This window comes from Manis pentadactyla, chromosome 6, assembly GCF_030020395.1.
Source record: "Manis pentadactyla isolate mManPen7 chromosome 6, mManPen7.hap1, whole genome shotgun sequence".
In the NCBI taxonomy this organism is placed as follows: Eukaryota; Metazoa; Chordata; class Mammalia; order Pholidota; family Manidae; genus Manis; species Manis pentadactyla.
In genome coordinates, this window is record NC_080024.1 from 32,566,083 (window position 1) to 32,638,171 (window position 72,089).

General features: G+C 40.1%; 1 protein-coding gene across 1 annotated transcript; it reads right to left on the reverse strand.

Annotated features, from left to right (window-relative positions):
- Positions 1–14,445: 14,445 nt before the first annotated feature.
- Positions 14,446–41,454, reverse strand: CD28 (CD28 molecule). Its single transcript, XM_036928090.2, has 4 exons — positions 41,127–41,454; positions 21,272–21,628; positions 20,905–21,026; positions 14,446–15,385 (listed from the first exon to the last, which is right to left on the reverse strand). Exons 1-4 carry the CDS (start codon positions 41,179–41,181, stop codon positions 15,257–15,259), a joined length of 663 nt encoding a protein of 220 aa, XP_036783985.1. The 5' UTR covers positions 41,182–41,454; the 3' UTR covers positions 14,446–15,256.
- Positions 41,455–72,089: the final 30,635 nt, after the last annotated feature.

Consider the following 72,089-nt stretch of genomic DNA (forward strand, 5'->3'; position numbering starts at 1 on the left):
GTTTACAAGGACTTCTCAGAACCTTTAATATGATAATATACATAGTGATTCTCTGCAAAGAATATCATCTGTAGTTGTTTCTCCAAATTTTTTACCCATCTGTTTTCTTTTTGCAAAATACTGTCTTCAGTAAGTGCAACTTTATCTTTTGCCCACTCTCTTCCATTGCTGTACTTCTACTCTTTGTTACCTAGTTCTTAGATCGCCTCTCTAATTTTTTTTATATTGTATTTCTGTTAATAGGCAGGGAATAACAGATTTTCCAATATTTTATTGGAGCAAGAACTACATGGCTAAGCTCATTCTGTGTAGGATAATATAGAGGAACTCCAGGGAACAAAGTGTTAACAGGAATTCAAAAACCTGAATTATACTGCAGCAAGGGAGTCTCCATCCTTCCTTACCTACAAAGCAGATTTTCATAAAGGTAATTAATCAATCATCATAATTTATATTTAATTATTCTTTCTTAAAAAATAACAGTATGATACAAAGTCTTTATCACAGGTCCCTATACAACAGATTTTTAAGACTCAGTGTCTCAATTTTTCAAGTTACATGGTACTTTTAAGTGCCTGTACTCTATGACATGAGGTTCAGCAGGCATTGGCTTGCATGCTAGTATATAATATAATAGAGTGCATGGTTAAGTTTTTTCACTTAGCACATTTTAGGCCTTAGCATAGCCTAAGTGGCACTAACTTCCTTATTTAGAGCATGAAAAAAGTCCAGCACATTCTCAAAGTCACAGATTTGCTGTCCTATGTGTGTGCATTTATATCTGCCTAAAGCATGTATCTTCTTCTTCTCTCAAATGTTTTCATGTCTCTGAGTCAGATCATAAGTTCTTGGGCCAAACCCAACTCCCCTACCCCTCCTTTTTTCCTTTTGTATCGTATTTAGTACCTACAATTCTTCCCAAACACCCCCCAGGCATAGGATTTCTGACTGTGATACTTGTCTTTCAAAATATCACATACACCTCCCCCAGCATGACCCCCACACTCCCACAGACCCTTATGTCTCATTCTCTCCACTTCAGTGAGGGCAGCCAGGCACAAGCTCCTAATTTGTAAATGAGTACATTCTGCAAAGGCCATTCTGGAGTCAGAAAACAACCCTGGATTTGATTTGAGTATGAAAACCACGGTACTCACTTGTTTATTAAAAGACTTAAGATGGGTTAATCATTTCAAATTCTGGATACTCTCCACCACGACCACCAACAAAATAAGAAAAAAGAAAAGGAAAACAAGTGGAAACAAAATCTCATAGAGTATTACTTTATCTCTTGCTACCAAACCTTGACAAAAAAAATTTCCAAGACTTGTTGAATCTCTGATTAGAAAGGTGCTTAAGGTCAAGATGGTTTAAGCATCTAGCCCATAATGACTGACAAGCATACTAGTGAAAAGAAAGAAGGCTTTGAAGTTGGACAGAATTGTTGGTTTTACCACTTCCTCATGGCCTTAGAAAAGTTACTTAACCTTCTGAGTCTCAATTCCCTCAGCTGAAAAATGGAGAAAATAGTGTTCAAGGTTATCATGAAGATATGAAGTTATGCATTAAGGTTGTTTAACATTGTTCTTAGCGCCAAACAAATGGTAGCTATTGATCTTATTTATTTACTTACTTATTTAATTCCTACATATTTTTAAAAATGATCATGTAGATGTCTTAAAGACCTTATGGAGAGACTCTGTGTAGCCACCAGCCTTCAACTAACAGCATCCCCTGAAATCTAAGCTGGAGGCCAACATCAGCTGCCAGACTCTGTGAGGAAGTGTTGAAGATGGCTCCAGAGACCCAAATTCAGATCACCAAGCTGAGCTCAGTCGGCCCACAAACTGTGAGAGAGAATAATAATAATAACAGCATGTTGTTGTTTCGGGCCATCAAGTTTAGGATGCTATGTTACATATCAGTAGATACCAGAATGGCAGCCAGGGTACCAAGGGAGAAGAGAGCACTCACATATTTGGGTACTAGTTGCAGGTATAGGTATCAACCCTCATGGAACCAATTGACCCATGTAGGGAAAGGTTAACAGCTCTGTCCACACATAAAAGGAATATAGCGCAAGCTCTGATGATTAGTCTTTGCCCTACTGATATCAAGTCACCTGGCGCATTTTGTACCAAAAGAATAGAAGAGCTTGCTTTGCAGAAAACAAATCCCCCATAATCCATTGTTTTCCATTCAATACATAGAATAGCTAAAAGTTCAGGAGTAGCTGATTGAAATGGCCTTTCCACACACTCGAAAATAAATGATGCTCAGCACACTCTATACATGTGTAAGAGACCAGTATCCCCCTCCAAGCCAAGATTCACTGTTCCACCCAACCCTAGATAACCCTCCCCAATGCTATCCCCCACCTCATTGCTCAAGGATCTTTCACCATTTACTGTTTTCTCCTACTCCTTCAGCTTTCATTTCTCCCTTTGTGCTAGATGCCCTCTTAAACAGCTTAAATCTTCACCTTCTAACGAGAGCAACAGCAAAACTTCCTTTACCTTATTGTTTTCCTGTTGCTCTCCAATCAACAAACATTTGAGAGCCTGCCATGGCCCAGTTACTACATAGCATGCTGGGCTTCGGAGATACCGTCAATGAACACCTAGATGAATAGGGGGGCTCAGGGACTAAGAAGCTTCTCTACCCAGGGAAACCTCTTGCCATAAGCTCTACTCTCTTGACTTCCTGTTTTCCCCTTGTGATCTCAATTTTCCCCACTAGAACCTCACTTCCAGCCCCATCATCCCACCACTGCACCTAGTCTTGCCAAGGCCCTCATTGCTGAATCCAAAGAGCTGATTGCATCTCTCATCTTGCTTACCTAATGAGCACTGTTGGCCACACACTGAGACTTAGAGTTTTCTTCCCTTTAGAGAAAACATGATCCTTTCTCTCCTTTACATGTATATGAAGTAACAATTCTTGTAAATAAAAAGTAGTCAAATTGCCAGGAGTTTGGAGGAGGAAAGGATGAGTAGGTGGAACACAGGGAATTTTTAGGACAGTGAAACCATTCCCTATGATACTACAATGATGAATATACATCACCATACCTCTGTCAAAACCCATGGAATGTGCAACACCAACAGTGAACCCTAGTGTGAACTATGGATTTGGTTGGTAATGATATATCAAAGGTGGTTCATTGATAACAGTAAATGGACCACTCTGGAAGGAGATGCTGATAGTGTGGGAGGCTGTCTGGGATAAGGGATGGGAGGGCAGTACACAGGAACTCTCTGTACTTTTCACTCAATTTTTCAGGGAACCTCAAACTACTCCTTACCAATGTTCCTTTTTTTGATATTTTAAGGTCAAATATCAGCAATTCCACATGGTTCAACCTGACAGTTCTTCTCTCTTATTCTCCAGCAGCTCCTTTTAAGTCTCTTCAGGTTTATCTTCCTCAGTCCTTTTAATAGCTGTTGGTCTTCTTCAGGGTTCTGTGTTTTCTTCTCACTCTACACACCTCACAGACCAAAGGCTTCTGTCCTGAGGTTCCAGAAAACGCTCTTCCTCATCTCTTGTCCTATGACCTCAAAATACTGGGTGACGGCCTCCAAAAGCCATGACAGTTGTAGGCTGCACCTCTGCCAATATCAGATGGAAACTGCTTCCAAGTTTGGGGAGGATTGAGTGCTAGAAACTTTTCATCAAAGGAAAAGAAAAATTAACCTTTAAAATTCTTCCTCTCAAATAGCATGAATGCAATAGATTCTTTTACAAGATGTTACTCCTCACTGCTGCTCAACATCCCTTTACTTGCTTCTCTTATAGTCCTAATTTGTGGCTCCAGAGGTGCTCACAAATAAGCACAGTATTTGCAACAGTTCCACATGATATTTTGTAATATTTTGCAATATTGAACAATTTAAATGACTTTAAAACTTGTATATCTATAGACAACATGCATGAAGATTGATGCTGGTTCTTTACTATCATAAGCTAGATTTCCTGAATCCAAACTCTAAGATTCTGAAATGTGTTAGAGTTTTCACAGGAGAAGAAATACTTAGTGCGGAGGGGTAGTGAGGGATGCAGGATTGGTTACAGAGAGAAATTGAACTGTGATGCAGTTGCAGTTAAAACAGAAGCCTCAGTCACTACTACTGGAAGTTCTAAATCAGGGATGTTGGCCCTGCAGAATTGTCCCAGTGGTGCACCTCCAAACTGACCCACCGGTGAACAAAGGCCATACCCAGGGAGAAGGCATAACCCTGGGTGAGGCAGCTCCTTTCAGCAGAGAGCAATTCCTAGAGAGGGAGCTGTCAGAAACAAACACTCTAGCAGCTATAGAAATAAGGCCATGGCCTGCAGGGAATCTAAACGGCACATCTGAGTGTCCAATAACATTTACATGGGCAACTAAGTGGACATTACATGGTAAAACTGCAAATTCTATTATATTTATTAAAATATGAATACCATTTATTTAATCTTTTAAAAATTAAATAAAACAATTTAACTTGTATTTAAATGATTTTTGTTTTCAATTGCCAAAGGGAGCTATGAGAATGACACTACAGGGTTGGAAAGAAAATGTATGCAAGCCAGAATTTTGGCCAAAATATAGAAGTCACACATGATTTATTGTATTTGACACTATGAGATATGACTTAAAATATGATGACATTCTTTGGAAAAATTCAGAGATCATGCACAATATTTTATGAATCTGTCAAAGATGGAAATCTTGATAAAATACATAGCAAATATGACCTTACAAACCACTTTTGAACACATTATGGAAATGTTAACTAAACACTATTAGAGCAATTAGACTTAACTTGGACAAGACAGAAAATATGTTAGAAGAATTAAGTGAAACAACAGAAGATCATCAAATAAGGAGCAAACTGTAGTCTTTGTTAGAAAATAAAATCACTTCTGTACTTGTTCTGGCTACACTTATTTGGTATGACTTAATAGTTGTTAACTTATTATAAAAAGAAGCAGATCTAAATGTGGATAGTTTATTTTTAAAAGAAATGTAGAGTATTTTTATTTTAGAATAAATTATTTTTATAAATGAAAAGAAGCTACATGTGACAAATGCAATAAAACTTACGTTTTAATAAAATAAAAAGAAATTAGAACAAAAAAAAACTGTTTGCATGGATATGGAGAAGATTCACCTATGTAATCCTGAAACGAATTTCTCTAGAGACTGTTTTATTGGCCATGTGAGATCAAGGCAAAATCTCAACTAAGACTAAGAACTACAAATAGATGAACTGTCTCATTTAACATCACAGTCAACAAAATGCAAATTATGTTTAAAATATCAGTTCTAACATTATAATTTGTGCTAAAATAAAAGCAAGAAAAAATTTTTATGGCATAAGTATATGATAGATTTTAAAACTTTTTGCTAATGTATATACAGAAAAGTGTAGAAATCATACATGCACAACTCAGTGAATCTTCAGAGTGAATAGTAACCAGCACCCAGTTCAAGAAACAGAACATTACATCTGTCTTTATTTTTTTGTTCATCCAATCATCTCAGCCCATTAACAGGAGACCCAGACATGTGTGATAATAACTAAATTCGGTTGTCATTGATATTTTGTGAACTTTTGATCTTAACTTTACATGCATTTTTCTATATTGTTATCACAAAGGATATATTTGTCATGGTAACATTTATTAACACTGTCTTGTCTTGATTTACAGTGTTTAGATATTTAGTGGGTCTCCATGATCAGCACTTTATCCTGAGCACCACAAGATTAGGGTTTGGCCTATGCATGACTTCAACTTCAAAATGCTGCTTCAAGACACAACACGCTAGCGAGAAACTGTTTATTTCCACAGATCTCTTTTTAAGAGTAAGGAGACAACTTCCCAGAGGCCTCTCCAAATACACTGACTTGACTATTGGTCAGAGTTTTGTCACATATCCATTCTTAAAACAATCACTAATGAGAAGATTAGGATCACTATTCTGACCTATACCAATCAGTATCCACTCCCTGGGACCCCCCAGAAGCACATGGAGGGTAGATGCCCAAACACAATTAGAGTCCTGTTTATTGCCAAGGAAGGGTGAACAGTTTCTGCTTCTGAATGTCTGAACAATGTCTTAAACTACATATTAATAGAATATGTTTCAACAACTTAGAAAATGCTCCGTATTTATCAATAGTCCTCAATTTTCCCAAGTCTTTTCATAGTACCGAGTTCATCTAATCTGTCAAAGACCAAAATAGCTTCCAGATATTTATCAAATGAAAGATAGTCATTTATTCACCCATCTGCTTATTCATTCACTTAAGATGTTCTGAGCAGCTATCATATTCAAGATATAATTCACTATGGAAGTCTCAGTGAAGTTCATGTCATCAGGAAGTTTATCTGGATATGTCATCAAGAAGTTCATTATTTGGAAAATGCCAAACTTTAAAAATGATGTGATAATAGTCTCTCATGCTCTAATGAAGGCACCTTTGAAATTAAACCCACCAAAAAAAATCTAGAAGTTCCACAAAATTGTCAAGATTTCTAGCCTAAACTTACAAATAAAATTCATTGTTTTCTTAAGAGAAAGTAATGGAAGCAATTTTCCATAATGAGCATTTTGATAATGAATGTAAGAGTTATATATAGAAAATTGTAGGTTTATTCAAATAATCCTGATTGACAAGAATCAAACATAAAATATTTGTATCTGTAAAATTTAGGATTGTGATGATAGGAGAAAACCCAAAACAATGGCATTGATTTGGGGAATGTCAGCCCAGAAGAGTTGTAATAAGGAGTATGAAAACTATTAAAGGACTCAGACTTGAGGTTATTTAGTCTAAAGCCCTCAGGTACTGATAACTATGCAATAAGAGCAGACTCTGCCATTAACTGAAAATGTTCCAGGGAATCCAAGAACCAACCCCAAACCCAGTATTCTCCAGGTCAGAAAAACTTATTTGTTGTTCTTCTGAGATCAGAACCAGGAAGTTTCTTCTCACATTACCCCTAAAAGACAATGTTACCAGATACATGTCAGGAAAAACCAACCAATCAAATTAAAAGGGTGCAGAAAATGAGGGGAAGAAAAGACCAAATAAGGGACTCAAGAGAGAAATTTGTATGGTATTAAGAAGTATTCCACTTTTTTTCGTTTTATTTTATTTTAACTGTTGTTCATTCTAGACAACTCCTATTTTGAAACTGTGGATCCAATTTACTCTATAAAGAGCTGGGTTACCAAGTGGCAGAAAGGCAAGAATTCTGTCAGGGCCTCAACAGCCCATACATGGCAATACAGAAAGACACCCTCTTCAGGTGGACAGAGCTCTTGCACAGGAGCTGCTCAAGGCCTCCAGACTGGAATCCAGGCCCCTCTATCCCCTTTGGCTAGAGGGTCTGGTGCAGTGCCCACAACACAGAAATGTATATAGAGGCCTGGCATGCTGGAGAGGAAAAATCCTAGAATTTGTGAGCCTGGTCACCCAGACGCTGAACTTGAATGCCATGTACAAAGTCCAGATAAATCCATTCTGCCTGAATCATTTTTTCATTTCTGAAATCCTAGGCTGTTGGTGCAATAATCTTAATCATCTGACCTTTGGGAGGCAATTTCCTGGTCTTGGCTGGACAGATCAGGCTAAATGCTACATTTGGCCCTATTTTTAAATTGTCCAGATGGTGTGAATGGGTGTGTGACTGAGGGTGCCCACATATACTGGGCTGCTTCCAGGGACTATTTGTACCCTGGGTAACAAGCAGCTGTAGACAGGAGAGGGGAATGAGGTGAGAGAATGGTAGGGGTGGGGTCAGCGCCTTTCTTATCTGACTAAAACTGATGTCACCAGTTACCTGTGAAATGCCGAGCCTTAGTTTAGATTCTAGGGGGGCACATTCTTGGTCACCCATAAAATGGCAGCCAGGCCTAGATTCAAAGGGTGTGATGGACAGAAAGTAGGAGACAGGTCTGCGAGGGCTGCTTCTGAGCCCAGCTGCAGCAGCCCACGCTGGGTCTGGGTGTGCCGTGTGCACACAAGAACTAGCAGGGAAAGCCGTGCTCTTCATTACATAGGCCGTTTTTTGCCCCCTGCCTGCTGTACTGTAACTCAAAAGTTACTTTGTTGCCTTCAGGATTAAAAAGACTTAATGCTAGAAAGGAAGAGAAGGCGAACAGGATTTGAGAGAAGAGAAACCACACAATTTCCCAAAATTTTTAGGCTTTTAGCAGTAATGTACGGGGGACATCCTGCAACAGCTTCTCCTCTTCTTTACTTACAATTTCCCATCCTTTCTTCCTAACCTGGCTGCCCCTCAGGTGAAGTTTCTTCTTCCTTCTTCCTCACTGATCCATGTCCTTCTTTCAAAACAGATACTTACCAATCACCGTTCTCTAGAAGCCTTTACATGTATCAGAACTGATGCCTCCCTAAAAATGCAGCTGATGGCTGGAAAGCAAAGACAAGCTTGTAGCTACAATTGCGGCTTAGGTGTACATTAGGAGTCAGCAAACTACACAACCAAGCACTGTTCAAAGGCCAAATCCAGCCCACTGCCTGCCTTTGAACATCCTGTGAGCTAAGAATGGATTTTACATGTGTTAATGGCTGGGGAAAAAAACAAAAGTATATTAATATTGTGTGACATGTGAATATATGAAACTCAGATATCGATATAAAGGTTCATTGAAACACAAACATGCTCATTTATTTACCTATTGTCGGCTACTTTTGCAGTACAGTGGCCGATCTGAGTAACAACAAGAGACCATATGATCACAGAGCCTAAAATATTTACTATCTGGCCCATTCCAGAAAAAAGTTTGTCAATCCCTAATCTAAGATGTTAAATGTGTTAGAGATGTTAGATAAGAACATCTCAAAGAAATACATTCCAGGCAAACCAACAAGAGAAAAGTTATGGAACAGCCGCTCTAAGGTTTGAGCCCATAATTAAGACTACCTGGTTACCATGAGGAGCAGGATATTTTTTTTAAAGGGGTGGGGGATACATGAAGTCTACATTCTTCATTTGGTAAGTGTGGAGATGACAATGTCCGTATTTCTCACTGGAATATCCCAGTACATAGGGCCACTTCTTAGAGCTGGGCAGGTGCTCATTCAATAGTTACTGAGCCAATGAAGAGGAGGAAACATAAAACAAGTGAAATAGGAGTTGCACAGGGTTGGTAGTGAAAACTGATCCTCAACAAACACCTCGTGTGAGATGTCACGGGTTCTCAAAAGTTAACAAAAATGCTCATTTTTGGAAACTAACATATCAAATGCTCAGCATGTGCCCTGGAGACTAAAGAAATGACAAAATAACGATGGTAACTGCCATGAGGCCCATTCAAGCCCACCTTTCCCACCCCTTCCTCAGTCACCAGACCCTTAGAGATTTAGTTCAGAGACTAAATTCAAACTTGGAGATTAGCAAGGGGAAGGAAATCACATAGAAAGCTCATAAAATAAACCGTACCCCTTGTCACTTTTGATCTTTGATTAACTGGCTCTTCTTTCCAAAACAGGGCCCCTTTTTCTTTGTCTCTCTCACTCTTCTCTGGCAGGTGACACCCACACATATCCTTCAGGGCCGGCAGAGATGCTTGCGCAGATAACCGCTGGAGCTCATGCTGCCTATCTTCTTCTTCGTGTGTCATCACTGCCAAGTAAAACCACAACTGTAGGAAAACAAAGCTGTTTGCTGCTCTTCTGTCTCAACTGACATTTCCCCCCAGCTCTCACAATTCTTTGGAGCCAGAGAAGTGTTTAAATCTGTCATAGAGATAGCTCTGTCAGATGCAATTTAGGTAAAATCCAACCCTTCCCTATTCTAAGATAAATTCACCTTTCTGTAACTTTTTGTCACCTCGAATTCCTGGCACTCTGAAACCTTTCACAGAGTTTAAACAGACGAACAGGAGAGGGAAATGGGCTTGGGAAGCACTCATCCTGACCTTTAGAGCGGCCTCAATAATGAGGTCAGCTTAGAAAAGACAAAATATTCTTGGATCACCCCTATTTCATCCCAAACATTTTTTCAAATGTGGAGCCCAGTGTCCACACCCTGAAAAAAATAGAAGGCACACTGAGAAAGCGTGCTACATTCTTCTCTGGACAGTGTTCTGGGTTTCTAAGGGCTGAGAGCCTGTGAATCTTCAAAGGGAAAACAAGAATTTTGGGAAGCCAAATCAGAGGAAGCTGAGGAGTCTACCTATTGAGATTTGTGCCTGAAGAACCAAACTTCTCAGCACCCCTGCTGAAAAGTCAAGAGTCACACAGGACCTCATTGTAGAAGACACAGATAAGCCACCAAACCAGGGTCTGGTGTGGCTCCCGGACCATCTCATTTGCTGCTGTATGTGGGGTGGCTGGACCCCCATTATAATAGATCCAGAAGTTTCTTTGAGTTATTCTCACTCATCCGTTATCTATAATCCAGAGAAGATGAGAGAGAAGAAAGGACACTGCTTTAAAAGGAATCAATCTATTTTATCAGATTGGAGGAGAAAAAAGTGAATTCAGGGCTATGGGCAATTAAAATTATTCAGTTACATAGCTAGAGCATAGTGGGAAGTCTGTTAAGTGGAGTTGTGACATGTGCATTATATTTCATTTTGAATTTGGGTTTCAAAATACTAGAACCTTTTTATAGAACTAGTTTACACTATATTTATTGCACCAATAAAGGAATACTTATTTAGCAGAATTCATTTAATGGCTGGTTTTTACTGACCTTGTCCACTTCTAATTGATCTAGTTTGTCCAGTTGAATTCAAGAGTGACTAGCTAAGTTCAGTCTTTCTTAGAGTAGAAGACATGTAGGCTCATGTTTTTCAAATTTTACTTACCATTATTAAGTTTAATGAGCTCCATTTGAACAAAGAGCCAGTTTGGAGATAAACTCATTGCACACCTATTTGGAACCAGGCTAACCTCAAAACGCAATTTGCAATGAAGTAAATAGGAGATATTATGTGAATTCCCAAACCAGCCCTTGTATCTCTTATTCAAGGGCCTTCCCCTACCCACAAGAATGATAGTCTGGGTGTGTATGTGTGTGGATGATGAATATGTCTAATTTGAACTGTCAACTTGGACTAAGTACCACTATTTTGTTTGTTGTTGTTCTTTTATTTTTGAACTACTGCAGGCCATTAAAGTGTTCAGTTATGACACAAGTGTGACAGGTGAAGAAGCTGAAAGTTTCTGTCCCCAATATTCCCATCTTTGAGCTCTGCTTGAATCACAACCAGGCAGGCATTTATAGAATTTGTTTTGGAGGGGAGTGTTAGGGAGAAGAAAAGAGCAGCCACTCAATGTAGGATGAGACTTTAACTATAAAAGCAACACTTTCAGAAGTCTTAGACTAAAGACATATTTAAAACAGTCAGCATTTCATTAAGAGGAAACTTGAGGACTTCAATAGGAGACCAACTTACTCTTGACTGTGGCTTATCTAGCATGGCTTTTTAAGATTCTTTCTAACAGTACTGGTTTCCCTCACTGCATGAAAGTTTCTAAAATGTAAATGAACTTATATATATCAGGTTTTCTTTCACCAGGTTTGACTATGTATATATTTTACCTCGTATGTCACTAATAAAGTGGATTTTTGAACAAATTAAAGTGGAAAACAGAACTGGCTCTCTCCTTCTCAGAGTGTGATTAGTACATTTAGATTGATCATTAATTCATAAGGGCATGTGAAGTCACTCAGTCAGGCAATAAATATTTATTGAATGCCAGGCACTAATCTAGGCACTAGGGATATGGCAATAAACAAAGCAAAGTTCCCTCTCTCGTGGAGCTTACATTCTAGTTTGTGGAAACAAGCAATAAAAAAATAAATAATTTAAAAATCTAGTGTAAGAAATGGTGAAATACCATGGAAAAAAAACAGCTAGGAAAACAGAGTTTCAAAAGATTTAACTAGAGTAGAAGGTAACACTTGAGTAGGGACCTGAAGGAAATGAAGGAGCAAGCCAGGTAGATATCTGGGGAAGAACATTCCAAACAGAGGAAATAGTATGTGTAAAAAGGCTCTGATGTGAGAATGATGTTTGTGGAGGAATAGGTCAGAAATTATGCATATACTTATAAGAGAGAAATTTCCTGAGCCTCAAATACCCCTTCAGATACTAAGGACTCACCCAGCCTAGGACTTGAGAAAGTCTTTGCCACTGTCCTTGATCTGGGTAAATAAAAAGTCAATGGCAGTGATGACACTGGTTCTAGGTCCATTGTTGCCACCATCACCTATTTAACAAGGAGTTGAATTTAACACGCTAGGATCAGTTCCCAGTCCCACTGTGGTTCCTATCCAGCAGGGTAAAAGGCTGAGATGAGGGATCCAGTATCCACTTAACCATCAACATCCCCATTAAATTAGCCATGAGAACTAAAGGCTCAGTTAGTTAACCTGAGGGACTGAAGGAGTCAAGGCTGAAGTTTGAGCTCTCTCATAGAGCCGTCAGATCACACAGAATGCACAGGGAAGCCCAGCCTGACATCTCAGAGATGTAAACCGCTGGCCCAATGGCGCTGTGACCAAAGCCAAGCAAACAAACCTGAAGCATACCTTGTTTAAAGTGAAATTGGTATTTGAAAGCCTGGAATTTTTTAACACTAAATAGGTTACTTATAAAAAGGATTTATCTCCCACCTTTTTAAAATAGCAAGTTTTCTCCAGAGTCATTGCCAAAACTGAACTATACCTGCTCTGAAAGACAATATTAAAGCACAGATTTTAAGACTGGCACATGGTAGTTCAGTAATTTTATCACTGAATACACAGAACATAATACATTTAATTGTATACTTGGTCTCTTTAAAGTGGAATGCTCAACCCAAAATAAGTAAGCTCACAATCAGAAACTATAGAAATACTATTAATTATAAGACTCTTACAATAATAGCAGCAAATGACATAGTTTTCTTCATAATAACCGTTTCTGAAACTGTGAAAGTATTGCTCCAACCATTGTTTTTAAACCATTTCTGCGTTCATAGTAATAGTGAAAATGGACTTCCTTATTAACACTTCTACATTGGTTCTGTTCAGAGTGAGTAAGACAAATCTAAAGTATGATTCATCTTTAGCAAACCTCTTTTTCCCATCAGAAAATAAAACTATTTATTGTCCAAGACAAAATCTTTCCATTTTTGTTGTTTTTATTTATTTATTTATTTATTTATTTATTTATTTATTTATTTATTTATTTATTTATTTTTGCCATTGCTCTTTCTAAAAATTCTTCACCTCTGTCATTTTCAAATAAAATCTGATAACTTGGATTGAAGAACTCTGGGGGCCAAGAAAGAGGCTGGCAATGTGGCACATGTACCAGTATAAATTCAAAGTTTGTCACCCAGTACTGCTGAGTTTGACCTTCTTTAGATTCATTAAATTCATGGAATGAAAGTTCTTTTAAAAATCAACCAAAGTACAATATTTTCTGTCTGGAATCAGAATTCCTACCCCTCCCCACATTACAAAAAAACTTTTTTAAGACCTCTTTATATAATATAAAGTGGGAGGTGGACTGGTATACAGTTCATTACAAGCTAAATATATTCCAAAACAGGAAAATGGTGGAAGTTGAGGCTGTTAAATTTTATAGCACCTCGTCCTTGGGTAATGGGTTTAAGTTTGTGGTACAATGTTCTCTCTTCTCAGGTCATTGCCTGGTTTAATTTTTATACATAATTTATCTATATGGCAATGATAACAATAGCTAACATATGTTATATGTCAGGCATGGTACTAAGTGCCAGGGACAAGCAGAAAAAAGACAAATTTGGGCCATGCCCTCATAGAGTTTTTAGTAGAGAAAGACATTTACGAGCATTATCTCCACTTCATAGTTGAAGAGCCAGAGTCTTAGAAAGACAGTGACTTGCCACCTAGTTATGGGACTTGAACCAGGTCCATCTGCCTAACTGAATAAATCAAAGCAGATCAAATGTAAAGGTGACAGTAAAGCCATTTTTCAAGGTCCCCAGGCATACTTGACCAAAACTAAAGGCAGAAAAATATCCATGGTCATTACAGGATCAGGCTGTACAGGATATCTTGAGAACTTGGATGCTGTCAGAAGACGCACTTGGAAATATTTTTCCATGTTGATGGACCTCCATGGTCAATAGGCCACTGAACCCATGAAGTTCTGGAGCTCTGAGCCCAAACACCTATCAGGCCCCTACAAGGAAGGAACTCTCACCACAGCACCTTCTGCCTGCCGACTTCTGGAAAACTTCCCCCAGACACTGGCCACCCCTCGGCACATCACAAGAATCACATCATTCCCTCTTTCAGAAGTTTCTTGGGACTCATCCCCATACCTTAATAAATGCTAATATCCCTCTGTCACAGTATCATCACTTCTCAGCATGTGCTTTCACATCCTCCTTCAGATCTCCATGCAGGCAATAGAGACAACTGTGCAAACTTGAAATGTGTAGAAAAGAAAAGCCCCCCTCTACAATTTCACTGGAATATGCTGCTAAACAAGTAACCTCCATAGTATTCAAATAGTTTTGTCATCAAGTGGCCTTATTTCCCGACAACTTTATTCTTTTGAAATCCCATTGTGAAGACGACATTGAATTCTCAACACAGGGAATAATGAAAGCAAGTTGGTTTGGGATTCCATCGGGTAAAATGGCTAAATATGACCAAAATTCACCAAACACAATATATACATATTTCTACACTAAAAGTAAAACAGCATTAAATAGGAACTAAGTGGCTCATCTCATAAGTGACAGTGTTTTAATGGTTTTAAAAATATTTAAGTCTCTCTACCCCCTCCCAAGCTCTAACCTATCCCCACCCTAAACCCACATTTAACCAAAGGGTATGATTTGTCTAACCTTTCTTCTCCATCTAACAAGTCCTTTAATACCACTCTTCCCTTGACCTCAAAGTGAAGGTGAGTGAGAAAGGACTGAAATTGGAAGCAGGTTTCAAGGCTAACAAAATCCACTTGCTTTTCGTTTTCTACCCTAACTTAATCAAGTCAATAAATACATGGTAAGTCTGAACTTTGATCATGGCACTACAAGATATAGCCTGCCACAGTAATATCCTTTAACTTCACTTCAGTCTCAAAATGATGTTATTTGACTTAGTTGTTCAAGCATAATTGGCATCAGTGGCCTAATAGAAGCCCAAAGTAGCCGGCTGAAGACGAGGCAGGCCTTTCCTATCCAGAGCAGTGTTGTTGGGCAGATGAAGAGGTGCCTGCCAGCTTGCATCTGGATAGGCGTCCGTGTCAGGAGCGGTACGCCGCAAAGTCACGCGCTGGGGCATAGGGCTGGTAGTGCTTTCGGGTGGGCCCCAGCCTCCTGGGGGTCATGTTCATGTAGTCACTCTGAAGGATCCTGCTCCTCTTACTTTTCATCTGCAGAAAAAAGAAGTGTCACTGTGAAGGGGGCCAGGGACACAGACAGAGATGTCATGGGAGGAGCTCAAAGATTTGGGGGACTATTCACAACACAGACAGTGACATGAAGCTGAACACACCAGAATTCATCGAGCACCTTGGACATGGATAATGCCTGATCAAACCTACCTGCTTTGGACTCTTCTAAATTAACATGAAAAAATCTGAATCAAAGAAAGTATTTTAGAGAAGTATGTTTCTCTCAGTGTAGTCATTTGACCTGAATTCTGAAAGTATATCTAGTATATCCACTGCTGATATGCAAATACTCTTGAAGGCCCTTTCTCCTTTGAGAAAGTTGAGCATTCCCACTGCAGTCTTCTTATATTAGTCATTTTCTTAACAAGCCTTTTTCCATAATTAATCAAAAAGGACCATCAGCATTCCAGAGTCTGGAATAATCAAATACATAGCAATGGAGTCCAAATTCATGGGGAATTCTCGTTCCAGACAGATGGTTACATTCCTACTCCCTTCTGTGCATGTACATTTCCATGAAGACAATAGTGTCACTCATCTCTGGTCCTCAGACTCAGCTCCCTCTGGATGAGTTTCTACCAGGGCTGAGAGATGTAGGGACGATACTAAATACAGAGCAAGAGTTATATTCACCAGGAATCTTAGCAAAGTTTTGACTGGGGGTAAGGAGCATCTTTGCTGGATCAGTATGACAACAAAATTTCATAAATGATCCATAGATTTCTAAAAATAGAAAGCCATCCAGATTTCTGTATTCATAATTCTCCATTATGAAAAAACTGTCTATTTCTTGGCACATCGGCCTGATGTACAAGTAGATACCCTGGACATGAATGATACAAACACCTGTATAACTAGGTAAGCGAATGACTGCTGCCCTGGCCTTATTCCAAGTGCTTCTCTCTGAGCCTTTCATACCTCCCTTGTCAAAGGGACAGGAGTATGGAAGTAAGCTTGTAATGCGCTGACCTCCACCCACATTGCTAAAGAGAACTAACATGTCTCCCGTTCTCATTTTTTGAACTCTCAGAGGCATTCTATATTACTGATGACTCTCTCCATTTTGAAACGCTCCCCCACTTTGTCTTCCATGAGATGGCATCACCCTCGTCTTCATCTTACCTTCTCTGGCCACTGCTTCCCTGCTTCCTTGGCAGGCTTACCCTTTCTAGCTGGCCATTCAGTGGTAGAGTTTCTCACAGCTTGGTCATAAGCCTTCTCCTCTACTTAATGTCATCCTCTCTCCTTAGGCAAATGCATCCCTACTCGCAGCTTCAGTTACCACCTATTCACCCATATTTGTGTCTCTGGACAAGACCTCAAAGACGCTTTAACCTCAACATGCCCAAAAAGTCAAGATCTTCCCCTAAGTCTGGCCCCTCCTGGTGTTTCTCATCTCAGTAAGTGACACAACTGTATATGCAGTTGCCCAAGCCAGACCTCTTCAGCCTCATCCTTGACCCCTCCAGCTCCTTTATCCCCTGCCCCAGGGGATACTTTATAATGCTTGAAGACATTTCATGTTGTCACAGTTAGGAGAAATGCTACGGCATTTAGTGGGTAGCAGCCAGAGATACAGCTGCACACACCCTTCAGTGCACAAGGAGGCAGCCCACGATGTCAACAGCACCAGGACTGAGACATCCTGATCTTAAGAGTCTGGTCAGGAAAAGGATGAAATGAAAAGGAAGCAATGGATATAAAAATATCACCAAATTAGAATGAATATTATTAAACTGTACAACTTCTCCTTCTCACTCATATTCAAAGATGATTGCTGATTTGAGCCTGTGTGACCAGAAGGACGGTGTTCCATCCATAGTTATAAAATAAAACAGTAGGAGAAAAAGATTTGAAAGAGAAGGTTGCAAATTCAGCTTTGGTCACTTGGGATTTGAGATGGTGGATGCATTCTCCAGTTGAAACTAAAAACAGGATAGCATTAAGCAGACATAAATGGGGGATTCATTCAGAGAGAGGTAGCCATGGAAACCAAGGGGGTGAGGGAAGTCACTCTTCAAACATCTTGATTCTACATCCTCTGCATAAATGAAAGACTGGAGTTCTCTTGGGCATAGGGTTATGGCAGGGCAAGGAAATTTCTACCCCTATATAAATGCAGATAGCTGCAGATGATACCCTGGGAGGCATTTTAGTATTTACTCCAACTCTGATGACTCCCCTTGCCAGTCTCCCAAGTGTCAGTCTCTGCCTCTGGATGCCCAAATAAAACTATAGCTTGTAGAGAGGCCCCAATAATGAAGAAATCTTGACTCTGAGGTTCTCTGGGTGGCAGAAAGACTATGAAAGATCTGCTGCAATCAACTCCCATGCTTACCCTCATGCTACTATCAGATAGTAAGGTTAGTCATTATCACCCTAACTTTAAACAAACAGTGGGATGGAAATGACACATGCATGGCTGAGAACACTATGCAGAACCCACAGTGTCCATGTGCATCTAGCATATGCATGTATGTGTGCAGAGCACTCACCGCATGTCTGTGTGACTGGGTCATCTATTCTGCCCCTCACCCTTCAGTACCTGCTGAGAGGTGGATTTCAGGACCCCTCCTCCCTTGCCCTTCCCTCCAGCCCTGCCCTTACCCACTGTTTACTGGAAGTAGCACCAAGACACAAGGTATACACAAGACAATTCACTTAAAGACACAGTCTTTGAACCCACTGGATTTAAAGGCAGTTACTGTCTGTACACACTATGCACATTCCCCACATTGTGACTTACAGTGGAGAAGACCATGATTTTTAAAAGGCTCCTTTAGACTGAGAAAGAATGCAGAGTTCGGCTGAGTAAATGGAGGACTGAGTGAGAATAACAGGTGCTGGTCTGTGGCAGCCTGGCAGAGGGGAGCTCTTTACTTATTCAAATGTCAGCAACAGGTCAAGAACTGAGATAGAATCTGCAGCTGTCTTAGAAACCCACTCGGCCCAGAACTGACTATGGTAGCATGACAAAAGCCCTCAGGAAGTTCCAGAAAACAGTGGCTTATAACCAAGTTTACAGGGCAAACCAGCCAAAAATAGGATCCCAAAAAAGTACCCAGGAAATGGCTAAACTCTGCCTGGCGACCTCGCTCAGCAAGATGCCATTTGCTTGAACAGTAACAGCAGCAGGAAAGGAGAAACCCAGAGTTAAAAATGCTCCATTATTCCATCAAATATACGTATATGTTTATTTTAAATGCTTTTAGTCAGAGAGTACAAAGACATAGGTTTGAAATGCAAATAAACAGTTCTTGCTTGGTAACCTAATTGACTATAAGAGGCCACAGAAGGTAAGAAAATAAGATATGCCAAGTCCTCGGTCTCCCCACCTTACAGGGAACATGTGAAGCCGAATAAGACCATCATAAGTTTTCTCAAAACAAAGCAAGATGAATCTCACTAAGATTTAGTAGTGCTGCTGAAGAAAAACCCATAGTGTCTATGAGGTATCCAAGTTGGAAGTACACTGTTTAAATGCACTGAAAATGAGAAACTGCTTTTGTCCCTTTGGGTGATTTAAGTCACTTAAGAAATTAGTGCCTGATTATAGTAACTGATATTCTAATGCATATTTACAATAAGTTTTAGAGGATGAACAGTATCCTTCTGGCCACCGAAAGTTAAAGAAGTTCCCAAAACTACTCCCCACCACTTTGGAAGACTCTCCAGGGCAGACACACATTTCTCAGGCTGCCTGTTGCCTAATCTGTACCTTCTGAGGGGTAGGGAACAAAGTGACTTTTGTTCCTGGAAATTCTTTATACTAGATACTGTCTAGTAGCAGCTACCAATGAAGCTAGTAAATTACAGTGACCTAGGTCAGCATATTACAGGGGAGTACCTGTCCTGGAAAAGGACTCAAAACACCAGTGCACTTGGATTTTAAAGTAAGAAGCCAAGATTCCTGAGCAGAGCAAGATAAAAACAAGAACTAAGACTATAAAATTCTAAAATCATTGGCAAACACCATAGAGGTCCAACACTGGATGGTACCCTGTATGAAGACACCAAGATCCAGAAAGATGAAGGGACTCAACTAACATCAGAGGAAGACGAGCATTTTTTCACTACATAAAAGGCCTCCATCAGGGTTGGGCAACTGCAAGCAAGGCGGGCCAATTCTCAGGGCAGTATCTAGTGTAAAGAATTTCCAAGGACAAACAGCCACTTTGTTCCCTACCCTGCAGGAGGTACAGATTAGGCAACAGGCAGCCTAATGTCCATCTGCCCCCTAGTCTTCCAAAATGGGAGAAGCATGTGGAGACAACCAAAAGGCAAACTTGGACGGTAGACCAACAAGAGTTTAAAGGGATCCCATGCAGGATCTATCACTGACACGACTGAACCCAGGGCTGCCCTCCATCCTTGACCACGGCTATAGTAAATAGGATGGCTTCCCCTGGCATGGCTTTCAGAAATCACTGACCCATGTATGAATTAGTTAAATATATGGGGTATGCCTTAAAGATGAGTATCATACTTCAGGCATGTTCATTTAAGTCCTTAGTTTGGCCTCTATGGATGTTATCAATTCAGTAAGAATTCATTAACCACTAAATATACTTAATACCAGATGGATGGCAGATACCAAGAGAAATAGTCCTTTTTCCTTGAGGAGCACACACTTCTTGAAGACATGACTCATTTGTGTATCTAACTTCTAGAAAACAATTCAAAGACAACATAGAATCAATGCATGAAGTACTCTATGTCACACTGTGTGCATAAGAACAGAAAGGTTCTGAGTATGGGAAAGATCCTGGGTAGGGAGACCTCACCCTAACAGTAGACATGGGCATCCAGATGTGTTCAAATCTAGGCCAAAACTTCAACTTTGAAGAAGGTGAAGAAAAATACACCGTTTATTGCACGACTTTTGCAAAAGTTGGTAAATTCCAATTCAGTGGTGAGAGCTCAGAAAAGTCTAACTCCCATTGTAGTTTCACAATGACAGCACCATACCTGGCCTCACTAAATTCAACTGCTTCAGAGACGATAAAAATATGACTCAGATAAACAGACCTAGTTTCTTTGCTAGGTTTGAATGCATAATTTCAGCAGCAAAATTTCTCATGATTATTGATCCTGAACCAAAGCTGTTCATTGGCTTCAGTTGCCTAGATCCCTAAGTGGCTTAGACTTTTATGTATGAGTATATATTAAAACTATTGTATCTGTCATAATAATATTATAAATTGGGGAGAAAAACAGTAACTGCCCCTAATATCCCCTTCCTAATCCACCCATTTAACTTTTTATTCTGACTAGCCACCTAATCCGTGCCTTCTGGAAAATAGAACTCACATCACATGTTTAGCTTAGATAAAAGTTAGACACACTAAAAGAGAACATACTCAAACCTAGCAGGGAAAAAGGAAATAATAAAAATTTCATGTTACACGGAAAATAAACCATACAGGCAGAAATCTTGAATATGTTCAGACTGCATGTGCAGCAGATAAGTTACATAAAAACAGCGCAGCTTCTCTTACCCAGAAAGTGAAAAGAACCACTGTTACTAGCAAGCTATAGAATGCTAGGACTCCACCAATCACCGCCAGTGGCCAAAATGGCTTAGAATCAGGAGACAGGAGAGCTGGACAAAGACATTTCTCTGAAAAATAGAATAAAGCAGATTAAATGATCCGGGAATGACAGATGAGTACATATCCTTCCTTCTGAATATTACGGAAGAATATGAAAGGAAACGAAACATGCAGAATATCACTAGCTTAGAATGTGTAGCCTTCCACTTTGCTCTGCCCTCTTTGGGACTTATCCTGCCCCACCCCTGATCATGACCTAGTTTTCAAGACTGCACTTGAAAACCAGTGACACACTAGTAGAGTTGGGTGTTACCTTTGACATGGATAATGGTTCCATTGCTCTTCTCATTGTCTATGTAAGGAGGAGGATACATGACCTCGATTTTGCAGAAGTAAATGTCCGTTTGATTAACGTACAAATTCCAGAGGTAGAATGTCACTGTTTCATTGCCCAATTTCCCATCGCAGTTGAATCCGGTATTTGAGTGAAACTGAAGCTGATGGGAGTAATTTCCATTCACAACACAGACTTCAACAGCACTGTCTGCTCCCTTGTACAGGGACGCCCGGAACTCCTTCGAGTCGAGGTTTTGTGTATACTTGCAGCTAAGGTTGACCTCGTTGTTGTCCACCACAAGCATGGGTGACTGCTTCACCAAAATCTTGTTTTCTAGAGGAGGAAAGATCGTTTGCTTAGAACAAGGGTATAAAGACTTTTCTTTTTTCTGAAATCAAGATGTATTAGTGAACCAAATAAGCAGATCTCCTGCAAAGGCTTTCTCTTGGCAGATGAAGATGGAGCTCTTTGGGAAATAATTACACTAAGAGTTTAAAAGTTTACATTTTGATATTATTTCCCACCTCTTTTGAATGGAACAATGGAGAGTGTTTTCACTTGAAACGCAGTGTGTGGCTCCTGTTGGCGCTGAGTGCCACAGCTGTGCGTTTGGGATTTTTGAGTGTACTGAGATTCCTAAAATGTTATTCATACTTAATCATGTTCATTTCCCGATTGAGCAGTATACTTGTAGATGGCTTTTATCACCAGACACAGATACTTAACAAAATTTGTTTTTAATCTGTGATAAAGGTTTTTTGAAGGAATTAAAATGTTTCGAATCACTTTGTTTATTGGCCATTCCAAGAGTAGGATAAAAAGGTAAGGGAAAATGTGACCCAAGGAGTTTAATTTATCTTCCAGAGCAAATTCTGCAAACAGCCTTCTCAAGAAATTTGCATATGTGTCCCTTTAAATCACAGAAGACGGAAGAGGCCCACAGGAGTTCTCTGTCTAGTCCATCTTCTCCTTTATCCTAGCCCAGGAAATGATCAAATCTGGAGACCAGCTAGTTCAGTCTCTTTCATTTAGAGCAAATAATTGGATGCTGGTTTATAAACTGCATCAGGGAAGAAAACACATCTCTTCTCTCTTGTTTCTCAGTAATATACCCATTGCCTGATACATCAACATGTTCCTTTTTTTCTTAATGACTGTAAAGCATAAGATGATTGGTCTAAAATCACTGAGCAGATGGTAAGCAGAGCTATTACTAAAACCCAAGTAATCAAAAATCACCTAAGAAATAAACCTCTCGTGCACTGAGAATCAATTTTGCAACAAACACTCTCCAAAATTTCTCTAAAACAATGAACTGTTTTGTGTCTTTGATTCAAAATTCAATAAAATAAACCCTTCTGCTATTATGTTGGGTTATGCTAATAATTTCCTACCTATTTGCACTTTTTTAGAAAGGTTATTTGAAGCAACACCACTACACACCCCTTCTGAAGCACCAAATAAAATAAGAATCTATTAAAATGAAATTTACAATTTTACCTGGATTTGAATTCATGTACTCAGGTGTTTTGTTTTGTTTTTGAGGAAAAGGGAGCTGCACAGAACTAAATCACTAACAGCTTTTCATCTCCTACATAGTGTTCAATGCTGTCTGCACATCAAGAATTTTAAAAACAAAAAACCCATGTCCTAGTCCCATTCCTAGAAATACCCAAAAATGATTTAGTTGGTCTGTGCCAGTGTGGGGAGTGGGAGGCAGTTATGTTCTTTCTTTTCACTTTTTTATTACAACCTGTCAAGATATAATTCATGTACCAGAAAATCCATCCTTTTTTCTAAAGTCACATTTAGAAAACTTTTAAAGGGGTTTTTCTTACATGCACAAAGTTGTGACTGGATCACCACTATCTGATTCCAGAATATTTTCATTACCCTTAGAAAGAAATCCCATACTGATTAGCAGCCATTCCCTATTCCTCCTTCCTTCCAGCCCAGAATGACCACTAATCTATTTTCTGTCTCTGTGGATTTGCCTATTCTGGACATTTCATATAAATGGGATCATACAACATGTGGCCTTTTGTTTCTGGCTTCTTTCACTGAGCAGAATGTTTTCAAGGTTCGTCTATGTTGTAACATATATCAGAACTCATTCCTTTTCATGGTCAAATAACATCCCATTGTATAGATACACCACTTGTTTTTCCATTCATCAGTTGTTTCCACTTGTTGGCTATTACGAATAATGCTACTATGAGTAGTCAAGTACACGTTTTTGTGTGGACACATTTTCAATTCTCTCGTGTATACACCAGGAGTGGAATTGCTGAGACATATGGTAACTATGTTTAACTTTTTGAGGACCTGACAAACAGGTTTCCACAACAACTGCACCATTTTACATTCCCACTAGCAGAGTATGAGGGTTCCAAATTCTCCACATCCTTGTCAACACTTGTTATTGTTGTCCATCTTTTTTATTATAGCCATCCTAATGGATATGAAGTGGTATCTCACTGAGAGATTTGTGTTTCTCTAATGACTAATGAAGTTGAGAACTTTTTTCATGTGTTTATTAGCCATTTGCATATCCTTTTTAGAGAAATGCCTTTTCAGACCATTTGCCCACTTAACTGCATTATCTTTTTATTATTGAATTATCAGAGTTCTTTACATATTTTTGATACAAGTTCCTTATCAGATGTGTGATTTTCAAGTGTATTCAACTAGGGTTGCAAACCACTAGAGCCTAAAAGATTGTCAAGCTGACAGCATATCAGAATCATGAATCATCAGGTAACTTTATAAACCCTTGATTCCCAGACCAATTAAATCAGAATCTCTGGGTTTAGGACCGAGGCACCAGTATTTTTAAAGTTTCTCAAGAGATTCTAATTTGCAGTCAAGTTTGAAAAACATTGGCTGAACAATTTAAAATTGATTTCTAATCCTCAATTCACAGCCTCCACAGGCTTTTCCAATCTCATTTCCTCAAACCAAAACCTTCCCAATTAGCCAAGCCATTTCAGTCAACATCCCAGGAAAACATTTTATGAGTTCTTCTCTCCATACTTTGTTGACTAACTCCACGGCCTGGAGCATCTTTCCCTTCTCAGGTCTCAAAATGATTACTATCTGTATCACTCATTTGCCACTTGGTCAAGTTCTACACTCTGAAGGCTTCTTGTTCCATGCATTTCAATTTGTTTAACTTTTGATTTGTGTGTATTTCCTCTAGACCCCTACTTTCCAGGTTTCTTTTGATTGAGGATAATATGTTATGCTTCTTTGTAGAATACTGTGTGAATAATAGCATCTCATTAAATAATCAGTAGGTGAAAGATGGTGTTCTGGTTGTATCATTCTCATCAGCAGCTAAACCTTGACAACCATCTCATTAAGCCCTTATTCAAAGTTTATTCCTCAACAACTTTAGCTTCATTTATTATTCATTCAACAAATACTTCCTAAAAGCACTGAAAATTAAACATGTAAAGAATCAAAAAGTTCAACTTGTCGTGATAGGAAAATCCACCTTGCTTTTTGTTCTGATTCATTTTGTTTGGCTCTTTTCTTTGCATACCTAAGACTCACTGGGCCAGTTCTGACCCTAGCAAGAAATGTGAGCATCTTCCCTCTTTTGCAGGTTAGGTATTTGTATTTCCTCTTATAGAGCCCTCCAGGATTTGTGTTTCTGTTACTGATTAATTGAATTCTGCCTTAAAGGGGATTCAAATTCTTCCTGGTCTGACTTGAAAGCTAATATAGGAAAAAAGATGAGGATAGGACTCCTTTGCAAAGGTTAAAAAAAAGAAAAGGGGGAGGTGGGCAGGGAAACTGAGTTAAGCTGGAGAGAAACCCTGGATGGGTACAGCTGGCTTCCTTCTCCCAGCACCCACAGCAAGACAGAGGGGTGGGGAGAGGGAGGAAGGGAGAGAAGCCTGCTTCAAGTGTTCCATATAACTCAGGTATGACACCTTTTCAAGATGCAAACAGGAAAGAAAAATTGATTTCCCAAAGATGAACAGGGCTCATTTTCTATCCCTGGGCAGCTCACAGCCTGATGGGGAAGTGTGGGGACAATGGAGGTTCCTAGAGACAGGATCCTCACCTAACCCTAAACTACTTGATAATGTAATTGGCCTACTTCCAAACCTGTAGGCAATGAGCTATTATTGACTGAGTCACTATATAAAGAGCTCTGCCTGGTGCTGAGTGGAGGCAGATTACAGACCTGCAGACTGTTGGGTGCAGACGTGATTCTGGTGCTTAGTGTTCCTCCAGAGAATAGCTGGGTATAAACCCTTTTACCCCAAGAATGTTCCTTTGTCATTTCTCAGTCTCATGGAATCCATAGTGAACTTTCCTCAGGGCTGAAGCCCTCAGGCAAGACAGGAAGAAAGACACATAAACAAATGGCTACTTTAAAAATAGTGGCACAGTGATGTGCAGGGTTTCTGGGGAGCAATTGGGGAAACAGCTAATGATTTCTAGAGGAGCTAATGCTCCTTCCTAAATCTTGAAGGAGCATGCATACATTGATTCATCAAGTTTATTAAGTAAAAGCCCAGCTAAGATGAGTCTTTGTGTAAGGGGATGGGATGAAGTAGGAGAGTGTGTTTTGGGATGAGGGGGTGAGGTAATGGTCTATGAGGAAGATAAGACAAAGAGAGAAAGAGCAGTCTAAGCAGAGGAGACAGGAGGTGAGAAAGAGAGTGGCAGCTGTAGGGAATTGCAGCGACCTCAATTTTGCTGGACCATGAGCTGTAAAAGACAAGATTGGCAAAACAAGCACAGTTCATAGCTTGAGCTCCCTCCTGCAGGTGATAAGGACCTGTTGAAGGATTTTAAGCAGAAAAGTGATAAGAACAACTTTCTATTTTAAATAGATCACCTGAGCAAACATGTGGAAGGTAAATTTGAAGGGTACAAAGGTGAAAATATGGCAGCCAGTCAGGATAAAACAGTAGTAGACCAGGCAAGAGGTGATAAGGGCCTAAACTATGGTTAGAAAGAAATCGATAAACTCAAGAAATATTTACAGGCTAAAACTGGCAGAGCTCGGCATTGGCTTAGATGTGGAAGTGAGGAGGAAGGAGGAGTTAAAAATGTCCTCAGGCCACACAGACCAACCAGTAGGGAACACTGTTTTCCTTTTCCCTGTATCTCTTCTTCACTCATTACATGACCAGAACAGACAGCTGAGAACCCGAGGTTAAGTTTGGACATCTGAGCTATGAAGAAGACATTCTTTCTTCCAGCCTATAAGATCATTGCAAAGAAAATACAAATTACCTTGAAGTTTCCTGGGAACACAACTGACACCTGGAGCTTAGTTCAGTGTTTTCTGGTTTTCAGAAGGGAGAAGCAGTGGTCTTTCTCTCCTGAAATTGTTTCTCCTTCATAAAGCATAACACAGTGAGATAACTGGAAGATAGGTTTTCCTCCTGTCCATCACAGGCCCTCCAAATTCAAACCTCAGCATTATTAGGACTGATCAGATTTCTCCTGAGCCCCTTCTACCTCAGCAGCCCAAATTGAGAAAGCTCCTAAGGAAGAACAATCCATGATTCTGGTACCTAGGTCAGCTGTCACATATCCAACATCCTTCTGGTTAGTGGCACATCCAGCTATTGAGCAAGGGAGGAAAAAGTCCTTCCCTGTGTGACTCTTTGTACTAATATTTTGTTGGGAAAGAGCTTGAAAAATATTGGTTACATGGTCATTTGATGAAAAAGACGTCCGATTTATCTGTCAATGTCTTCTTCCTCTTCTGTGTCAACACAGATTATTTTAAAATTAGGTACCATGCTTGAAGCAGTTTGCCTAACATGTGCTAGTGTGTGGCAATAGCCTCCTAGCTTAGGATTCAACCTGAGTTCAGGATTGGCTGATAGAACCTCTTGTTTTTCAACTTTAATATCCTTATAGCACTTGGACTCACCTTGATTCATGTAATCACTCAGATACCTAAGTGAGAAACCATCTCATAGGACTTCAAAATCTACATCTGCTTTGAAGAGATACTAAATGAAGGAAATTCACTTTTGGTAGTAGAAAAAGATATCCAATTTCTCTGATACCAAATACATGTGATCATTATGACTTCTAGTAGACACAATAATTTTAATCCCTCTTTTTCTTAACAGGGAGCATATATGGAAAAGCACACCTCTTACACTGTGGGAGTGGATTAATGACATGGATAAATCCAGGTAACCAATAACCTGAATATCAAATGATGTTTGGCTTTGCTATATATTTTGGTTCTCTGAGTTTTAGGGAGCCCATAGTACTTCAGATAATTAAAGGACATATTGTAAAATTTAAGGACATATCTAGACTCAAAAGAAACTAAAGAAATATTTAGTTTCCCCATACTAACTTCTGTTTGCTTTCCATCTCATGTTGGTGGAAAGCATCCTTCTCAGGCTACATGGTCTTGTAGACCTAGCCTTTGCCCTGTAAATATTTGGTTTTCCCTCTTGTGAGTAGTTAAGCAAAGTCCACCTAGGTCAAGCCCACTAGGTTAAAGAGAAACTTTGCCAACCCATCAATTATATCTGCTTCTGGTATCAAAAGATTTGCTTGACTGACATTTCTCCAACTGAACTGACAAGTTGTTTCTGGTGATGAATTCAGTGCTTTGCTTTTCAAAGCCTTTCCTAGCAGCTAAACCAGCTAAGGGTGTGGAGACAGGAAGTGGTAACCTCAAACCTCTTTCCCTCACAACTCCTCCTTGACAACAGGCAACACGAAGCTTAAGATTGGAGGCGAGAAGGTATTTATCTGCTGCTTATGAGCAAGGTGAGAGCAAAAAGATTTTCCACAGAGAATCTGTGAATCTTGTGACTTCTGGAAAATTGAAACTTGTTTGTGCTTCCATGAGCATGAGAACGGGAGGGAGTTTGGTTACAGAAAAACTATCTTTCCCTTTTCACCTATTGTGAATGGGTCAGTTATCATATTAATACCAACCAAGTTAGCTCTGCACAGCTGGATGGATGACCATCTCTAAGGTGTGGCTCCAAGTGTCAGAAAAGGAACCCCAACCCTGAAAGGATCCTCCTCATCAGTTCAATTAGTGTTTGCATTTCAAAAACTCCCCAAATGCAATGTGGAAAACACATCGACTTAAATTAGTAATTATGGCCTACATTCATAGGGCTACAAAGCCATTCTCCTATTTTTCTCTCACATGAACTCCATATTAACCTGGGAAGTAAATAAGCAGGACAGTTATCTTTATGCCCATTTCATAGATGGGGAAACTGAGGCTAAAGAGGTCAGATAACTTGTCCAAGTTACAGGACAAGTAAGTGACCCTCAGGACTTGGCTCATGCCTCATGACTTCTAATCTACTATTCTTATCCCTCTGCAGAGTTGCAACAATTTCAACAGTTTCTGTGACTGATTCTAGATCCTTTTAAAGTTGGACTTGATAGTTGGATAGTACTAGAAGTGAGAGTTAGGGAGGAAAATACCATTGAGTAGAGGAGTAAATGGGGTGACATGAGGACAGGGACAAGATAAATTTTATTTTCTCCACCATTTTGCTAGAGTAACATCCTGCAAAAAGCACTCATCTGGAAGAAAGGCTGGAGATGATCTAAGCCAATTCTTCATTTTAAAGAAGAGATGATTGAAAACAATAGAAGTAAGTGAATTTTTAAACAAGGTCACAAAACTAGTGGAAGAGCTAAGATACAATTTATTTTTTTATGACTCTAGGAGTAAGATTTTACATCACAATTGATTTACTTTGTGAATTCAGCAAGATTGACTTGATTTCATAGTCATATTTAGAAAAAGTATTCCCCCAAACTTTCTTTACCTCTAATGTACATGTACAAAACATTTTGCTTATGGTTTCAGAGACTTCCTGAAGGTCATAGATGGATCCCAGATAAGGCCTACAGACAATATGGTCACATAAAATGCCTGTTATGAAACATTGCAGATCCATAAGCAGTAATTATACCATTTCAGTCCAACTGTACAGAAGGGTTGGTTTGAACATGAACATTAGTCAATATGTTAAGTCACTTTTCAGTCTAAACCTCACTGGGAAAATCCTTAACTTTAGGGCCTTTGTGAATTACCTTTATCTGTCATGTTTAATTTATAATATTCCATCTTCCCTTTTCTTTTTCATAGCACCATAGAGAAATAAAATAACACATAGAGTCTGGTGAACCAGAGAGTGGAGTGGGCAGGACTCAAGACTGAAGTCTGCATTGGGAAGTTAAGGAAGCAGATTGTTTACCTAATCACATTGTTTACTTGTTAAAATACTGACTGAACAGAATTTAACATGTTAGGCAGGAAACAAAGAAAATGAAAGTTTTCTGTTTTCAACCATCTCGCCCTGTAATGCTTGTGAACGTGTTGTGAAGGTGACACACCAGTTTCCCTGGCACAGAAAGCACCTCCCTCCTGACCACAGAGCTGGTGGAGCTACTATAACTGCCCTCTGAGTACATTTCCTGCTCAGGCCAGGGATACCCTGCAATATGTGGCCATCTGACCACTTGCTCCTTTTTAGGGTCCCTAAGGGACAGGCTTCCCCACAGGTCAATCGTCAATCTAGTGTTTGCCCAGGAACCTGTAAGACAAGCTGTGCCTTCTGGAAGGAAAGAGACTCAACCGTCTGTCCCTCTGGCATGCTAGCTGGTGGCATGGCCTCATACAGGTACAAGACGGACGAGTACAAACGTTCAGCCAACTGTCATCATCCTCTTTGGGCTACTAGAGAGTTACAACAAAGCTCTGAATAACCTGTCACATTTTGAATGGCTCCAGACCCACTGGAATTCATGTTTAAATGAAAAAAAAAGTGATGTACATTACATTTTCATAATAACTCTGTGGTCCTATCATCTGATTTTCTGTTGACCGTCATCTTGAAACTCCCTATTTTTGCAAGCAGTAGAGGTTTATGGAAATCCTCTCCCAAACAGGGGGCTTTCAAAAAGCATGGTATATATACACATATGTTGTCTCATTCAAGATCGCAGCAAAAAACCAATGACACACTCAAAACTGGGCAATAGGAGGAGGGTTTATTTATAAAAGGACTGGAGACAAAGGTGTGGCATAATAAGGGGAAGTGCTAGAAACTAGCTCACAGCAACAGAGTTAGGACCACCCTCAGGTCTAAAGGGGCAAGGACCGGGCAAGGTTACCAGACCAGAAGAAAAGAGAGTTATGTAGAAGAGGCCACCATGACAGAGCAATGACTTCTGTCAAGAGAAACAGGCCAGCAATTAGCTCTCCCCAAGATCTTGTATGTGCAGCTATCAGTTATCCCAAGCACATTAACCCCTATCAGCAGAAAGCACGAAGTTTAAACAAAATCTAAGGAGACCTTAGTTCAAGCAAGTACAAATGATTACAGATAACAATAGAAATAGAAACAGAAGCCTAATTAATCAACTTACTAACAAGCTGCTGTTGGCCAACAACTAGTCTTAATCCTGATTGATGTTTCTACACAGGCAGACCCCACAGTGTACAGGGCAATTGTCCTTATCTTTTCAGAAAATTATTGTGCTACATGCAACTGTCAGAAAGTGACTCAGAGGTCAAATAGTTTCAGCAAAAACTCCCATCCAAGCACCTAAGTCATTAATTCTTGAGAGAAAAACTATCAAAATGATCAACGAGTACTTTCTGAAAGAAATTTTGATGTGTCAGAAACTTGTTCTTTGGTATTCTGACTTCTGCCTCTACACATGCATTCACTCAATGAATAAATATAAATTCAATAAATGTAAATTCAGTAAAAGATGCAGCCTCTTCCTAGGAGAAATCCTAAGGCAGGTACACATTTAGCTACACTCCAAAGCCATATATGCTGTATCAACCCTATAGGAGGTCACTGATGGTCACATGAAAGAGGCCTTGTTTCCAGACAAGATGATTCTGGAAGCTTTGTGCAGACTGGCTTTTAGCTGGGCCATGGAGTCTGGGGCAAATGTAGACAGGCTAAGATGAAGGGTAGTTGCAGAGCACTCTTTTGCATAAGGGGGAGGTAAGTGAAGATGGCTGATATCAATCATGGAGAGCCTTTAATGCCAGAAAAGGTACATGGATTTCACTAGAAAGGCCATGGGCAATGCTGAGACATCTGAGTTGATAATGAAGTGGTAAGTGCCACTTTGGGAAGGTTAACCCAGCAGTGCAGACTGCACTGGCTTGCAGCAAGGGTAGAACTGAGGCAGAGACTGACTGGGAGGCTGTTGCTGATGTGAGCCTATGGGACCAGAGCTGGGCAGGCGCAGCTGGGGAGCAAAGGGTGGACGAGGCACTGGTGCTCCTTTGAGCAGGTGACACTGAGCAGGAATCAAAAATGACACGGAGGGTGTAGGCTGGGCGAGGGGAAACGCAGAAGCAATGCTGACAAAATTGGATAAGTAAAGGGAGGAAATGTGTTTGAAAACAGCTGCTGGGTTCCGTTTTGGATATGTTAAGTTTAAGGGGGAGGTATGACATCCTGGAGGAAAGGTCCAGGAGTTGGATGTTTCCAACTAGAGCTCAAAAAATTCAGAGATAGATATGCACACTGGGATGTCATCTGTGTTAGGATGACAATATGAGGCCTGCTGAGAGCGGCCACTGCACTACAGTGTCCCTGCCACTCAGAGACACTGCCCAGCAAGGAGGGGTGGGCAGCTGAGGGCTGAGATGCCCTGACGCAAAACAGCACAGACCTGGGTGTGAGGGGACCCAGCCCCTGCCACTCAAAGGTCTGCAGTCGTTCTCTCTGCTCCTGATGCAGACAGGGGAATCTAAGAGGACAACATGGCAGAGTACCTGAACTTACATGAAGGAGGTGTCCATCAAAACCCACCAGACCGCTCCCCAAAATTGAATTTTATTACCCTAAAAGTTTGCCTGTATTCCAAATGGTAAGTAACCAGAGCTCTACAGCTTTCTACATGAGAATTCATAAAACAGATAGAAAGAAACTCCACAGGATCAAGGGGCCGCTTATGTAAATATATTGTTTTCTACATATGTATTTTAATCCAATAACCAAATTTGGGACCCATAATTTACTTCTGAGCCTTCATTCAAAACAAGTCTATAAAGAAGATGACAGCACATTTTCCCATCTGTTTCTTCCTCCCTAAATTTTATACTTCCAAAGAGCCTGCTCAGGGCCGCCTTGGCACATCCAGAATCTTCTAGGTAAGTGTCATGGGCTGGAAGTTTGAAAATAATGACGTGTTGAATCTTACCATAATATAGGAAGATTGGGGAAAGAGAGCAAATGCAGTAATTGTGCCCCCAGAGTCCTACAGGCATTTAAGCCTATTCATATCTATCATCCTGGTTCAAAATCTCTCCAAGCAATTTCAGAGCTGGCTGGTATGCAGTTCTTTGTATCTTCTCTGTCAGATTGTAAGAACATTCACAAAGGGGTGTGGTGGTTGAGTTGCCTTGTTAGAGCTGATGAAAGCCAGCATTTTTTTATTCACTTAAGAAGGATTTTTAAAGCCAGAAATAAACCTAAGATGTCTTCAAGTCCTACCTCCTCATATATCAGATGGGGAAATGAAGGCCTAGAAAAATTGTATCACAGTGTGACAGAATGAAACTCCAAATCACATCCCCCTGCCTTGAGAATTTGGTAGCTTTAACTTTTGAGTTTGAAAAAAGAATAACAGATATGGCCTCCCCAAAGCCAAGCACAAGCAGCCGCATCCTTGTTCCTAAAAAACCCAGGAGGTACTGAGGTTAACTTCCCTGACTAGGGCAGGGCTGGTCTGAATCTGGTGACCCTCTTATCTCAGTTATGAGCTCAGTCCATGCCCAGCCATCCTGTGCATTTTTGAAGGCTCAAGCAAATTTAAAGTACAAATGGGCTAAGCCTTCAAAGTCAAGGTATATAATATCCCAATGGCCCTTGTTGATATAGGATGAACACTATGACCTGTCCTCAGAGAAAACACACACAAACACATATGTATACACACATTTAATAAAAGTTTTCAATGTCAGGTTTGCCAGCATGGAATCACTCATCTACCCTAGCTTAATCCTAACAGATCTCTACTCCAGTAAGTCTCATCTCTTCCTTCACTTTCTTCATAGGGATTTGTCCTCCTCTCTTTTAACTCCTGTCCTCCATACCCCAAATCTTCCTCCCCATCTCCTTGAGAAAACTGCCTTCATTTTCATTTTTTTCTCTCCCTCCTCCTCTTTTCTTTCCTGATAGCCTTGACTCCCCTCCACCCCTGCAACACATACACACATACTCAAGACAGGCCCTTGTCTCCTTCCACATGTCAGACATAATAAGGGCATTCAGTTTGCAAAACATTTATCACATATCTACTGTGTAGAAAATATCATGATAGACAGTATAGGTGATAAAGGTTCCTAACTGTCTTCATTTTATCTAGCAATTTCCTCTCGTTTTCATTGTCTCTATTTTGTTCCCCTCAACTTTTTCTTAACACGTTGAAGTCTTATCTTCCTTCCATGCCTGAACTCCAAAGTCTCAATAGTCTCCTTTTAGCAAAAGCCAATGGCCTTCCCAAGACATTATTCACTTCCTTTTATATACACTTACTGCTACTAACCACTGTTTACTTACAAAACTCTGTCCTCTTCTAGCTTTAGTAACATTCCACTAGCCCCATTTTTCCTCTTACCTCTCCAAACATATTTTCTATCTCCTTCACTAGCTCATTACCTTCTTTAGCTGATGCCCAACTAGAGCTATTTTCCAGACTGTTTCCATCTCTGCTTTCCTGCAGTGATACCCTGTCCTTTCTACTAGCCTTCCATTCCCATGACTTCAGCTTCATTTCAAAGATGAGGATATCTAAATATTTTCTTCTTACCCAGTTCCCATATCTTCAGCTTTGTACCAGACATTGTTGTGACATCTCAAGTCTTTACTTCAAACTCAGTGTGTTTAAAACTGAAAACTATTTTCCTCCAAAACTCTGTTGTACAACAATATCTTGATGTTAGATGGTGATACCACCATTCTTCTGTTAAGCCAAAAGCCTAGACATCATTCTTGATACCTCCTTCTCTTTCACAAACCAGGCACTAAGTCCTAGAATTTCTCCTTTCAGAATACCTTTCAGAATGGTCACATCTTTCTATTCCCACTTTTGCCACCCAAATCCTAATCTACTATCCTTTACCCAGCAGAGTGGGGGAGTATTATAGCATGATCTCCTTGGCATTAGTCTCCATACATGCTGGACCAGGCTCCTTCTAAAAACTTTCAGCTGCTTCACAATTACTTGAAAATGAAGGTGAACCTCTGTTATCAGAATTCAATCCTTGATTTGACCTAAGTGTACCCTACCTCTTCAAGCCCCCATACAGTCAGCCTGGCCATCTGTTCCAAGAACATAGAACAGTATTCCTGGTTTAATTTCTTTCTATGTGTGGCTTCTGCTTCCTGAAGCAACATGGCATTGGTAAGAACACGAGCCATGGATATGCTCACTTACTAGCTGTGTGACCACAGGCAAGGTGCTCTTTGAGCTCCATGCTTCAGTCTCCCCATCTTATAGATAAGGTAATCATAGTAACTACTTCAAAGGATTTAGAGAAAAAATAAATGATCGTATTCAGGGAAAGCCAGGTGGAACAGTGTCTGGCATATTATAAGTGCAAAATAAATATTAGCTAACAATTATTAATAACATTATCCATTCAAATCCTACCTAGCTTTAAAATTCAGTTAAATTTCCAATTCTCCATAAAGGCTTGCTATTCTGTTAATTTTGTTAAAGCATTTTTCTTATACTTCCTTCAGGGCTAATTCATTCTTTCCTTCTTCAACAAATGTTTGTTGAACACCTACAATGCTTTTAGCACTGCACAGTGCTGAAGTCATAAGGGTGAGTAAGACATGATCCCATCCACAAAGAACTCACAGTCTAGGGGAAGAAACAGGTGCATCAGCACACAATAACAATTTTAGGGACCCTGAGGAAGAAAGCAGTCCCTCACTTTGCTGTTTAGGGTCTCAGAGAAGGCTCTTCAGAAGAGAAGTGTAGGGGACATTTCAGACTACAAGAATAATACATGCAAAGTTATTAAGGCATCGAATAGCACAGTGAAGGAGGGGACAGCCAAGTGCTATTTATCGTTTCCAGCTGTTCCATCCTGTCAGAGAGAGTTTTCTCAACTCGATCATAAAGTCTGTGACAGCAGAGGAACTTGATTAATTATACAAGCAATTCTTGTGTGCTCATTAGGTCTTTATATTTCTTTACCTCTTTTCATATCCCTTCAGACCCCAATAGAGGTTAAAATATCACAAATGTTTAATAAATGTTTGTTAGATTGAGTTATGCTTCCCTTGAAATGCCTCTTACAAGTTCATAATAAAGGCTGAATATCTAGGGAAAACTTCTTCAAAGAAGATAGATCTTGCACTAAACACATAAAGTGAAAGGCAAGTAGGATTTGGATGGGCAGGAAGGGGGAAACAGCATGAGAAATGTCATAAATACAGCGTGCATGTGTGTGACAGTGAAGACTGTAGTATTGGGGTTTGGATCTTAGGGTATCACAGAAAGTAGATTGGATAAGTAAGATGGGTCCAGCCAAAAAGCATCCAAAAATGTTAGGAAACATTGCAATGTCATCTCATTAGCATCTCCTAGAAACCATCAATGCAACTTCCTTTTGTACCATTGAGAGATACCTAAGTTTCCCCCCATCTCTAGATGTCTGGGGTTGGATTCAACAGTTCTATGGAGGATTGTACTTACAATTGTCTTCCATAAAATGAACTAGCGTGAATAGAGAATCACAATGGTCCTAAACTAAAAGAAAAAAATTTCAGAAGGATTTCACAATTCTCATTTTTACTTCATTGAAACCCAAATTAGCTTTTTGTATTGGTCACAGAACGAGAATAGCACATAGAAGATGTTAATAAATATCTATTGAATAAACACATGAATGAAGACCTGTCTTACCACTAACATAAGAAGGAGCAAGCACTTTAGAGAACGGGAACTACTAACACCCTGTTTCAGTCTCCCTGGGGGCCTCATGGTGGAAGAAGATATTCTCCTCATATGTACCCATTCTCACCCATCTTCTATAGGATAGTGTCTGTGGGCCAGAAATGAAGCCCTCCTGAACTCAACATTCCTAAAGCTGGTCCTAAATTATGTACCTTATTATGAGCAGTGTTCAATATTAAAGTCATCAGGTCATGTAGATGTGACAAATACAGCCACAGTGATGTTCTGACACTTCATCATGTGTCAAGTATCCCTTAACAATGAAAAGCACAACCCTCTACCTTCTCAGCAAGTTAGAAAAGAAAAATCAAACACCCACCTAAGTTCTTAACAAGGGACCTACGTCATTATTAAAATGTAACACATGTCAAGAACTCAGATCCTTCTGTGAATGAGTGGGTGATGAACAGGAGTTACCGCTCCAATCAGTGCATTACATGGTGGACTGTGAGCCAACAAGGTGACGCAGGTGCTGCAGAAAGGAGCTGATGATTAGATCAGAGGTCAGCGGGACTGCGCGTGGGTGACACTATGACACCATCAGCAACCATGAACTGGTTACCTTGGCAGTTAGAGGCCCCAGATAATGACAGTGATGGCAAATGAAAAAGATGACAGTAGCGGTGACACAGAGATAAGGCTCAGCTCAAAGGTAAGTAAGATATTCACCCCCGTGCAGGTTCTTCTCTTCCAGCAAGGAAAACATAAACACACATAACCTATTTGGTGACACCCAGACTAAATAAAGATGCCAATGAAATTAACATTGAAATACGAAGGCCAAAGAAGGCTGCTCTCTCTTTTTCACATCATCTAACAAGCGACTGAGTGGCTTTGGATCCCATCCAGCATTGTCTCTCTTCTCATGTCATAAAAATGAAAGTAACAAAAGACACCTGCTTTCCAGCCACTTCTCCATGGGGCCTGGGTGAACGTCCCCCCCAGCTTCAAGGACCAAATCTTATGTGACGATTCTCAGACTGAAAGCTCTGGGTACTTTTTTTAAATGATAACACCATATCATTGACCAAAAAGAGTCAAAGAGAACACCATAAAAGAGACAAATTCCTTAATACAGCTCAGAAAAACAGACACCTTCAGTCAGTCATGAAGCCACTCAGGTGTCACGTTTTTTCCCTGGAGTTCAGCTAAACTATCTACTGGGAAGAAAAGCTCTAACCTCTGTGAAGTTCCATAAATATACATTTCTTCAAGAAAAAAAGCAAATGAAAATTTAACCAAGATGCAAAGGGGGAAAGATTTTATCCTTTTCAATGACATGCTGCAAAATTAAGTTGTGCTTTGAAGGGATGCCTACCCTCTGATTTTTAGATTAAAAAGTCTGCAATGAATTGTGTATCTCTATCAATGCTTATACTAGTTAATAAAGAGCTATTGTTTTAAAGATGATAAGCCACAAATGGAATTTTCTTCTGGGAGGTTCGTGGCATAAAATTTTTATTTTGTAAATGTCAGCACACTGCACACAGGAAACACTTGGAGGAAGGTATCCACACATGATAAAAGCTGATTGATGGTCATGTGGCCTTTCTCCACTCAGGAAAATAGAATAAAGACATTAAAAAGGAAGAGGGTCTATGTCTGAAGGAGAGGCAGCCAAATAGATCCCCCACCACCCCCAGCTGTAGTGAAGGTTTGAATGTGAGAACTTCAGAATTATGATCACAGATTCATTTCCATTTTCTAATCTATTTGTGAAAATGACTCATTATATTTCCTGGCATTGATATGTTGATATTAATTTTACAGTCCTTGCTGTAAAAGTCATTTTTGGCTGGTTGCCTTAAAAAGAAAAAGAAAATAGTATTGTATTGTACAGTAGTAGAGTTAACACAATTTCTTAAACAATGTCTGCACTTGTGAAATGTCCATCAAATTTACTTGAGATGAGTAACCACCCAGTCAATTGTTTAACAGTCAGAAAAACTGGCTACAGTGTTTCAGATGTCACATAGATAAAGCAATCTGCTGAGTATGTTGCATTTTCGATGACCATCTGATTTACTTTAATTTCCCAAACTCAAGCTCAGGGCAACACTTTCTTATAAGAGGTAAATGACCTCTCTGTGTACAACTAACTCAGCGAGGTCCTTGGCCCAACTAGAAGTTTTTCATTACCTTGTTTTGCTGATGATTTTTGACTAAATGCCAATCATTTTCCTGCCATCTATGCCTCTCAGAAAAAAGAAGTGCTCAGGTAGATGTAGCAACACTGGAGAAATTGATCATGTTCAAATTAGCCACTTGGCCAGTTTGCTTTGCTTAGCAAAGTTTATTTGCTAAGGTTTGGAGAGAAATGAAAAGGAATCTGTTTATGGAAAAATTAGTGCATTGTCCTGATTTTTGTCTTCATCCTGGATGATTAGCTTGTTGAAAAATAACCGAGATTAGCTGAAAAATCTATGAACAATGCCGTGTATTATATGCCCACTCCTGTCATCAATCACAAATTGATTTTCTTACAACAGACTCCAGTTCTAAGCTGGCCTCATATTCCGAAGTCCAACAAAATCCTCTGTTGTGGATCTCAATGGCACACTTATCCAGATGTGGTCAGAAACACATAATTTTCATAAAGGAATTGTCTAAGTTAAGGTTCCTCATGCTTCCTAAATCATACTTCAATAATTTAGCCAAAAAAGTCTTTCTATAGTGTCGTTAAAATCGTGAGCATGAGATTAGATTTGACCTTCACAGAGTAGATACACTAAGCTGTGTGTGCTATAAGCCAATGAGTTCGTTCTTAAATTAGTGGGGAAAAGAACTGCCCTTCATACACAGAGACACATACACATGTCCACACAGACACACCAGTAGTCTCTCATAGTCCTAGGGAGGACAGTTACACTTGGACAGGAGAATTCCCATATCTGTAATTTCTATGGAGGGTAAAAACAGAAATAGCAAGTGAGTGGAAAGGTTTTGCACCACTGATTAGAATGTCTCATACATTTTTATATGTTGTAATTATTTTTTTCTCATGAGTTTTCATACTAGATGAAGCATTTCAAAAGTACCCTCTCCACTCCAACTCCTTTCCTCCTTCATTAGATGGCCACTCTTCATCAAATCTTAAAAGTCATTACATGGATGAGCTGGCATTTGAAAAGCAGATGTATCGCAAAGGAGAAAACAAACTTCCATGTGTGAGAACTCTTCAATTACCCTTTAAGCAGTCCCCCTATTTTAATAAATGTTCTAAAAGAAAAACATGAATCCTTGAGTCTGACAAAAAATATCTTCAAAAGAGAGTGAATGGGCTGATGACAGATGGTTATCCACAAAGCACATCAGAGAAGTATTTTGTGCACAGTTATGAATGTTAAAGGGTTTTCTGTCAGAGTGTGGCTTCTCTTTCCTTTCTGCCTATTCTTTATTGTCTAATAAATTAAGAAACTTTAAATAGTTAAATTTTAAAGATCCCTTAAAAATAAAATATATAGACCTTTTTAAAAATAAATTTTAAAGAGTCTTTTAAAATACATTGGGTAGTTAGCCCTAAGTGCTTGGCACCAGATAACAGGGCATAACATAGCTCATCACCAATGCATGTCTTTCATTATATTAACATCTTTTATAAATACACACAATTTATAAATGTACTCATCAGACAAGGAAATAGATGTGTATATATGTAACTATTGTGCTTGTGCAGGTTGGGAAATCATATCCTTTGGAGTGCATGCACATGATGTTTAAGAACACAACGAATAATGCAGTTTCCAGAGCACCAGAATAAATGACAAAGAAAATGGAAGATTTTGGCTTTTGAATGTGTCTTCAAGGGAAAAATAGCTATTCTTATTTAAGCATGCTCATTAACTCCTATCATCCAATTTTTGAGCTAAGGGAGACTTTTTTCTAACTCTGAGAACAAGTTGAACAAACCTTACTCCAGCCTACCAAAGCAGCAAGCTCCTTCCGTTTGGCATTGTGATTTTCCAAAGATGACTTCACCCTGGGCATATCTGGAGCTATGAAACTGCAATCCACATCCTATTAGGTGGAAAAGCATGATAGTCAAGAGCACAGGCTCTGGAGTCAGATGAAGATGGCCCAGACCCTGCCTCCAACAATTGATGGCTAGATGTCCTTGAGCAAATTAACGTTCCTACCCTTCAGTCTCTTCACCTGAAATGGTGTTCTGTAACAGTGGATCATCCTCTGCCTCATCACAGGGAACTTAAAGGTTTTAATCTAAGACAACAGATTTCAGCCAACTGTAAAGAAAACTAGTTTATTAGCATTGGTATTGCACCGGCTTCTGTGACAACTCCAGAATTCACTTTGGCACACATTCAGTTCAGTAGACATAGCAATCAAACCATCTTGCTAGCTAAGCACTGACTGCACTAAGCATTTCACAATGATGTTTTCATTTTATCCTCACAATGACCTTGAGATTAGGTTATTATCGTCCCCATTTTGCAGATAAAAAACTGAGGCTTAGAGAGCTTAAATACTAGCCTATGCCCAGCTAGTAAGAAATGAATCTGTGATATGAACCCAGGAAGTCTAAATCCAGAGCTTTCAGAACCTATCTGCTTAACAGCAGTTTTCTTAAATTAAATACATACACACACATGCACGCTAAAAATTATTGGGACACTACCAACTAACAGCTAAATAAATCTTATTTAAGTCCAAAGACTGTTAAAATATACTTCAGTCTGAGAACTGGGGAGTTTCTAAATAATAAGAGATCACCATGATAGAACAAAACTATACTTCAAATGTCCATATTTCACAAGTTGTTTGGCTTTGTTCATTTAAAATTTTAATCAGAGACCTCAAAAGAAAAAGTTAGAGGAGGAAAGAAATCAAAACTGCTTACCTTTTACTTGAATTGAGGGGAAGAAGTTGAGAGCCAGGAGCAGCCTGAGGATCATTGTGCCCGCGGCGGACCGGGGCTCAGCCCCTCCTCCCCGAGGAGCCCGAAGCGCGAGGTGAGCTGACGGCGCACCTGCCGGGCCCTGAGCGTCTCGTCATCCACGGCCGCCACTGACTTCCTTCCCTCCAGGCACATGACCAAGGGACTCAAACCACAAGGCATCGTGACTGCAACATCTCACACAGGATATTGCCTTGTTTTGATGACTTTAGACTTATCCTCTTCTTCAAAGGCAAGCCTTTTCTTCTCCCTGAAAGAGAATGTTGGTCACTCTACGGTGGCTCTTGAGAAATATTCTCTGTGGACCAAAGGGTATCCGAACTGTGAAAAATGGATGCTGGAAACCTAGCAGAAACTTTAGGGTTGCCACACAAGGTGTTCTAAAGGAGGAATAAAGCAAATTACAGAGGAAAATTCTTCAGAGGATGGGGATCGACTGGGTCAAAATACAACAGCGAAATTATGTTGAAGATTTGGGGAACACCTGCGTCAGTGTTGGGAGGAGTTACAAATATTGGGAGTTGAACTTGTGTCAGTGCAGTTAGTACACACTGCTTAGGTTATGCCCAGTCTCCTCCAGCTCACTTCCAGAAATTTAGAGAAACACACCCCACTTGCAAGCACCCAGCCCACGGGGCCTTTGGAGGAGTTTCCCTAAACAAAAGGAGAGTCGAGAAACATCATGTGTCCTTAGTAGGGACAGTACAGCGAACAAAAGCCCCTTGATATCTCATGCTCTCTATGTCCCTCAAAGAATCATTCAAGGTGAAGTAAGATACGTGAAAGGAGACTCTGTAGCAGGCTCCCTGGGCCGGTAGCCACGCCTCCGCAACCCTGCCCCACTGGCCAGCCTTCTGCATTTAGGGTCATTCCACGGGCATGGCTGACTCCGCCTTCCTCATTTGGCACATGGGGCAGGATCTTGGCACTTCATGGCTTTCTCTATACCTTTCCAGTAATTTTTTTTTCCTTTCCTGATTATCTCAGCTTCAGATGATTTTTATAATTTTGTATTTTGTGTATGGATTTTTAAAGATAACTTGTATTGTTTTTTATCCTGACTATAAAAATTTTCAACAGATGTATGCTATTGTCTGTTATATCCTGAACATTTTCCCATGACCCTTGAATATTCTTTATAAACATCATTTGTAATGGATGCATAATACTCCATTCCATAATCACATAAATTGCTTAACAATCCCCTAATGTTGTTACCAATTTTTACTATTTTAAAATTCTACAGTGAATATCTTTGATGACCTATATATAAGGACAAGAAACCTTCATATATCTCCCCCCGATCTGATAACTGACAGATCAAAATTATTTCCTCTCCTGATAAACCCTCTTTGTTCACATTTCAGGTTTCTCACAAGCACGTCCTTGTGAACCCCACAACCTCCATACTAATACATCTTTCTGCCTTTTGGAGCAATTAGTCCTTGGAAATGATTCACTTCACTTCTGAATTAAGGGTAAATGATGAAGTCAAGCCCCGGGTCCTAAAGAAGAATTCACTTCTAGAATTTGACCAGTCTTCCCTGCTCTGACCCTCTTCCCAGTTAGGGGAACCTATGTCTTACCCAGAGCCTGATGTTTTTCTGGAGACCATGTATAGAAGGCAGGGCACTCTTCTCTAAAGGGTTACCTCATCCTGGAGCTACCAGACTACCCAGATCTACAAAGAGAGGCTCTGAAATGCATCACAGAGCTTAAGAACATATACAATAGAAACCAAGGCTCCCAAAACCTTTCTGTGATTGACAACAAAGGCTAAGGAGGGAGTTGATAACTATCTTCAAGCATATTAAGGATGACTGTATGGCATCTAGTTAATATTATGTAAATGCTAGTGATTAATGGTACCAAATTTAGCTGGAAAGAAACAGTACAATTATGTGGCCTAACTCATTTATTTTGCAGAGGAGGAAGCTGAAGCCCAGAGAGGTTAGCTGACTTACACAACTCACAAGATAATTAATGGTACTTGATTTTGTTACTTGAAAATTAAGTGTACTTGCTTTTATTACTGGACCAACTCTATGTGGTTTTCATTTTTTAGAATAAAGGAAACACAAACATTGACATTTGCTTTCTTTTTTTTAAAATATGTATCTCACTAAAGAAGCAAATCATTTCACTAGAATCCTTTCACATTTGCTCTTGAAATTCAATAGCATATATGACTTACATATACAAAGAAGTAGAAATGATAGAATTGAAATAAGGGACCTTAAATCCATCAATGCAAGAGTACTGAGACCCTGCCTCATTTCCAATAACAATGACAAGCATTTATGTACCTAGCACCTTACATGACTGAGTTCATTTAATACCCACCTGTAAGGAAATTGCTGCTATTATCCCCACTTTACAGATGAGAAGACTGAACCTGAGAGAGAGAAGTCTCAGGAAGCAATGCAGCCAAGAAGAAAACCTAGATCTTTCTAACTTGAACTGCTATGCCTGAGTCACAGCACTATACTGTCTCTCTACTATCAGCCTCTCCAGTATTATAAATTCCTCCAGGACAAAAGGGTAAGGAATGTGCATAAACTTTCTGTGGCAAGACATACAATACAATGTCTTATCAGAGTCTGTGTGACTGGAGTGTGGAGAGGAAATGGGGTAGTGGCCCAAGATGGCACTGGGAGTGGGGGGGCATAACCAAACTGCATTTCATACAAATGCACCTGGATTTTTCTGGAGAAATTCCAGATTCCTCCAATCCACACATACTCTTGAAATTCAAAACATATGCATCATGATGAAACAAATGACCTTAATCAACCAAGGAGTATACTGAAGTCCCAACTACATGGTTTGTCAGGGAAAAATATAATACAAGTGGCCAAATTCTATAGGCTGCTTGAAACATAATAGAAACTAAGTCTGGGGTAAAACCCTGGAAAAAAATAAAAGAAACTCAGGACATGTAATATTGTGATATAATAAAAAATATATATTTTGGTCCTCATCTTGGCACCTGGCAAGAGCTCCTAAAAACTTTGTAATTTCCTAATCAACAAAGGTGCAAAGATCATCTTTCATTTTAATATTTGTTCTTTGACCCCAGTTTCTGACACAGAGCTCTCAAATCCCTTGGGATTTTGAGAGTGATACGAGCATCTTTTGTTCTAATGAATTAACTCTTGGTGGACTCCTATATAGATCCAGGTTAACAGCTGGTCACCAGGAAGATTAAGCCATGATTAGAAGCTTGAAGCCTTCAGCAGCACCCCCTATCCTCTGCGGAGAAGAGAAGAGTTAGAGATTGAGTTAGTAACGGATCATGCCTACCTATAAAGCCTTCATAAAATCTCTGAACTACAAGGTTCAGGGAGCTTCCAGCCTGCTGGACACATCACAGGCTGAAAGGGTGGCACACCCCCACCTCCACAGGGACAAAACTCCTGCACTTGGAATTCAGACTTCACCCTTTATCTCTCCTCATCTGGCTGTTCATTTGTATCCTTTATCATATCTTTTATTATATAATAAACCAATAGTCTTAAGGAAGTGTTATCCTGAGTTCTGTGAAGTGCTCTAGCAAATTATTAAACCTGAGGAGGAAGCCATGGGAACCCAATTTATAGCCAATTAGTCATAAGTACAAGTGACAACCTGGGACTTGCAATTGGTACCTGAGGTGGGAGTGGTCTTGAGAGACTGAGCCTTTACCTTGAGGGATCTGACATTAACTCCAGGAAACAGTGTTGGAACTGAATTGAATGGTCAGACACCCAGCTGCTGTCAAACAATTGGTTGGTGTGGGGAAAAAACCTACGTGTTTGGGAACTCTAACAGCCAAAAGTACCAGACTAAAGTCCCACAGGCTTAAGGGTCAAATCCCACTTGGGCCCCTTAGTAGCCATAATCCTGGAAAATCTTAGCCTCAATTTCTCATGTGTAAAATGGGAGTAAAAATACCTCATTTGATAAGTTGCTCATATCTCACATGATGTGTGACTCTCCCCATCCTGAAGAGAGAAATGGATTTAAAGAGTCTCCGTTTCATACTTAGTATAAGGGGCTGAGTAAATGTTTGTTGCAACAACCTAAATGGGTCACTGAATATATGTTCAATATGTTTATGCAGGTTGATTTTACTTCATAGCATGAGTGCCACCAGAACTGTCTTAGAAATTAGCTTAGTATTCTTTCTTGATGCCCAATCCTTAATATTTACATGTACCAGTATAAACTATAAAGAATCACAGAAGAATCTTCAAGAATTATAATTATCAAGCCAGTCAATGATGGGAGGTCCTGTGGCTATGTGTAACTCATATATAGAGCAAGCCTACCAGAATTATATCTTCTTTGATCTAAATTCCAGCTAGACACTTGCTTTTCGTTTTAATTTTGAATTTTCCCCAGAGCTCTGCCTTGCAGAGATTCAAATGCTCACATGGTAATTGTGGGAAACTAATGAAGCCTGAGATTCTCTCTTTGAGCTGTGTGGTATCACTCCAGCTGCTGATATGAAGAACTTATTCACAAAATATACAAAGATGATATGAAGAAAGTCGTGCATATTACTAGAAGCCAGCAGGACCAAAGCCTGAAAAAAGCTACACAGAAAAGAAATGGAAAGCAAGAAATAACTACCGTATTGATTGACTAACCCCACTGAGTAAACAAGTGTTACAAATGGGTAGATTTTCAGGAACAATCTAGGAGGGCTCATCAAGGATTACATGAAAAATATGGTGAAAAGTAGCTTAAAACAATTATCTAAAAACCTTTCGACGACCAAAAGATGCAGACTGATCGCTCCAAGAGGTAAAAGCAGTAGCATTTTCCAGCGGCTTCCTGCTGGCAGGTACCGTGTTAGGAATTACACATGCATTATCTCACTGAATCTCCACAATAACCCTAGGCACTTGGTACTATTATTAATACCTCCAATTTATAGGTAAGTAAACAGAAGCTTCGAGAGGCTAAGTAATTTACCCACAGTCACACAGTAAATAGCAAAGAAGGGACTTGAACTCGATTTGGTCTGACTCAGGAAAGTGAACTCTAGATTCAGTTATCATAAAAGTAGATGATCAATAATCTTAATCAACCAACAGCTTAAATAGGTGATTGACAGAGCAGTGGTTAGGACTGATTTTTGAAGAGGAATGTTATCTTCTTGGCAGGCACAATACCTTAGCACCAACTCTACAAAGATTCGGTGGGAACCCCATGTGAGACTTATAAAGTCTCCCTTCATTCGGGAGTATACAGTTCTCATTACTTCCCTCCTCACCAGTCAAGTGGAAGACACAAAATTTGTGTAGTTTTGACATCATCCTGGAGGAATGAATCTTGACGAGACTAGGAATGTGTGTACTGTCAGTGAGGCTGCATCACGAGCCCAGGCGATGCTGATCTGAGCTTTAGGGCACTTTCATTCACTTGGTGATCTGAACAAAAAGCAGAAGGGGAGTGGCTGATACAGGAACCATCAGTCACCACCATTACATACAGAGAAGACTATTGCCTGTCAGATTCTGGCTAACCCATATGACAGTGTAAACTAACAGGTTTTAGGACCCAAGATGGTATCAGGAAAATCTACTGTGCTGGATTCAAATACTATTATTCTGAAAATCTAATCATCTCACAAAGCCATATTCTCCTGGTCTCATAGAAGACCAGCTGCCTGCCGTATTGCTGGCATTACACAAAGGCATCGAGGGCCTGAGTCAGGCTAAATTTCTTATTTTTTGAAGCCATTGGGACATTTGGGCATTTTCTAGAAACAGGAATGTTAATTAAATATGACTGAGGTTGGGAGGGCAAGGTAAGGAATGTATTTCCCTCCACATCTTGCGCTGAACCTGATTTGACCCTCTTCTATTCCCTACTGTGCAATCTGTGGAATGGTAAGGCAGCAACCTCTGACCTCTTCAGGAAGTGCAATCTTGTCCTGGCCTTGGGAAAATCATCATGCCTGGTTTTCCTCTTTTTGGAAAAATGTTGAGGGCCTTCATCCACTAACATGTTTTTTAGCACAGAATCTCCAGGACTGTTAACTTCAACGTTGCTTCCAATGGTCTCATGTTACTGGGCCCCATGGGAACCTTCTCACCCTCCCCACTGCTATGTCTCCCTACCCTCAACCCTTTCCCACCGGTTCCCAGACTCACTGAATAAGGAAGGTCAGTCTGAATACATCTGTCCTCAGCTCTGGAATACCACAGAGAAGTAACAGCTGTTGACCTCTGTTTCAAACACATGATCCTGTTTGTCCCCAAAGTAGCTTGGGTGAACTCCAGCTAATATATACAATCCCTACTTCCTATGGAGAATGTAGAGCCAGAAGAGTATATTCCCCACACTTACTTTGGTATAAAAACAACCTGCTTTCAAGTACTGGTTCCTATTACTACTAATGTGAATAATTGCAATAATTTTTTTGTATCTAAAATTTATTAATTATTTGTTATGTGTCAGAGCTGGTACAAAGCTTAAAGCTTCCCACGTTTTTAAGCCTTAATTTCTCCTTTAAGTTTTAGAAAAAAAAGCAGTACTTTTCTTTCTGAGTCACTGCACTTTCCCATCTTACTACACACATACACACACACACACACACACACCAAAAACCTTTACTAATGTCCACTGTGTACAGGTGATAAAATTAAGGATTTTGTGTTTTCTCCTAGAAATATTGGAGGGGAAAAAAGGAACTTGAAGAGAAAAAGAAGCCAGAACTGAGGTGCTACAAGAAGCCCACTAATAAGAGTAAGGAGTAAGTATAAAGAAGCTATGGTCTAAGGCAGGGTCCAGATAAACACAGTACTTATTTCTGAATCCATCCAGAAACATCCATTAACACACAGTGCATGTGATGTCTTGGTCTTGAGGAAAATTCCAGACCAAACTTGTTCTCACAGCATTTAGTTTCCATTATACTATGAGCTACTCAGATTTGAAGTGATTGAAACCTAACTCATATTCTCTTCACTGAGGGGCCAGAATGGACATTGGAAACACAGGGAAATCTTATCTACATCAGGAATCTAATCTACTCTGATTTCTCATGCTACCGTTCATTGTATGAAACTTCCCCAGCTTTGCTATGCCAAATAATTATAGGATTCTTCCAGAAAGAAATTGAAATTGCTTAGTGGGCTTCAAAGCAGAACAAACAAAAGTAGGACCTTGAAAACACACTCGTTCGCCCAGCAAATTTGTGTTCAGTGCCCAAGACAGAGAAGGCCTCTCTACACGCTGAGGATCCAGGCTGACCAAGGCAGTCCCTAGGGAACTTCAGTCTGGAAGAAACACAGAGGAAGGAGCCGAAGCCCCTAACCTGCCTAGAGAGGCTTCTTAGGGCAGAGATGCAATGGTTTGGAGATAGGCAAAATCACGCAAACCAGCAATGGGGAAGAATGGGACCTTTCTTGATGCAAGCAATACACTAATTGCAAGAGCCTCAAAGTGTGTGACTTGCTTAGGGAACCACAGAGCTCAGTGTGGCTAGAGTAGAAAGAACACTGGGGAAAGGCAGGAGAGGCAGCAGTAAGGGCTGGTCATGCCACAGTAAGAAGTTTGCTCTTTGTACTGTGAACAATGTGGAGCGTTCACAATCTGGGTTACCGTGCAGGTCTGAGCTGCTGTTACAGAGTTAGGGAGTAGCAGCAGGTTGGAACCAAACAGGCTTTCAAGTAGGTTTAATCTCATACAGCAACTCCAAGTCATTGGCAGCAGCTGCCTGAGTCACTGTTGAGTGGGATTTCTGAGGCCTCATGTGGGTTCGGTGGCAGCCCAGGAAGGACAAGGGGAGGAGAGGAATGGCTCTCTGTGGCTCCCTGGCCAGGATTATAACAAAGCCATGAATACAGATCAGATTGCAGGCTGCTGTTCCCCACCTGTCCCTTCCATCTTGGCATTTTTCCATTGTTGAGGTTTGAGGAGGCTAACAAAGTATTCCCTTCTACTTGCTAATTCAGCTCTAAATCACATAGGAGAGACTAAAAAACACAAAGGTGTCGGGCTGCTGGAGATGCAAATATCAGGGCTGGAGCACCAGCAGAGTGTGGCTGCACTGTGCACCCTCAGCAAGCACCCCAGAAGCAAGCAGATGTACCCCCCAGTCACCAGGGTTGCTAGAAAACTACAGGCCTGGTGTCCCCGAGCAGAGACTTGACCCCCCAGCAGAGCCCTGGCTCTCTGCGGGAAGATGTGTCCCAGAGGTGGGGCAGGAGGTAGCAGGAGCCAGACGGGCAGTGAGGTCGGGGAGGGCTTAGGAGGAGGAGACAGAGAGGCAACCATGTTTCCATGCTCAGGCAAGGAAGGCACCTCAGAGAGAAAGGCTGATGATAACCTGTAGGGGAACAAAGGAGATGATAGGAAGTGGGGCCTGGGACCTAAGCTAATACGTTAATTAAAAAGGAGGAAACTTCTTTGAGACTCTCACACCTGTCCAAGGCCAAAGTTGTAGGAGGTACAGGTTAATGAACACCCACCAGGCACTTTTCAATTCACACACATTTCCTTCATAGAAACCCTGCGTAGGAACCATTATTATTCATCCACTTTAGAGGTGATAAGACACTAAGGAGAGGAAAGGACTGAACACACTTCTTCCAGCCATGGGACTCTAACTCCGCAAAGCTGACACGTCCTCAGACTCCTTGCTCCCGCCCACTAAACCGGCGTTTCATTGACCCAGCCCTTCGCAACACGTGGTCCCCGGACTGGGTGAGTCAGCTGGGGGGCATTTTTAGACGCCATCATCCCGTGTGCGTAGTGGGGATCGCGGGGCGGGGATGAGTGAATGGCCTCTTAAACTTTAAATTCAATTTCTAGAATCTCCACAAAGGTGAACAAACATTTCTCTTCCCTCTCTTCTCCCTCCCTCCTTTCAAGATAAAGAAATAGGAGCATTTTCTTTTCAGCAGAGGGGCAGGGAGGTGTTTCTTATCTCTGGGTGCCACCTCTGACTTTTGGAAAACCAGGCTGACTTCACAGGGCCTGCTGTTGGTGCTCCGGGCCTGCCGAGAAATTAGGCTTCCCAAAACCAGCGCCCATCAGGCGGCTGGGCAGTGGGAGGTGGGCGACTAATGGCTGACAGAAGTCACCAGGAGGGACCCTGAGGCTACAGTGTGAGGAAATGCAGAAGGCTCAGGCTGGTTGAATGGACGTTTTCCAGGCGCTGGAGGTCAGGCTCTCAATAAAATTGTCTGTTCTTTTCCCAGATCTCAACTTAGGAGGGGTTCGTGGAAATGCAGTTTGTACCCAGATTGAAATTGCAGGCATACTCTCTCAGCTTCCTCTCTGGTTTATCTAGATCTATCACTCGCTTTTTATTTCTCAGAAATTTAGTCTCTGAACTGGTCTATAAGCTGGATAAAAATACTGTGTTTCTGCAGAAAACATGGAGTCAAAGAGTACTTACTACCCTTTCCCTTCTCAGTCAGAATGCTAAAAGGCCTCACATGCAAGTGAATGTGTGGGTATTTTCTCCCCAACATTCCTATTACATCCAACTGGCAAGACAGTCCGTTAAGTCTGGCAGTTCTTCATCTTTTCTGGAACAGTCTGGAAAACTAAAGTCTCATCTCACAACCGTGCTGTGAAATGCAAAAAATGAAATACATAGGATTGCAAAGAAAACCAAAAGTAGTGGAATGCAGTTTTCAAGTATTTTTTAAAACATGATATAGTAATAAATGTGCTTTATTAACACCTTAAATAACACCTTAAATAGCTATGGTGTGATAACTACTGTAATTTTGAAGTGGTGATAAGTGTGATATTTTGAGATACCTGCAACAACTGTAATGTGGTATGAAAATAGTGATTTCTACTGATGACAAAACGCAAGTACTGCTAACATGCCTGTGGTTCGTTGCTTAAGTATAGTGTTGAAATGTTAAATTTGACTTAGAGAGGTTAGTGAAAATACAGACGTAATTTTTTTCTGCCCAAGATTACATCAGACCACTGGTTAAGAACCCCTGAAAAAGTCAGTACATCTGGCTGCCATCAGCATCTCATCTACCCACACATGTATCAAACACACACACATACAAACCCCAATTACTGCTTGCCCTGTAGTCTCACCTGGAATCTGACAACATTTTAGTGAAACCCATAAAAGACTCTTCCCAATGGCTTATATCCTGAAAGATCAAGGAGCAGAAAGTCCAAATAACATTGTACGCCTCTATCAGTATTCCCTTTAGCCTCTAGTTCCCAGTATGACTAGGCATGGATGGCCACTCCCAACCACAGTTTTCTCATTTGCCTGATCCTTGGGCCAGAATCAATAAGTTCTACTGTTCCACCTGCACTTTTTTCCCTCCTGAATTATAGATGGATTTCAACTCATTCATTCTGCTCACTGTTACTTAACAGGGTGGAACATGAGACTCTGAACATGCAGTGGAAGGGCCACACTCAAGCTCAGACCTCTTGCTGCGGATAATGTCAAGCACCTCGGCCACTGTGCAAGCACTCCACATCGTGCGTGTGACATCCTGGACACTAGATCCAGAAATCCTTGGAGGACTTCTGCCAGTTACAGCACACTCCCCGCTGCAGACCCACAGCACTGGTTTTTGTCCTCCAAAACCCCAGCTTCTTTTAGGATTCCATGCCCACTGCTCTGACTCCAGGGAGGATGACAGGAGGAAGTACAGACTTGTTTAATCTCTGGAACCAGGGAGTTTGGCATCTCAGGGATGCTCCAGCCCTGGCTGGCCAGGCACTTCTGGCAAATTATCTCATCTTGGTGTCATGGTACCAGGGAAATCAGTGTTGGAGCAGCAGACCCTTCTCTGGAATTCACTTCCTGTGTAAGCATACATTCACCCACAGCTGATTAGTGAGCAGCGACCCAGTGATGGCCCCTTAGTATGGGATGGCAGACAAAGGCAAATGAAGCATGCCCCCAAGTGGCTCAAGACAAGTAAATGCTTAGCAGCTTATACCGAGTAAGTTTCTGCTTTTCCAGCAATAAGAGCAGAGAGAATTATCTTGGCTCATGTAAACTTTTTCTTTCCTATACATCTCTACAATTATTTAAAGGAACCAAAATGATAAAGACACCCACAGACATGTTCCTGTGGCCCTGTCTGTGTACATTGTCACGTTTGCTGTCTCTCACAAGATCCTGAAAGTATCAGTTAGAAACTGAACCTCCCTCCAAGGGGCGTATGAACCAGACTTTGCCATTCAATATGCTTACTGTCGCTTTAAGGGAATGTCTGGTGCCCTGTACCGCCCAGCCCAGTAAGCACAATGGAACATTTTCCTTGGGATTACCTCACTCCCAGTGACCCACACAGGAAATAATTATTTTGGTAGTCGCCAGTAAACAGTGAAACATACTTACTTGAAAAATAAGCTCTTTTTGACCCTGCAAGACAGTGGCTTCCCAAGTAGGGCTGAAGCTAGTTTCCACCCAAATTCAACAATTGTATGCGTAAATGGTGCCTTATTCTTGGATGGCCGCTTCCCAGATCCTGGCCACACTTCAGAGTTCTGCCAAAACTCTACAGCAAACAGTGCTTTCCTTGTATTTCTGGCTGAAGAAGAGGGTAGCATCACAGAAAAATTATCTTTCTTTCCTGGGGTAGAATATGGAAATTCCATAGATGTCCTAGCAACATGTTCAAACACTGTGGTTATGTCTGAGAAAGAATTGCTCTTACAGGCATCAATCATGGGGGATGCCAGAGAAATAGGGCAACATCTGGAATAGTGAGAGTTCTGGGCAGGATTTTTGAGTCTAAGTGAGAAATCTCTATCTCCATTCTCTGGTCTAGCTAAGGCCTGATTTCATAGCCCTTTCTATCTCTGTGTAGCCTCAAAAGGCAGCACCTGAAATGGAAGCTCCAGAGTTCTGAGAGTAATGCTACCTGCTGAAACAGGAATGAGGCAATGTCCTCGACGAAAACTGACCCTATTCTTCTGAAATCCAAAGTCACTGACTTAGGATAAAATCTTGACTACTTTGATGGAAAACCAAAATAATAGTGGTTAAATACAAGAGGTGGGTTTGCCTCTCTCATCTAACAGTCTGGGAGTAAACAGTCCAGGGCTGTAAAGTGGCTCGAGGCTCAGAGACCCAAATGCCTTCCATCAGGTGGCATTGCCATCCCTGGACCAACATGATCCAGGATGAATCACCTTCATGCTCAATTCCAGCCAACCAGAAGATATGATGGAGAAAGGGAGGGCTTGCCCCCTCCCCCTAATTGCTTAACTCAGAAATGGCATCACTTTTCTTATATCCCATTGGCTAAAACTTAGTGGAGTGACCAACAGAGCTTCAAGCTTCATACTGGGGATCCTGTTACTATGGGGGAAAAGGAAGACTCGATATTGGGAAATACAATTGTCAATTTTCAGATTATCCCTTTGATGATGGATAAGTTATCAGAAGACACAACCTCTTTTCCTGCAAGGCTGCAAGTGTAATAGCACTATGTTGCCCTCCAAAATCCCTCCATTTCTCAGACCCCTATGCCGTATCATACACTGGTATGTCTGAGGAAGGAAAGGCTATGAGACAGAGGCACAGGGCCTGTGCACCTTTGTATGGTGAGATCTGGGCAGGTCAGTGAGCAGAGCTGTACCTCCGCCAGGGAAACTCCCCTGCTGGTGGTGCTGGTTGGGTCTGAGTGGTGGCACCATTTATTCTATAAACCGAAGACACTGCTCTGATTACCTTAAGACCCAGAGGTTATCCCACGGTTGTGGGGATCATCCTGTCTCACTTCATCTCCTTCTCTGTAGCTGTAGCCCTAACAGGAGAATAATGTGGTAATGAGCCAGGACACAAAGCTCCCAGGCAATTTCAACTTTGGAAAGTAGAGAAAATTTCTCCAACCCTAAAACTATGAAAACAGGAGAATAATGTGGTAATGAGCCAGGACACAAAGCTCCCAGGCAATTTCAACTTTGGAAAGTAGAGAAAATTTCTCCAACCCTAAAACTATGAAAGAGTGACCTAGTACAAGAAGGGGCTATATGTTAACTTAGAATTTCTGTGTGAGTTTCTGAGGTCACTTCTAGAAATAGGTCGTGAATTGAGGAGGCTTTGAAGTAATTAAACCAGTTCTCTTTTTGGGTCATTTTGGAGTGAGGCTCATTAACTTCAAAAGATATAAAGAATTCCTGAGCAGGGACTTCCCAGAGATTTTCATGCATTAAGGAGGAAAGAATGAGGGGCTCTGTGCTGAATGGATTAGAATCCCACCTGGTGTTTACACCTAACTGCAGGATGTTCTTAATATCCTGGCATGAATAGGCCATCACTTAGTGGCAGCAGACAGCACCTGTTTACAGTGTCCAGTCCGGTCACATAAACTTAATGATACTTACTCTAGCGTCAAGTGACAGAAAAACCACAGTTATGGGTGTTCAATATCTCAAAGATAAGCTATGAGGTGATTCATGAATGGAAACTAAATTGGAATAATTCCTACCTAGAGGGATGGAACAAAAAAGTGAATGTGTTTGGTGTTATTAGCAGAAATGGTGGTATATTACTATAAATTGTGATGAAGTCAGCCAAAAATAAGGTCGGTCTTCCGAAGTGAAAAAAATCCACATTATGAAGAGAAAATCATCTTTATTTGACATAAGAACTATATCAAACAGAAGTATAGAAATTTAATCTCACAGCAGATTAGTGATTTTATATAGCACATGCATCATGGCGGATATATAATATAGTTGACACACACAAATATATAGTATAGGATCGTAGAATCTTAACAATGATTGTAATTGCAAAACTATTCCAAATTCCAATTTATGTCTCTAGTCAGGGAACATTAGGACATCCTCTTCCTGTTTCTGCCTTGTCCAAAAGCTGGAACAGAACTCTTGGAGGGGGTCCAAGATGTCAGGAAGAAATTATTTTAAGTGCTGTTAGGCTTGGGACAGGCAGCAGGACATGAATTGAGCTCTATATCTGAATCCTTGTGTAGTAATAATAAAGCATGGGCTAAAAGACTCCACTCTGTTGATTTCTGGCAATGGATGGGGGAAATTGCACAAATGACATACGCATAGGCCTGTTTAGTCACTCCTTCCTCATGTCGTGCATCCCACCATTAGCACTTACCTCATCCATGACTCTGTGATTACTTGTTCGCCAGCCTGTCTCCAGTGCCCACCTGTGACATGGGCAGGGGTTAAGAACACTAGTTCTGAAGCCGGCCTGTCCAGATTTGAATCCCAGCTCTGCCGCGATCAAAGTGGCTGTGATATCAGCTCAGCCTCTGATAAAGTGGCTGTGAATATTTCAAGGGAAGTGCATGAAAAACACATTCTGCCTTAAGGAACATCCTCAATGACTGCTAGCTCTTCTTCTGTTTATTCCCTCTAGGGGAATTGCATCCCATTCATCTTTGCACTCCCAGCATCTACAGAGTGCCTAACTCCTGAAAGTATGTAAGTTGAGTGAGATAATTCATGGTAAAGAATATACAGTGGAGAAAAGGTAATGCCCACCCAAATGCTTTTAATTCACTCTGCTCCCAGAGAGTGGAGAGAATTCTCTGCCTGGTAAGTTTGGGAAGAATAGCCAGGCCTGTGTGGCCCGGTCTCACCCGTCTTCCTCTTGAGAATGAGCTGCCCTCCAGGAGCCCACGCTGGAGCTGATACTTCAGCTCTGCCCTGCTGCTTAGGCCTGTCTCTGTCCTCCCCGTCTTCCCTTGGGGAAGGCAGACAAGTCACCCACAGTAAGCATGCATTCTCTACTTCCTCCAGGAACAGGAGCCCCCCTGACATGTTTGGCGCCATCTGAGACTGGGTGGAGAAGACTGATGGATTCTGGGCTTAGCTGGTAGATTCCTAGTTCCTCCCACCTAACTGGACCAATCATAAACATGACATTTTGGCTTTCACCTGCCATGCATTTGGATTATTCTCCAGGATGTTCTATTTATTGAACCCTCTCTGAAATGCTAATGCTGGCTTAATAACAAAATAATTTTTGTTCTCATTTTTCCTATCTAGATCTGTTCTTAGCTTTTTTTCTCTCTCTCTTCCTTGCTGTACTTGAGAGGTTGACCACTTTGGCTGCATCATCTGGACTCTCCTGCCTTTTGGCTTCCAGTTGGCTTCCACCGAGTAGAGAAGACTGGAGGGTGGGAAGAGAGAGAGCCCAGGATATTTATTCTGTCTGCTCCTTCCTTGCTGGGTGAGGTTTTGGCAGTGCTTTCATTCCTCTGCTTGTGGCCCCAGCTCCTGCTGGACAGCCTCTCCCATGGCTACAGCTCATGCTGGGTTCGCTACCACCACTGACTCTCCTTGTCCCTTCAGGCCTAGGAGTAGTGACCACATCCCAACATTGCTAGTTTCTTACCAGTCGTCTTTGTTGCTTCATCTTCTTTATTAGTTTCCTTAGCCCTGCCCACACCCCTGTAAGAGTCCCTCTATTAAAGCCTCTTCAATGAAATCTTTGAGTGTGCCGTCTCTTTCCCACCAGGACCCTGACTGGAATAGTGATAAAAAGTAACAGGAAGAGCCTTTTGGAGATGGATGTCACTAAACACCTGTGTCATCCAAGAATATTTACCAAATATTTACCCTTTTTCTGATTATACCCCACTTGGAAGCTTTTTGATAATTTAGTTTTCCATGTTGTTCTACCTAAAGAAATAGAAGACCCTGGCCAGACTGTCCCTATATAGAGGTTCTCGTGATAGTTCACTATTCTTAGCAAATCAATAAATTGTGATTGTACTTTACAAAACTAGTGAATGGAGAGTCAAAGGAAGTGGAAGTGGCAGAATTAACTTAGTTTACTTTTAGTTCTATGGAAAAATACACATCTGAAAGGGTGACATTGTAAAATAAAGAGCTCTAAGATCAGAGCTCAAAGATAGAGTCTGAGGTTTACCAGGCAAAGCTTCTGAAAATATATCCTTGAAGCAAACTTGGATATAGACTCAATTTTTGTTTTCTAACTTCTAATCTATTTCTAACTGCCCTTTTATATTTTAATTGTATTGGACTAGTTACCTATGTGCACAACTACAGATAATTCCTCATAGCCTCAAAACCTCAATACAAGAATGAATTCTGGCTCACAAGATAATGTGAGTAAAAATTAGTGCTTTGAGAGAATCCTAAAAGGCAGTGGCCAAACAATAATTACTTTTATGCAGAAAAAGTGAAAAGCCAGCCCCAAAACAAAAATCCTTAGTCTAGCATTCCACATCTTTCACATCCAAAGCCACCACACCTTATATACTCACTGACCTCAAAAACACACTCCTTCCTGCCACTTGGCATTGCTCATTCTATGAAGCGCCTTCCCAGTCCTCTCTATCCAGCCCCAACTGACTTTTCAGCCTTCAATACCCAGATGTAACCCCATTCCTCCACAACACTTCTCAGCTTGGCAGCCCACGGTGTTCTCCATCTTCTGGGGATCTCTGGCCCACTTACAGAATCACACATCACTCTTTATTCCCTGAGCCGATTCACTGTCTCCCTCCAATGCTATTCCTGGGGAATTATGGCAATTTCAATATCCTTCCAATACAGCCTGGTGTCTCACAACCTATGTACCCACTTCTATTGAGTTGTCCTCTACAACACTTCGGCCACCCAGTCCTACCTTGTCATTACCATTAGCTGTATCCTCTCTGTAATCTCAATTTCGAGTCTTCCATTCTCCAATTACAACCTCCAGTATTTCACATAACTCCATTACCCCAGCCCCCTATACTTGACCAAGCCTACCTCTTTTCCTCACATTCTTCCTTCTTGTTCTCATTTTCCTTCTTACTCAGCTTAAAGACAAGATCCATCACTATACCCACCAGCTCACATGCACCATAACTGCCTAGACCTTTTCTCCTTTCTTCATACACTGGCCAAACCCCAAGCCTGCTAGATCCAAAGCTCTACTTTCTCCATATCTATACTTAAATATGGCTGTAAAGCACACAACCAGTTGGACTACTCTCAATTTACATTTGTGACTCTCCTTACTCACCCATTTTAAAGAATTCAACTTGGTATTTGTAGAAACAATAATCCTCTTTTATTTTTCCTTCATAGGCTTACTGCTAGTCCATTAAATAATAACTATGTATAGTAATAAATGCAAATGGTATTAACAGATTTGGGAGGAAACCCAGCCAACTCCTGGTACATGTACAATCAACTGGGCAGAACAGAAAAGTTTGGTGTAAAATATTGAGAGCTTACTAGCCTGAAGTGCTCAAGTGCCATGGACACTCAGTCAGGACATACTACAGAGTGTATAGAGAATAACTATTAATCTGGCAAGTTAATTTACCAGGGGTAAGATAAGAAAATGTTTGCTATACATGCATACATGAAAACTATAGATTCTATAAATTAAAAATCTATAAACAAGATTCTGTAAATAAGCAAAAAAGGATTTACCTCCTGCCACTTCTTCATTGCCAATATAAAGAGTCTGTCTGGACCCAGGTTTGTTGGATTTATAGTAAAGCTATTGAGAAGCCTCAGGCTTGTCCATCATTTATTAGCCATGCTACCATTTCAGCTTCATTCCATCATGGTCATCTGGCTGATGCTGTAACATAAATATCAAATTCTTCAAAGTTAAGTAGCTTCACTCAGAAGTAAAGTATCTCCCCTACACAGCCAAAAGATACTGTGAATGGCAGTGGTTCTCAGCCATTTTTCATCATTGCCCTCCCCCTGAGGAACCTTTTAGAAATTTTTTCTAATTGCCCCCCCCAGGGAAATGTTAATATCATAGATTTAATGTATGTCTATTTACATAGTGTACCTATATCTATACATTAAAAAGCAATATTACACATGCACACAAACACACACATACACAAACCAACTGTCACCTCCTTGGGGACAATATCACCCCATTGAGAATACATAATTTAGGTCATATGAAGTGTATTCTATATGCTATTCCTTTTTTAAATAAAAGTTGCATATAAACTGTACATGATAAATTGATATACATACATACAATGAAATGATAACTACAATCAAGCAAATCAACATATCTCCTCACATAGCTGTCTTTTTGTGCATGTGGTGAGAGCAGCTGAAATATACTCTTTAAGCAAATTTTCAGTATTCCATACAGTATTATTAACTATAGTCATCACGTTGTACATTCCATCTCTAGACTTATTCATCCCACATAACTGAAACTTTGTACTCTTTGGCCAACATCTCCCTATTTCCCCACCCCTGGTAACCACTGTTCTGCTCTGTGCCTTTATTATATAGTTCTTGTCTGGCTCTTACCTGTGGCTGACAACATGAATACCGAGGCCACAGATGTGGTGAAGTGGTCTACTTTAGTGATGAGGCTGTTAGTAGAGTTCTATACTTTTATTTTTTCATTTCTCCTATTCTTTCTTAATTTGCTATCTGTAGTTTTACCAATTCAGCTCTCATATTTTTATTAAAATGGTGAACAATTCAACACCAGACTAAGACTAAAATTATCTTATCATCAAGAGTAGCACAATATTAAGCAACAGTAACAAGTAAGCCTTTCCTTTTCAGATTATTCAATTTCCTTGACCTGAGAAGTAAAACATCTGTGAAAAGTACCCTCCAGGGTTCCCACACCATTCCATGTGCCCTCTTACCTTGGCGCTTATTTACTGTCAATAGCATATGTATCATTAAAGTTCAGGGGTCCATGTGATAGCATTCAGGGGGAAAAAGGAAAGAAAGGCCAATATGAGAAAACATAGAAAGGAAAAGAATGCTGGGCTTTTTCCCTAATTTATCTGCAAATTTCAAAGGGAGCTATGAAACACCACCTTCATAGTAGTCTGCTGCCCTACTCTATTAAAGAGGTCAGTTTGCTTCTCCAGTGTTCACCTTCTAATACTGAAAAGTTATTTTAAGTTATTTTCTTAGATCTGGAGCCAGAAAAAAGTAAGTGCTGTGCTGTATATAATTATTTCATAAGCTTCTAAGATTAGTCTTCCTGACATTTGGAAAGCAGTGCAAATGACTATTGCTCTTATTTTCTATCCTGTAACTGTTTGTCCTTTCATATTCTTAATGTGCAAGAATGTACACCCTGATTATAGGTGTTGGTAGTTTTTTAGACCTCCAAAATTTACATGCAAAACAGGGTTTTGACTCACTAAATATCAAGACCATTGGGAAACAACTTGGGAAAATCAGACTGGGATTTACAAAAAAACAGTTTTTGCCATTAGCAATTGAGCCAAGCCAAGCAGCTGAAATATCTAGAATGAATATTAATTTCTGTCCTTTATCCTGAAGAAAGCATGCATCTTGAGTCTTAAACCTTAGTTATTGCAAGAGGAGAGGAGAGAAGAAAGGAAGGAAACATGAGCTACATTTCTTATAGGTATCCAAAAACCTGATACAGCCATAAATTTTCCTGCCTTTTTCAGCTAAAATTTTTATTTTAGTATTTTTACCTATACTGTCTCTTTTGAGTCAGTAATTAGATCCTCAAGTGATTATTTATATAGTCTGTCTTCCTCAACCAGACTGTACAGTCCACGAGAGTACCATGTCTATTTTGCTCACCATTACATCCCTATGACAAACACAGGGCCTGCACGTGGCTGATGTACAATAAATCTGTTAAGGATTGAACAAGTTGGATAGGAGGAAGAATATTTTGATATGATATTGTTCTCAATTGAAAATGATGCTGTGAACACATCTAATTCCTTTATTCATCCATCTTGACTTATTTATTCATCATAGAGCTATTTTATTCCTGAGCAGAGACTATTAAGACATAGTGCCTGACCTCAAGAGGCTCACAGTCTAGACAGGGACTGACACGTAAGTCATTTAATCATGACACAGTGAGATACAAGAAATAATATATACGCAAGGGGTGAGAAGATGGGTAATAATCCAATTGCCTCCTTTTGAAATCAGAATTTTATCTCTGGAAGACAACCATTGAAGGATAGAAAAAATAAAAGATTTAGAACTGAATTTGTGTTTTGTTTTGCTTTGTAACAGGATCATTGAAAAATGAAGCCAAACTAAACTAGGGACTTTGTCCATCTAACCCTTTTCAGGTCTTGGCTTAAACATCACTCCTTGAGAGAAATCTTGTCTGATCCCTCTTCACACACACACACACACACACACACACACACACACACTGGGTGAGGTGTCCTGCTGTGCCCATACACTAGGGTGGGAAGCTCACAAGGCCAAAGAACATGTCCATCTGCTCCACCGACTATTGTATTTCTAGATTCTAAAACTATCTCTGGCACATGGTAGGTGCTCAATGTTTGATGAAAAACTCTCCCTTGTAACATATTTTTCTCTTTTCAGACCAGTCTATCTCATTTTTCTATTCAATAAATAGAAGAAAACAATTCCCCTTCCTAAAGGATGTTCTTTGTGTTTTCCTTCAAGATGATTTTCTTAATTTTCAAGACATTTCATTGAATAACTGGAAGTAATTGCATTTTATGCATCTACACACAGTGGGGTGTTGGACCCAGAGAGTGCATCTGAGGCTGCTTCCTCCATCCCTGCCAGGTACCCCAAGAACTGGGCCTGTTTGTAGACTCCCAGAATAGGCTCCTCCTGGGGTTTCTCCACAACTCTCATTTGCATAATTTCCCAAAGGATTTAGGCTAAAGAAGGGAGACTTTCTTCTGGAAAGTAGTTAAAGATTAGTGTTCTCAAGAGAATGGTGAAATGTCAGGATTCACTTTCTGTACCCAAAATCAATTTTTATCCTCTGCTTTACTAAAGGGAGGAGGAAGAAAGAAACAGGATCCTGGTTTAAGGCTTGAAGTGCTCCAGATATTCAGAAACAGAAACTTCGGGAGTATCCTGAAAGCGACCACAGTCCTAAGGCACCAGGTTCTGAGGTCAATGAGCCTTGTGTTTGGTGCTTCCCCAGGCCATCTGGCAACCAGAGAGAGGCATTTTAAGTCATGGCCATGTGGCAACCTCAAAAACCACACCTTTTGAATGTCAGCCTCCTCCACCAACATGGGGCAAGTCTGACACAGGGCAAGAAATAAAGACTGTGCTATGAGGATATAGGGCCCCCTGAAATGCTGTTGCCTTTTTTTATTTTTCAATGATTATTATAAGTTTCTTGTTCTTTTATTTACCGAACGTTTGCTGAAAATTGGAAAACTCAAGTCAAATTTGGATGTTTCCAAACGTCCAGATGTGTCCTAGATACAGCCTAGATGTCAGGAAGAGACTTGAATTGATTTAAATATGAAATTTTTTCTCATTGTACAAATATTTCTTCTGAATTATACACAGTCTTTCACATGACCCTTGGAGGAAACAGGCAAATTCAGTTTTGCTGAGGAGGAATATGTCAGTCCCCATAAATATTGGCTAAAAGAAGATATATGATTAGAGAAAAAAAGTTTCAAATTTTCTCTTAATAGTGTCTTTTTCGCACACACAATTAAAAAATGACTAGAAGAAAATAAGGGGACTTAAAAAAAATTTTTTTTCTAATAGTGTCTTTTTCACACACATAATTTAAAAATTACTAGAAGAAAATAAGGGGACTTAAAAAAAATTTTTTTTTCTGTTTCAGTTGCAACCGAAGATGTTATACTATTACATATCATTTGTAACAACTAATATAACTGAAATCTCCTGAGGTCTCCTATTAGTTATTATTCCATCTAGAAATAGGGCTTGATTGCCCTTAGTTTCCATAAGTTAAACTGACTTAGGGAAGGAGTTCCACCTTATTAGGTCCTGAGATGATAGCAGGTGGAGCACCTCTGGATGACCTGGGTTCTAGTCCTAGCTCTGACACTTACTACTTATCTGGAAAATACGGCAAAGAATTTCTCTAAGATTCCTCCTCATGCCAGACACCCACACTTCTGCAGTCCCTTCCAATTATTTTGGAGACAAAGCAGGAGAGCACTGAGTCAAGAGCCTAAGCCATGTCTATCGAGCTACACCATGCAGCTATTTCCTCACTGGACTTTCCTCACAGAAGTCCTGTCACTTCCTCTTGAGCTTTGTGAGCCTAGAAAAATCTGCTACTTTGTATTTTGGGTTTTTATTTTTGCAAGGATGAGTGTAAACCAATAGAGAAAAGGAAATACTGAGATATATCAGCTTATGTTTTAAAAATATCAATAGATTTGAGAGTTATAAGCTTATACATATTATTGAAGCTATAAATTTGAATGAAATCACCATAGGAAGATACATATAGTGAAAAAAGAAATAAGACTGAGGACACATTCCTCTTGATAATGGGAAGGAGGTGAGTATAAGTAGAGAAATCCTAGAAGGAGCTGGAAAAAGAGAATCAGTACAAGTAGAAACAAAACCATGGTGCTTTGGAAGAAGCCAGGGGAAGAGATTACTTTCTTCAGGTCACATAAGATAAGATGATGTCATTAAGTAGGACATCGTGGAGCTGCTATTAGCAGTAGAAATTTCCATAGGGTCATGATAGCAGAAGATAAATAGCAAGTGGCTTGAGAAGCATGTGAGAGCTGGAGCTGGAGATTGAGCTAACATTTATCCCCTCTCCATTATGAAACCTCAAATACAATGATGCAGATTATGCCAGACATAGCTAAATTTAAGCAGAGCAGGAAAGTAAAGCCAACTCCAGTTCATGCTATTGTGGTCCAAGTGTTCAGAGCCTGATGCTGGGACTGGGGTCAAGAGTGTGAGGGCAGGACACACGGTCTAGGACCTGCATAAAGAGAGGAACTGGAATTGAATCACTGCATAGATCCAGGATCCTCCATGGGCTGCCCAGTTTATAAAAATGATCTAGAACCACACCATCTAGGATGGTAGCTACTAATCAAATATGAGTACTTAAAGTAAATTAATTAAAAATAAATAAAATTCAAAATTTAGTTTCCCTGTCACACATTTCAAATACTTAATAACTACCCATGGCCAGTGACTGTCATGTTGGAAGGCACAGATATAGAACATTACCCTCATCACAGGAAGTCCTATTGGAGAGTGCTAATCTAGAAATCTCTTGACTACCATTCCAAAGAAGCAGCAAGGAAATATGCTATCTGCCTCAGTCTTTGGATGAAGGCAGAAAACTCTCCTTAGGAGAAGCTGATATACCGAAGATGTGCCCCTTCCAAGTAGGAGGTCAAAATTTTTCCTACCCACATGCGTTGGCAGCCACAAGACAAAAATCTAACACATAGATTCCCAGCTGAAGCAAGTGCAGAACATCTCAATAAAACACATCCACAAAACACTCTAAAGTACATGCTCTCAACTTAAATCACACAGGACTCCATAGGAAAAAGCAATCTGATCTAGAAATGGGCTAAAAATCAACACAGAATGAATTTGAAAGGGCATTTCACAAAAACAGATATCCAAGTGACAGTAAGCATGAGAAAAGGTGATCAACCTCATTAGTCACCAAGAAATAACTAATAAATGAAAAGTGAAAAATAAATCCATGAGATACCATTGCACAGCCTCCAGAATGGCTGAAATTTTAAATATTCTGAATACTTAACAATACCAAATATTGACGAAAAGTGATTAGAACTCTCATACACTATTAGTAAAATTGTAACTTGTGCATCTATGACCCAGCAGTGCCATTTCTATAGTTACCCAACAGAAATGGGCACATTGAACATGTATCCAGAGGTGGATTCAAAAATACCTACAAGGTGTTTCCAGTAGACTATTTATAATAGGCAAACTGAAAACAACCTAAATGTCTGTCAGTAGAAGAATGGATAAATGAAGTATGCATATTCATACCAGGGAATATTTTACAGCAATGGGAACAAACTACTCCTACCCTCAACTCATAGCTGAATCTCACAAAAATAATGTTTATTTTTGAGAAATAACCAAACAAAAGAGTCCATATAAAGTTCAAAACAAACAAAACTAACCAATGGTGATGGAAGTTAGGATGATTATTACTTTTGAGAGGGGTGGTAATGGAGAAGGGGCATAAGTGGAGCTATAGGAGTACTAGTAGTATTCTACTTCTTTATCTGTGAGGCTGTTATGTGAATTATGTCCTCTCTGTGAAAATGTACCAAGTTGTTGTATGGTTATGATTTGTGCCCTTTTCTGTATAAATGTAAATATAAATTACATATGGTTACATATATATTTATATGCTAAGTATTATATTAATTTTATATAAAATTAAATTTTTATTAAAATAATAATGATTATGTGATTAGCACACATAATGATGTAGGAGGCTCATGAGGAAGACAGTGTAGCACAGAGAAGACAAGTAGTGACTCTAAAACATCTTACTATGCTGATGGACAGTGACTGCAATGGGGTGTTGAATGGAGGGGACTCGACAATATGGGTGAATGTTGTAACCACAATGTTGCTCATGTGTATCCTTCATGAGATTGTATATCAATGATACCTTAGTAAAGAATAATTTAAAAAAATAATAACAATAATGACTAATTGAAGGATTAAAACAAAGTAAAGTAAAATTGCAGACATCAATAACATGTGATAGAGTGGCCAGAGCTCAAACACGCTACAGTGCTTATGTTGTTCTGAGGGAGAATAGAAATATTTATGTTAAACCTAGTTGAGCTAAATAGACCTGTTACAAATATAAAGGTAACCACTACAGAATGGGAAAAGAAAATGAATTTTTAACATAAAATGGGGGAGAAATATTTCTGAAGAAAAATTAATTGATGCTAAAAAAGTGAGGGGAAAAGAAAAAGCATTATAAAAACCCCTAAAAAGAGGGTGTAAATATGCCCAAATAAGTCAGTAATCACAATAAATATAAACATGTTAAACTCACCAATTTAAAAACAGGTATTCTCAGGTTGGATTAGAAACAAAACAAAATTCAGCTATCGATGTCTTACAAAAACATACCAACATGTAGTACCACATGTTTCAAGTAAGAGGATAAAGATGTGTAGTGTAGTCGTTTGTTGGATTGATCTAGGGTTCAGGACTTGTTGGGCGAATGCCATGGAAGGACAAAGGGTCAGAAAAGTTAAACGAAATGCTGATAGAGGTTAAGGGGGTAAGCTGCACTGTCTAGGCTGGCTCATAAATGATACCAAAGGCTGCTGCTAATAGGGGAGAAATGTAACAGTTGAGGAAATAGAACAGTCAAGAAAATCATAGTCTGGTGGGGTCCCAAATCAAGTGTGATGCCACTGGGATCAAGAGAGCAAGTTTGATTTCCATCAAATCTAAATTTAGATCTAAATGGGCCATTCATTCTTTTTTTCTTCTTCTTGTCCAACTTTCTTACTATAAATAATCTATAGGGTTCTGCAAGATGCAAAGAAATAATTCACAGCTATGTGCTCCAGAGTTGAAATGTGTTTAGGAAGTTATCATTCTTTAAGCTGTAGTCAGCCTTGAATTCTATTTTAGAGTTGTGCAGATGGGGTGGACAGAAAAGCCAGTCATCTGGTCAACAGCTAAAACCTCAGCTGGCTCTCCTGGCAACCAGAGCACAGGAATCTAAAAGATAGCTAAGCAACCACTGACCTTTCATGGAACAAAATGCAACACACATTTCCTTTGGTAAAGTTCACTTCTATTTTTCTCCATTGTACACCACTGATTTGAGGAAAAATAACCCTTACAATGTTTTCAAGGCACACTAAGTGCAAACCTTAGTTCTAGGTTCAGAACAGTAAGTATCTAGCAATAAACCTCCATCTCCTGAAATGCTTTTATTTTTTAAAGCTTCAGCCCACCTGCCACATCCTCCTTAAGCTTTCTCCAGTTTCCTCAAGCAGAAGGTATCATTGTTTCTTCTGAATTCCCTCTTCACATTGGTGGTAAAGTGAATATGTCAGTATTCTATTTATAGTAGAATTGTTTACATAAATTCCTACCTCTCCTAAAATCATAAACATCTCTGGACAAGAACCACTCTTGAACTTACTCCCAGGATATAACACTCTAGCCCATATAGAAGAAGGGACAGTAATTGTTGACTGTAGACTGTTGGTCCATTGTCAGGATAAGGAAGCATGATTTTGTTGCCTGAGAATTTTTTTTTCTCCTTTTAGCTAAAAAGCCTGGTTGACCTAATATAATAGTACCAGCTGACACAGGAGGACAATTGACCTTCCAGGACTTGCAACCAAACTCTTTCCACTCAAAAGAGCTGGAGGTCCAGCAAAAATAGGATGGTTCAATTCTGTATCTTTTGATATTGCATTTTTCTAATTTTTGCCTTAATTAGACAAGTTGGCCCACTCCCTCCTCTTTTTAAAAATGATTTGCTGTAAGTAAATCCTTGAAGAGTCATATAATCCGTGCCTGTCCTCCAAGTGTACTAACCACCCCATTAAGTCCATGAAGAGAATCCATTATCCTAGCGTGCTTATTACTTATTGCAAAGTCTTTCAAAACATGGGCCAGTGCACAATGCCTAATGAGAGCCTTACTGAAATGTGTTCCTCTCTTTCCCTCCTTCATGCGACAGAGAGGACATCTGGTCAAGGGTCACAGTCTCATGGCTCTCAGGGCATCCCTGTCAGAAGTACCAGGTTAGGATTAGATTATTACTGCTATAGCTGTAGTAGGCCTCGGACAATACTAAGCCATAGGGATGCATTAGTGCCAATTGTTGTTTAAAATAATACTAAATGTGTTTAGGCACCAGAACTAAAATCTAAAAGAAAGAAGCTAAGTCTTAAGTCTCCAGTTCCCATCTTCTGTAACATAGGGAAGTAATTTGCTCTCCAAGTCAAACTGTCTTCTGTTTTCTAAACAAGTGGTTCTCCAAGAGTGAGGTTCCCATATCAGCAGCAATATCATCACTTGCAAGTGAGGAGCAGGCTGGAAATGCGAATTCGTAAACCCCACCCAAGTCCTACTGAAGCAGAAACTTGGAAGGGGGGGGGGGGTCAACATTCATGTTTCAACGAGCCCTCCAAGAGGTTCTGGTGCACAGCTTGAGAACCGCTACTCCAGACTAGACCAACGTGTGCTCTGAGGCCCAAGGCATCAGCATTGCCTGGGAGTTGTGCAGAAATACAGAATCTCAGGCTCCACCCCAGGCCTACTGAATAAGAAACTGCATTTTAACAAGGTCCCCAAGTGATCTGTATACACATTAAAGCTTGAGAAGCACAACCAAGGATGAAATTGAGAAAATTAATAATCTGAATAAATAAGTTAGACAAATACAACACTGTGGAGCTTACAGTGTACTCTGCCATATTAATTGTACCTCACTGTAATAATTCCTCATTGCACCTTCCTCATTAATCCTCTCAATAACCTTGTGGACCAGGAATTATCATGACTTCCATTTTACATATGAGACACAAGGAACCAGATAATTGACCTGATGTCACAAAGCCAGAAAGCAGAAGAGCCAGGATTTGAACAAATGTAGTTTGACCCTGAAATTCAGGCTCTTAGCCACTACCTATAGCTGTTATTTTTGTAACTCCAATAGGTACTTATTTTTTTCAACCAATCACATTGCCTCTCTAGTGGCAACTTCACTCATGAGTAACCAGTTAAGACTTGTCCTAAAACCAAAACTAATAAATATCCATTTTAGGTGAACAAATATTTATCGAAGTCTATTTTATAACAACCCTGACCTGGTAAAGCCTATAGTGCTAAGCCAATAAAAGTCAGTGCCCAACAAATATTTGCCAAACCAATGAATCAGTGAAAGACTTTATTATAATATACTAAGGGATACAGGAGCAGAGAGGAGGCAACAGGGGACAACCTGGAGCCTGAGACACTTCCTGAAAGAGATGTATGCTGAGCTGAACCCATAAAGTGTGTGGGAGATGAGTCAACCAGACAAAGAATGAGGGAAAGGAGATTCCAGACATGCTAAAGAGCTTGCGCCCTGAGGACCGTGGAGATTCACTAAGGTATTTAAGGGGGAAATAAGGATTCAGACATGTGTGAATGCATGTATGCATAAACAGTTATATGCCATATATTCAATATCAAGAATGAACCCTCAGAACTTCAAGTCTAAAATTAAACCATCAGGATTTAGATTATTAATGACCATATCCTGTGGGAGCATAGAAATATGCATTTTGTAATAAAGATCGGTCTTCCCCATGCATGGGACTGGAGAGGAAGGGATTAGTACCCTAAGTTGCCCGCAAGAGTGAGAAGGGACAAAAAGAGCTGGAAGAAACAGAGACCTGCCTGGTGACCATCAGAAGACATGGGAAACCCTCGCTTAGTTTCAGTACGAGCTCTTGGAGTTATAAAAATTGGGAGCAGGAGAGCTAAATTGGAGTGACACACCAATTTTCTCTGTGACCCCTAAGGAACATCCCATTAAGTTATCTGCTCTGAGAATCCCCCAGAAAAGTGGAACTCTCCTCCTTAGCTCTGTTTACACTATTTTTTTTAAGTTTTTTTTCTTGGAACTATATTAAGAATTATAAATGCCACAGGAATAATTTCCATATCTTAGTGTCTCCAAACAACAATGGTAAAAAAAAATTGTCTCTTTTTCTTTTCTCTCCTTTTCTTGCTTATGTTATGCTTTATGTCCAAAAAATTCAAAATGTATTAACTAGATTAAGGAACAGTATTTAGGGAGACAGCATGACTTGTATCATCTGTTTTGTGCATTAAAGTTTTTCTTCATCGAAGAAACCAAATATTCTTATGTTGTTTATTAAGGCTCCAGTCTAATAGGCCTTTCCCTTGAGGTGTTCAGTAAAGCACAAATGGTTCACAAGAAAAATGCTTTTATTTTCAGTTGTCCAAACCAAAGTTCAGACTTGTAAGGCTTCCTCTCCAATAGGATGTGTTGGAATCTGAACTGAGACACCCAGCCAAGCACCCCACAGTCAGGACTATGGGGACAATGTTTTGTCCTTGTCCAGATACCACCGTGAACTGGGGATCCTCAAAAAGAGATAAGACCCCACAAAAAGAGAGAGACATGACCCAAGAGATCAGTGTCATCTTGTAGGTCCAGCAGAGATCAAAGCAGCCCTCCTGAGGGACCCCCAGCTCCCCAGCCTTACAGAACATCCACAGTCTGTTGAGGGCAGAAGGGAAGGAGGTGAGGGGTGGGTGGGGGGATAGCCAGTTCGCTTCCTGCCAAATGACACGAAAGTCACTGAGAGAATGCCCACCACCTGCAACAGCCTCATGGGCACTAGTCTTTTTTCATCCATATCTTGGCAACTCCAGTGAAAATAATAATAATAAGAGGTCACCCGAATATTATAAAGACAGATTTTCTAAGAGCAGACTTAGAGTTTGGGCGTTACCTTAAACTAAACCAACATAGCAATTAGAAACCCCACTTCAACTTCTTGTGTGAAGACTTAGTTCAAAGATCAATTCTTGACATTCTATTTTTTTGTCATAGAAGCATTAATCACACTGAAAAGAATTTTGGGGGATTAATTTTTCAATTATCTATCAATTTCTACCATTATTATACAAAGATTTTCATGTATATGTATTTCCTGCAGGCTTAATTACATAAGCAAGAGAATATTTACATAAACAGTTCTGGGTCTATTTTTGAAACTACCTATAAAAATATCTATTCTACAAAATATTAAAATAAAATGAAGGAGTAAACTTGAAGAGCAAATAAAGATTGTGTCTACATTACACCAAAATTACTATCCATCCCCAATACCTCCATGTTTTGGAGACATAAGCAATGCAGATTATTAAGGATAAGCAAGCATTTGATAAATATTATCTGCTTGGTTTTCCACCCTTTATGAAAACTATGTGCTTTTGTTTTAGCCCTTAGCAGTTTGATATTTTTTGGTCATATAAAAAAGTGGGTTATTTAACAGACTAATATACTCACACTTAGTTTTCTAATGCTTTTGACCTCTAAGATAAGAAGGTAATAAATGACAGTTGCCATACCATGCCCAACAATTGCTCATCTAGGTGGTATTTTTCTCTCTGTGAGTGTAGCCCAAACATGGATTGTATGAAACCATGTTTGTTCCTAAGAAGGATAAAAGATAAATGTTCCTCTTCCGTATTCTTGTGTCAGAAAACAAAGTACGGTTCCCCCCTACTAGAGGCAGCCCCACAAAAGGTGCTCTAAAGTCTATTTTTCCCATTTTCCTCTGGGAGCTTTACAGCCATTCCCTATTCCAACCCTCACCCATTTATCTACATAAATGCCCGAAGCATTTGATGAATATCTTCTCTCAACCCTCAGTTACTATTTCATCTCTTTTTCTTCTCTTCATCAGATTTTCTTGGAATCTATGTTGTCTGCTTCCACTTCCTCATATATCCCAGCTCAAACTTTGCAATTTGACTTCAAAACCCGTAACTATAGACTAAACATTATTTTCTCAAAGGCACCAACATTATACCAATGGCCAAATCCACTAGCCCCCTCTCAGTCCTCATTTCCATCAACTGCTATTCTGATCTGAAATTGGTACCTCATTCCATCCTTAGGCTCCTCCTTTGCACTGTCCACCATCTACTCCTGACTCTAGTTTCTCCTGTCTCTGTCTCCTTTACATGCGACACTTTCTCTTACTGTCCTACAAATAAAGGCATTGTTCACGAATCTGCCCTTGAGCTTCTCATCTCCCTGAGCTTATTTCTTTGACAGTCCTTTGTAGGCAAGAGATTCCCAAACGTGCCAGTTCTGATAATCTCCAGGTCCACATTTGTCACTGCTTGCTAGATAGCTCCACCTATACACATCTCAAACCCAGTACGTGCAAGCTGAACTTCACATTCCTATCAAGACTGTTCTTTGTTCCCAGATACTAGGAGAGAAATCTAGGAGTCATCCTCGATTTTCTCCCCTTTCTCAACTCCCACATTTCGCTACTATGTCATATATACATATATTCCTACACATTCCCACTATCATCATTGTCTTTTGTCTGAACTGTTCCCACCACCACGTGTGGTGGTTCCACATGTCCAAACTATCACTTCTGACCCCCATCATACCCTATACACTGCTTCCAA

Bases quoted from the DNA above. Each gene is read 5' to 3' on its own strand.
- CD28 (XM_036928090.2), bottom strand. From the start codon at position 41,181: ATGATCCTCAGGCTGCTCCTGGCTCTCAACTTCTTCCCCTCAATTCAA. The intron at 21,629-41,126 runs GTAAGCAGTTTT...TTCCTCCTCTAG, and splicing joins CCCCTCAATTCAAGTAAAAG to AAAACAAGATTTTGGTGAAG. The intron at 21,027-21,271 runs GTAACACCCAAC...TCTATTTTTCAG, and splicing joins AACCATTATCCATGTCAAAG to AGAAATGTCTTTGTCCAGCT.